The 72,089-nt window shown below is 37.4% G+C and overlaps 5 protein-coding genes and 1 long non-coding RNA gene across 6 annotated transcripts; 3 read left to right on the top strand and 3 right to left on the bottom strand.

Moving 5' to 3' along the window:
* Nucleotides 1-699: 699 nt before the first annotated feature.
* On the bottom strand, nt 700-2,805 carry LOC145764876 (transmembrane protein 161B-like). The gene has a single exon (XM_082576566.1). The coding sequence runs from the start codon at nt 2,803-2,805 to the stop codon at nt 1,342-1,344; it is 1,464 nt and encodes a 487-aa protein (XP_082432692.1). The 3' UTR covers nt 700-1,341.
* Nucleotides 2,806-9,315: 6,510 nt separating this feature from the next.
* Nucleotides 9,316-13,110, top strand: LOC145765516 (threonylcarbamoyl-AMP synthase-like). Its single transcript, XM_082577350.1, has one exon. The coding sequence runs from the start codon at nt 9,327-9,329 to the stop codon at nt 10,143-10,145; it is 819 nt and encodes a 272-aa protein (XP_082433476.1). The 5' UTR covers nt 9,316-9,326; the 3' UTR covers nt 10,146-13,110.
* Nucleotides 13,111-22,677: 9,567 nt separating this feature from the next.
* LOC145765474 (uncharacterized) lies at nt 22,678-27,824 on the top strand. The gene is made up of 4 exons (XM_082577302.1): nt 22,678-22,867; nt 24,811-24,937; nt 25,658-25,681; nt 26,273-27,824. The coding sequence occupies exons 1-4, from the start codon at nt 22,724-22,726 to the stop codon at nt 26,323-26,325; spliced, it is 348 nt and encodes a 115-aa protein (XP_082433428.1). The 5' UTR covers nt 22,678-22,723; the 3' UTR covers nt 26,326-27,824.
* Nucleotides 27,825-32,511: 4,687 nt separating this feature from the next.
* On the bottom strand, nt 32,512-33,124 carry LOC145764700 (uncharacterized). Its single transcript, XR_014288509.1, has 3 exons — nt 32,988-33,124; nt 32,670-32,731; nt 32,512-32,525 (listed from the first exon to the last, which is right to left on the bottom strand). It is a non-coding gene; the product is annotated as an uncharacterized LOC145764700 (long non-coding RNA).
* Nucleotides 33,125-37,668: 4,544 nt separating this feature from the next.
* LOC145785569 (uncharacterized) lies at nt 37,669-55,605 on the top strand. The gene is made up of 23 exons (XM_082597232.1): nt 37,669-37,914; nt 38,247-38,314; nt 39,553-39,672; nt 40,129-40,281; nt 41,214-41,335; nt 41,984-42,293; nt 42,932-43,036; nt 43,438-43,530; nt 44,198-44,395; nt 44,956-45,046; nt 46,562-46,743; nt 47,509-47,654; nt 47,938-48,025; nt 48,489-48,591; nt 48,735-48,889; nt 49,698-49,839; nt 50,125-50,328; nt 51,223-51,353; nt 51,781-51,920; nt 52,141-52,221; nt 52,348-52,459; nt 53,834-53,937; nt 54,401-55,605. Exons 1-22 carry the CDS (start codon nt 37,687-37,689, stop codon nt 53,913-53,915), a joined length of 3,054 nt encoding a protein of 1,017 aa, XP_082453358.1. The 5' UTR covers nt 37,669-37,686; the 3' UTR covers nt 53,916-53,937; nt 54,401-55,605.
* Nucleotides 55,606-55,822: 217 nt separating this feature from the next.
* LOC145788248 (folylpolyglutamate synthase, mitochondrial-like) lies at nt 55,823-61,685 on the bottom strand. The gene has a single exon (XM_082600024.1). The coding sequence runs from the start codon at nt 61,683-61,685 to the stop codon at nt 60,111-60,113; it is 1,575 nt and encodes a 524-aa protein (XP_082456150.1). The 3' UTR covers nt 55,823-60,110.
* Between the last annotated feature and the right edge of the window lie 10,404 nt (nt 61,686-72,089).

Below are 72,089 nucleotides of genomic sequence, written 5' to 3'. Positions count from 1 at the left end.
CATTAAGTTTCGCTGAGAAATGTTGTGTTTTAACTGAGAAAAGTTAAAACATACAAACGTTTCTTCAACATTCATCAGCGAAACTCAACCTTGCAACACCCGGCCGCAGACATCTTTTTTCGGACATTTTTCTAAAAAATTGGTCAATGTCCGAAAAAAAACCAGCTCCCCTTTAAAAACCACTGCTGTGTAGAAAATGTAAGAAATTTTGCCCTTTAATTTAAAAATTTTATTTTTGAAGAACATGACCACACCATTAGAAAACATTATTAAACCGGACAGATAATTACAGGAAGACTATGTGAAAGGTGCATCGGAGTGGTAGTACTAATATGTTGGTTGACATGTGATCAAGATTTATCTTTATATATATTTCATTCACTGTGAGATACTATTACACATCACAATTCATATCACAGCCAGGCAAGTTGGTTAATATGAACGCAGTGCAGCAACCATTTGGTTCAGGTTGAGATAATGGCATCAGATAGGAAATAATTAGGTTATGTAAAAAAGATACAACCTCTGTGGACCAATCCAGGGGTAGTCACAGACCATTAATCGCAAACTGCAGCTTTTACACCTTTGTGTTTCCCAGGGCAGCTCACAGTTTTTTTTACATTTACCGTAGCTAATTAATCTTATGTTGACAATATGGTTAATTAAAACAGAAGTCCAAAAATTTAAATTGTCTGTAAATTCTTTAAATTTAAAGTTTTAATTAGCACCAATTTTCCTTAAATTTTGGAAAACTATATACTAGGGTAACGTTTGTTATACAGTAGACAATTTTATTCTCTTATCTTAATCATGTCAGAATAAACGCAAAAACAAAACAACTTCCACACTCAACTGTAATGATTTAACAGCACTAAAAATCATGGACATAAACAACATGCATTTTGATATATATAGATAAAAACGCTTAGAGCAGCTTACAAGTGACAACACTTAGAGCAGCTTACAAGTGACTGGCTGGAACGGCTATGCTGGCAACTTTCAAAGTCAATGAAAAAACCCTTGTCAATAGAAATATATATACTGCAGTAGTATTTTAGAAAACATAAAGAGTTTATGTGGTAATAAATTAGTGGTTTTTGACATAACTGGCATTCTGCAATTAAGCTCTACAGAAAAAAACTGATTTTTGATAGAAAAAAACACAGTTGACATGAGACACTTGTTTGACATGAGTAACTTAGACACTTGTTGACATGAAAAAACATGGCCTTGCAAGAAAATTAAGAACATTTTCTAGAGTTTACATTAAATAAATTAAGTTTCATCATGAATATAAAAGCAAAATCCACACTTTGTGCAAAATAAAACCCTACGCTATCATTAAATGGATAAATATGTGTGGTACAAGTAGCCCATACAGCTGGCAATAAACCAATTAAATAAATTCCACCATACAACATATGAAAAAACTCCACGAAGTAACATGGGAGAAATGCCTGCTCGCAAACTGTTTAGATCTCCTCCAAGAGATTGAACCATTTCTTTTATTGTAGCATCACTAAATATTGAAGTTTTTATAGGGACAGATTCTTCTATAATTGTATGGTTTCTCACGTATAACTCATGGAATCCCCTCCATGAATAGCCACCAAATGTTTTTAGACAAAATGCAGTGCAAATTGTTAGAACTAAGGGGCTTAAGTATTGACTTGCAACAATACCAAGATATAAATAGACATGTTTCACCATATTTTGCAGATCCACATTTGTTATCAAACCAGATTCCTTCCTAATTTTTTGCATTTTTACAAATGCAACATTGAGGTAAGCTTGTAAATGATTTCGCATAAGAACAAGCCTCAACAAACACATCAAAATTATGACCACAATTCTAGCCAGTTCAAATTGGTCAACAGTGAGATATGATGACGATGACTCTTCACTGTCAAGGGCAGAATTTTTGATGAAGTCTTTCACTATTGGTTTTATCCACAATAAAACAACAACAAATGGAGTGAAAAAGTTAACATGCAATGCAAACTGTAACAAATGATTGTCTCTGGAATACTTCAGTGCATCAACATACATTTGTGCCATTCTAATGGCAGGAAATGCAAACAATACACCAGTTAATCCACTCAGCCCAGCAAGAAAAAGCTTAACCTTTGTGAGAACAAAAGTTTTTTTTAAGTTTTTTTCATTATTTGTCGAACTGATTTGTGAATCATATTCACCAAGTCCAAAGTCTAATATTTCTTCTTTGATCATCAAAACACCAAGAGCCAGCACAAACGAAAACATTCCAAATGTTACTGACATTGAAATTTCTCCTCCTGCTTTTGACTTGGCATAAATCCACAAAACAGAAAGCAGGTTTTTCACTGCAAACCACATAGCTAACGCAATCCAAACCATAGAAATATTAAACTCTTGATTAGGTTTCCATACTTCATAATATACTTCAGTCCCAATATACACCATCACTCCAAACAGTGTATAATTCACTAACCACTCATAATCATCATACTTGCGCAACACTAAAGTGTCAAGAACAGTGACTGGGGTGGAGTCTAAAACAACATCCAGAGTTTTGGGAACTTTAAAAGTTTTTGGATCTTGATTTTGAGGTTTACTGTTGCCATTCCTTCTATTTTTTCCTCTTCCAGTATGCTTATCATTTGGTTTGCCAGCTAATTTTCTTAGCTCTTCATCCAAGGGATGTTTGTAGCGTGATAGAGACCCACTACATAAAAGCCATCGACCAAAAGAAAAGATTGGCATCAACTTTTGCATAAAACTAGCCATGATAAGAGTGAAGCAAAGTTGGAAACCAAATATTGCCATTTTAAAAATACTAAACACTAAAGGTATCTGTAAAATAACACTGTTTTATTAAATTGGAGCTACATAACCTTGGATTGGAAGTAATAATTCTGTGATGTAACCGATTATCACAAAATCTTTGTCAAAGCAATCTTTCTGACAAGCTAAATTGAACCATTTGACGCTTTTTGGGACCAAAACTGAACATGGCTAGTTTGTTCCCTTTAATTAATGTTGAGTCATGCCCTTGAAACAAATCTCTAAAAAAAGCATAGTCCAGAAGCAATAATTGTGAAAAATAATTGAAAAACTAGTACCAGTAGGCTACATAACTAGTCCAAAGCACAGTGTATAAGATGGCCAAAGTCAAAGAAAATTTATTTCATACCGTCTTTTTTAATTCAATTGCATTATATTTTGAATATTACTTGTTTTCTAAATCTCACAAATCTACCATAGTATCTTCAAAAAATGACTTTTAGGATAGTTTTGACAAAACAATTTGATTTGCCAGCTCAAACCGAAGTCAAGCAACAAAACAAACTTGTAGGTTACCAAATCCAAGTTTTCACATTGAATCTTAAAAAAGAGAAGCGGAAAAACAATAACACTGGTCTACACAATTTTTGCTCTGTGAACTTTGAAAACTGATTTAGAGTAATTTTGGGGTGCTGAATCCGAATATGACCTCAGATTTATGCTATCATGTCAGGTTTGTGAGATATGATAACAGCATATTGTTACTTTTGTAAAAAGTGGAAGATTTGACGTTGTGTTTATTGCACATACACATTGTGCAAGATCCAGAAATCCAGGCCATGTGGTGCATAAGTAGCTGAAATACACCTACCAATTATAATTTTGATACCAATTAGTTTTCTAAGCAACATTATTAGCAAGGCAGTAATAACAAGCTAAAAGGGAGGCTATAAGTGTAACTGACCCCCTCCCCCCGTCAATGTTTTGCATGAAAGAAACCACAAAGAGTTAAGCAAACCTATGGCAATGCTTGTTCAGTAACCATATTTAGGCTGTTTTGGCCTGTCTAACACTAACCTTTCGTTACAGCACTGCATATGTTGGTGGTAAACGCAACGCCAAATCTTCCACTTTTGACGAAAGTAGCAATTTGTTGTTATCATATTTCACAAACCTGACGTGATAGGATAAATCTGAGGTCAGACGTCAGATTCGGATTCAGCACCCCAAAATTACTCTAAATCAGTCTTCAAAGTTCATGGAGCAAAAAAAATTCTTTTTTTGTAGACCAGTGTAATTGATGCTGGGGAAGTTTAGCAGTTTAAACCTATTTTTGGAGATAAAATACCCTTCTGCTCAACCTACCCAAATGCGGTAAAGGTTGAAAATATTCACGGTTTGGAACGGTGCAGGAAAATTTTTACTAAAAAGTGATGGCTCTGGCATTGGCAACCTTGTATCAAATTCACTCCAGTGTTGCTGAAAATTTATTTAAAATTTGTCTTTGCTGTTGTGTTTCAATAAAAATAAAACCGTGGAAAATTTATCCTTGAGTTAAAAACAATTATTTTCTGCTTTAGTATGGCCTAAATCAATAAAAATGAGCATTCAATTAAATACACGTGTATTTAAAACTTATGTTGTAAAATCGAATCTGACTTTAAAATCCTTTTACATTGTGAAGTAATGTGACATTTAAAAAGCTTGAAAAGAAAGTCGTGGTTTTTCAAACGAAAAAAAAGATATCCACGTTGGGGGCCGGGGCCCTTTGCCACTTCAATTGGGCACTTCAAAAAGGAGGGAGCCCGGGGAAATTGCACCCTCCACAAATCCGGGCTATATTGAGTCAAAGCGTATTGAGTCATTTACAAACATCGAGCTATACGGCTGGACTTGCCTTAGTAGAAAGCAGTGGCACCCATTACACTGAATAAATGTAGGTAGGCCTACTTGCTTTTTTGTTTCCGGCGAGCTACGCGCAAAGCAGTGAGCTTTAACTTTAAGTACGGTACCGGTAGTTTGTTTTTGTTCGAATCAAGCTCGGTAACCGGCCCTGCATCAAAAGCCTCTAAAAGTATGCAAAACTACCAAGAATAACCAATCAAAGCTTTGTCAGTCCGAGGATAAAGATTTAAAACGAACCAACCAAATTAAACTGAACTGAAAAACAACATTTTTAATCTTTTATCAGCGATCTCGGTATTATCGGCAGCCGTGGCCGAGTGGTTAGCGCGTTGGGCTCGCAGTCGAGAGCCTGCATGTTCGACTCCAGCCACCCGCACTTGCTGTTGTTTCTCTGGGCAAGAAACTTTACGATAATTGCCTCTACCCAGTGATCGATTTCGAGCAATGGGTAGTACCAAATTTAAGTCATAAGTAAAGTAGACAACCGGAAACAGACATTGCAGTCGGCTGCAGTGTGGGTCAGGTGTACGTCGGAAGGCGTACACCGATGCATAGCGCTCAAGTCCGCTTTCCCGCAATGCAGGATAAAGATAATAAAACAAACAAACAAATCTCGGTATTACCGAGATTCTCGGACGACAATATGGCAACTCTGTTCTGAGCCCACCACGTTGCGATGAAAAATAAGAGTAAGAATTTAGTTGAATCGAACGAAAAGTTGAAAACAATTTGATGTCAACAAGTTGTATTTGTGTTGTTTAGAGGAAGGTTATAACATGTTTTATTGTTTTTGAAGTCAACCACAACCCTTGTTTAAATCGCCTAATTATATGGTCATCTTTAGTCAAATGATGAACTAAGACGAGTGAATAACAAAATTACGGTATTAGTAACCTCTCAAGTACATGTACTGTAGCTCCACATAAAGTGAATTTTGACTTTTTTTTATTTGTTTAAAAATAATGTCTTAAAAGACATTATTATAATTAACTACAAACAGTGGCCAGTTTTTGGATCTTTCTGATTTTGCTGGTAGGCCTACACCTCTTCGTTTTCTTTAAATCGTAAGTTATAGCCTAGGAATTTTAATTTAGAATATAAAGCTGATTGTGTCAATTCATTTAGTGTTTGGTCAAATAAAGGGAAATTGATCATCTGTTGTATAAATGGGATTAGTATTAATTTTCCAATATTTTATAAAATTTAATTTCGCAGCATTTAACATAATATATTAAACTGAACATAAACTATCTACAAACGTTTTCGGCCATACATATGTTCGCCCTTTTCAAGTAACAAAAAAATAACTGATTTTACATCTACATTGAAAATTTTTCGTTACTTGAAAAGGGCTAACATGTGTAATTTGTGTATGGCCGAAAATGTTCGTAGATACCGGTAGTTTATGTTCAATTTAATATAGGCTATTAATTTATTAAATGCCGTGTAGTTGCTTGGTTTCATCTGTTTATGGTTGAAGAAAGTCACTTCTTTACCAAAATTGTATTAATTTCACAGCTAACAAGAAGTAAAACGATTTTTCAACTTAGCATGAATCGGATGCAACCTACCGTACTTCCTCCCCTAAACATTTCATCTACCAATTTTGTTCCTACAGGGGATGAAATAGGCTGAATCCTTATTTAGGGCTAACCCTATCCAATTGATTGAAAACTTCTTAAGGGTTAGAAATAGAAACATTTCTAACCCTGACCCTTACCAATAGGTTGAATCCTTATCAAGGGTTAGATATAGAAAGGCAGTGGCTATTTGACCGGCGCCGGTCTTTGAATCTGAAACACTATTTGACCGGTCATGACGTCACAATACAGTCACTTTTTTTCTTTTTCTCTTTCAAAGCAAAAGACGAGAAGCACGTATATAACTTCTAATTCGATCATTTTATTCAACTCGTTACGTGGCGCGTGCGTTACGTCGCAGGCTCATATACTAGAGGGACTGAGTTCGATACTACCCGGAAGCGTTCCTTATTCTATTATTTTTTTTTTTTTAACTAACTTTTGACCCGAAGTGCATTTTTGTAGTTAATTTTTAATTTGAGTTGTCTACAGCCCAATTTTTTATGTCTTTTCAAATGTGAGTAATAAAGTTAGAGTTTTTTTAATTTGCTGGAATTTGAGAATTTCTCTGGGTAATTTTCCGTTTGGGGCCGTGCTAAAGCACGGCCTACTACTACTACATACCTACTACTATACTACTACTACTACCTACTACTACTTACTACTACTACTACTACTACTACTACTACTACTACCTACACTACCTACTACTACTACATACCTACTACTACTACCTACTACATAATTTTTCATTCAGACACGTTTTAAACCTTTCAAGGTTTTGCCACCTTTTCCCGTTCATTAACGTGCTGGTAGGTCTATATCGATTTTTGTAGTTAGTATCTTTTTCGTCCCGGACGCGTAAATGACGAAAAATAAAATGTTTGATTGATTGATGTGACCGTGTTTGCCGAACGAAGCATTACATTTTTGCTCTCAACAACAAGTAGTTATAAACAATGTTTCTTTTAAAAAAATGGTAATGGCATGTAAATGTAATGCAACTCAAATTAAAAATTGACTACAAAAGTGCACTTCGGGTCAAAATGTAGTTAAAAAATAAAAATAAATAAAAAAAAAAGGAACGCTGCCGGGTAGTATCGAACTCAGTCCCTCTAGTATAGGAGCCTGCGACGTAACGCACGCGCCACGTAACGAGTTGTATGAAATGATCGAATTAGAAGTTATATACGCGCTTCTCGTCTTTTGCTTTGAAAGAGAAAAAGAAAAAAAGTGACTGTATAATGACGTCATGACGGTCAAATCAAATAGTGTTTCAGATTCAAAGACCGGCGCCGGTCAAATAGCCACTGCCATATAGAAACATTTCTAACCCGTAACCAATGGATTGAATCCTTATTAAGGGTTAGTAAATAGTAATAGAAACATTTCTAACCCTAACCAATAGGTTGAATCCTTATTGAGGGTTAGAAATATTTAGCGTTTGTTAGCGTCCACCCCGATAGCTCAGTTGGTTAACACGTGACTTCTGGAACGAAGAAGCTTCAAGATTAAGTGGCGCTGGTACAACTCTTGGGGCGTGCGGTTAAGCAATGCATGTTACAGACTGCTCTCCATTCAGCGGCATCTAATGAATGGAATAATTTCCTAGCAACAACACTTCAACAATCGGAAACTTCACTCTGTCAATCTCGGTGACTGGGCGTTCGTCAGTAGTTCAAAACCTTTAGAAGTATGCGAAACTGTCAGGATTAAGCTGTACAAGAAGCTTTCCCAGTCCGAGGATAAAGATTCAATCAATTAATAGAAACATTTCTAACCTTAACCAATAGGTTGAATCCTTAAGGGTTAGACCCTGGCTCTAACCTGGATGCAACTTAGTTCGTACCATGAACAGTTCGGACCGTCAGTTTGTACCTTGAAAAGATCAAAAAATAAAAAAAGCTGAAGTCGCAGATTGCAGTTTCCGCAATCATTTCAAAATTTTCCCCCTGAAAAGATCGAGAGAAAAAATAGCTCAAAACCAAAGTCCGCTGATTGCAGTTTCCGTAAACATTTTTCCGCAGTTTCCGCTAACTCTAAGCATAGAGTTATATATGCTCTAACCCTAACCCTCGCTGATCGCAGTTTCCGTTAACCCTTACCTTAATTCTAACCATAGAGTAATCTATGCTCTAACCCTAACCTTCGCTGATTGCAGTTTCCGCAAACATTTTTCCGCAGTTTCCGCTAACTCTAACCATAGAGTAATCTATGCTCTAACCCTCGCTGATCGCAGTTTCCGCAAAATTTTTTCCGCAGTTTCCGTTAACCCTTACTCTAATTCTAACCATAGAGTAATCTATGCTCTAACCCTCGCTGATCGCAGTTTCCGCAAACATTTTTCCGCAGTTTCCGCCAACATTTTTCCGCAGCTTCCGCTTACCCTAACTCTAACCATAGAGTAATCTATGCTCGCTGATCGCAGTTTCCGCAAACATTTTCCGCAGTTTCCGCCAACCGCAGAAACTCCAATCAGCGACTTCGGCTTTGTGCTATTAAACTGCAATCAGCGACTTCGGCTATTTTTTTTCTTGATCTTTTCAGGGTACGAACTGACTGTACGAATGGTTCAAGGTACAAACTAGGTTGCACTCCTCTAACCTAATTCTTAACCTTGGGTTAGAAATAGAAACATTTCTAACCCTCAAAGTTGCAACTGAACGAAAAGGTTTTCCAGAATTTGATTATTGTGTGGTGACGTGTATTTCTGTAGTAAATAACGTTACCTCAGTTCCTACTTTGTTCTCCGCTATTTTTTAAATACCGGCGCGTATTCTTGCTCGATGAGTTGGAATTACGCAATTCATTATGATGCAATCGAAGGCTTTAATTTATCACATGGGTCAGTTAAATAGAAGATGATAAATGAAATATGCTGGTTAAAAAGTACTGGCATAGCCTATTACCGTACTTACCGTATGTCCTCAGAGACTGCAGTTACCTTATATGGTAATCATAGCGTCTGCCTTTTCTTTATCGGCTTATTGCTATACTGAACCATGCATATTCTAATGTGTACAATTCAGTGACAATATAATATTAATATATTTCAGATAATTTATAATGGCAGTGATTATGAATGGCAATGCTATGGAAGGTATTGAGAGTTTAAAGACACTCCAGCCTGATGTGCAAGCAAAAGTAATTAGGTTGAAAGATGATACTGATAATTCAGACACTGTTTCCACCTGTGTAAGCATATTGCACAAAGGAGGGATAATTGCTGTGCCAACTGACACAATCTATGGGGTTGCTTGTTTAGCGCAGTGCACAGAAGCTGTTGAGAAACTGTATGCTTTAAAAGAACGAAGCTTGATGAAGCCTGTTGCTATTTGCGTTGGAGAAACATATGATGTCTGTCACTGGGCCAGGTTTCCAAAAGGTTTGATTGATTCAGTTTCAGCCAAACTTGGTCGTCAAGAAGATCAAATCTACCAGCGACCAGCTTCCCCAGATATCCTACAAGGTTTATTGAACGATCTTTTACCCGGTCCAGTCACAATTGTCACAGAACGAAGCCCTGCCCTTAACAGCAACCTGAACCCCCAGACCTCCTGTGTAGGTATTCGAGTTCCAGCTCAAACGTTTGTTAGAGACTTGGCCAATCGCTTGCGTGAGCCGCTAGCTCTCACATCTGCCAATATCAGTGGAGAGGAAACTTCACTATGCATCAATGATTTTCGAAATCTTTGGTCCAAACTGGATGCTGTGATTGATGGGGGGAAAGTAGGAGAAGAACTTGTGAAACAAGGCATCAACTATACAAAAGAAGGTTCAACAGTTGTGAAGATAATGCCAGATGGGTTGTCATTCAAGATTTTACGAGCTGGATGTGCTTTTGAATCCACTGTCCAAAAGCTTCAAGAAAAGTGGGATCTGAAACAAGTTTTTTAAACATTGTTTTTATTTTAAGACTAACTTTTTGCAGTTTTTACGGTTTTGTTAAGTACTGAGTACAATGTGCACCTGCATATGTGAGTATCCATAGTTTGACTAGCAGCCGACTTGCGAAAGCCCGTGCCAAATCGATGCAAGGACCTCACTAAAACACTGCATAACTGCTCACTTCTGTATTTAAGCTTCTTAAAAAATGGTTTGCTTATGATCGAAAAACAGGTTATTTTTTCCTTCTGCAATGACTTTTTTGATTCCTGAATTGCATTTTATTATCTGCCTTGTGACCAACTATCTTTGGGAGGAGATTAAAGCCACAAACAGTTGATAAAACTTGTCAATGATGCTGGTAAACACTTAGCACTGGTTTTGGTAGCACTATGATTAATGCTTTCTTCAGTTGTGTCATCATTTAGTTTTAAAAATTGTTGTTCATTTCTTTATGACTCTGAGTTTAAAGCAACTGGGTGGAGTGTTATATGATAAACAAACTTTTTATTTAAATTTCAAACTAATGAATTTACTATTCGATTTAATGCATCAAATAAGTTTTCCTGAATGTGAAAACCTTTTGCACTAGGAAATTTTGTTGACTATAACTTTACGTAAGAAAGCTTGACAGATTGTTTTCAAAACACTCAAAAGAATTTACAACTCTTTTCACAATAGTTAGGAAATTTTCAACCCACCTTAGGTTTATATACTGTGTGGATTGGTAACTTTAAGCTTGTACTGAATAGTGAAAAGATTTTAGTCAAGTTCTTGCATAAGTCATGCCCACGCAAATTCTGTCATGCAACTGTCTGTGACACACTGAATGTTGATGCAGAAATGTCTTGATTTTGGTGAAATGCCACATAACAGGGATTCATCTCAAATTTAACTTGTGTACTTGGTCTACCTAAAAATGCAGAGGTATTATCTGAAACTACAAGTGTAAGAGTGTACCCAGTACTGCCAGTAGGCTACTTTTTTTTTACGGTCTGTTGTATCAAAATAAGAATACGTTTAGTACAGACTTTCGTTTATTACTATGTTCATTTGTTACCTACCTGGTCTTGCCTATACTGTATCATTTGAAGACTGTGCTTTTTTAGCTTGTGCAACATTTTATTGGGCACTTCTCTGCTTTAACTGGCCAATCAATTTCTTTATTGTGTTTGCCATTGTTCAATATCGTCAAATCATAGCGTGAAGTTGTGGACTTCCATCCGCAGCCGTTCCAACACCGGTAACGCTGCGTTGGCCGCGCCTCACAAGAATCATCAATGCACTCTGAAAGCCTTCACATGTCAACAACGTGACGATTCAGGTCGTGGAGAATTTGTTTAGTTTTTAATGATTTCACCCAAGAACACTTGATGTGAATATGTGGAGTGGACCTTTTGCTGGTCTTATTACAGTTTGTTCAAAAACCATCTGCTGTACCAATCACTTGTTATTTGTGGATAATGTAATAATGCGACTACACATGTTCAACTGGCAGCCCTGCAGGGATACACGACTTTATGCCGCGATCCGAATAACGCGAACACGAATGACGCCATCCTTAGGTCGCAACGTCCGAATGTCGTAAGACGTGAATGACCCGAGACTGGTTATTTCTTACAAAAATTAATTGGTTTTTTAATACGGTACAAATTTCATTTGTCATGGTAGCAATTTTCATTTATTTTTCACAAACAAAAGTATTATTTTCTTACACTTAACAAACTAAAGAAGACGATGCCACTAGTTCATTTGTGTTTAATCTTTGTGGACAATTGGACATGTCTGCTGAGAAGTGAGAAATCTTACAAATCAGAACCGTCTGGCAAACTCAAAGTATAGGTCTTGCTTCTCGCAGTGAATCTCTTTCCTCTCTGCTTCACGAATAACACAGAACAACCAACTAACTTTAGTCAAAAATAACTAAGTCTTGCGGCCTAGAGATGGCATTGTTCAGACCGCGGTATTTAGTTGTGTACCGGCCCTGCAGTTGGATTATGATCTTTGTTCAACTGTATTCAATTTTGACAATAATGATTAACGAATGTATATAATCCATAAATCGATGAATTGTTAAGTAATGTAAATAATCTGTAGATAAAATCCTCGTTGTAGATATTGTACTGTCTGAGGCAAGCTTCCATTAACTGTCTTGGGCTTGGCCTTCAATTAATTTCATTGCGGCTGTTGCTGCTTCTAAAACTAAGATTCCAACAAAAAAATGCGTCGAATTGTTTTTTGAGTCCTGCTTGAATTTATCCACTACTTTGAGAGCGTGAAGCTTCATGACACCAACAGGATTGTTGACGTTTTATTCGGTTTTAGAGAATCCGAAGAATTATTGCTCAGTGATATACTTTGCATTATAATTTTTGTTCCAACTCATTGTATGTTCGTTTCTTATGAAGTTAATTACGATCGCGAACGATCCTTGTACTGGCTCATCGTAACCGCGTTGCATGGAAGTATTTGATGCCATTGAGTGTCAAGCGAGTTTACGAACAGCCCTGTCCGCAAGCCATGCTTCTGCTTGCTATTCCAGCCACAACACACACCCATTCATGAATTAGTGGTCAAAGCATGTCATTTGTTTTCAATGAAATAAGAAATTGTTGTGATGAGGTCAATACACAATATGAACTAGCTCGTGTGATGAACTCGACAATCCAGAAACATCGTTGTTAATTGTACTTTATAGGTTTTGTATTGTTCATATTTGTGACATTACAATTTATTGGAAATACGCGTTTGTGTTTATTGTTTAACTTTTGTTGAACTTCATCTCTCTATGTAATTGGCTTCATCCAGGAGGCGGCATGGAGTGGTCCTATTGACGCTTGTGATAGCGACAGGGTTGGAGGCAGCGAATATCTTTTTATGTTTCGCCATTTCGCGTTGTTTCCGAATACCAACACGTGATTTCACGTCATTCCTGTGCTTTGTTGATTTTGTCGTCTCATTTGGTGAGAATATAAGTTCACGTCAAATGTCGGTTTATTATGAGGTCACAGTCATCGCGACTCCGGTTCCATACACTTTGACTGTTCAATGTTCATGTACAAAAAGTCACTCGCTCCACACGGGGAGAGGGGTAAGAAATATGGGGAAGAACAAATGAATCAAAAGGCTGAAGTTAAAAACTTTTGTGGAATTCGCATTGTGACGTAGGCTGCAAATCCATTCAAAATATCCTGCAAATCCATTCTGCATACCCTTCAAATCCATTTGCTCTATTTTGGGATGGAAAATATCTGATACTGTGATAACAAGGCAAATATCACAAGGCTATTATGCTTATTTAATATTCGGGCAACAGTGAAAAAATCCTTCCACCTATAATTTTTGCTCCGTCCCGAGTTTTTTTGCGTGTTTCGGTTAGGAATTTGAACAAGAACCGCTTGAGATCAAAACTGAGCAACTGCCAACTAATTGATATTTCGCTTGTCTACCACTAACCCAGAACCAGACTTGACTTGGGCATTGAAATGAAGATGTCAACATCATCCTTCACATCAACACAGCTGTATTTTACAAAGTTTCTGAATGTGTTAACTTCTGATGGAAAAACAGATAGGCTAACTTATATAGCTTAACTTATATCCCATAATATGTAGGGGAAGAGTGCGTGAGTTGATACGGAAAGTCAGTTAATACACTCCCCTTTCCAAGGAAAAGTAAACTTTTCGAAAAAGCGTACCTTATTTCGTGTTTACTTTTTGCGCAAAGCGAACAAATGTGAAACGTGTATCAGCTGACCAGCCCTTCCCCTAAACAACAAAATATTTAAACCTGCATACAGCTTTGTTGTGTGAAAATGACATTAAATGATACAATGTTACTATAAATGCATTTTTCTTTGTTTCTTTATCAAGATTGTCGGGGGTTGTTGGCTTGCGTTTACTTCCGCTTATCAAATCTGGCAAAATTTTGGACTCCCCTGCTCTAAATAGAGTAGAATGCATAGAAGAGATCGCCACAAGGCGTCAAGTGGTTTCCGCAGCTTTCGATTTGTTTCGATAGAAGCAGCAAAATTGCTCGAGGCTCGAAGCAATAGAATTTCTGATCAAATCGAAATATCACATATGACCAAACAGAGTTGTACCACTGGCTAAGTGGCTGCTATTTCAGTTAATTACGCCAAGGCATTGTACAAAGAGATTTCAATAAAAACAAACCATTGTTACGCTGCGCTTTGTTTTGGCAACGACTACGCAATAGCACGAGGTTCTTAGATGTTGTAACGACGATGGTCGAATCAAGACTCCCGATTTCACGTTCTTTGATATCCCTGCTTTGTTAAGACACAAAAGGGCTTTGTTTCGTGATAGTTCCTTCTTTTCAAACCGTGTAATCGTAGATTTTACCAACAGCAACTATACTTGCCTGGTATCGACATGTCAAGATAGAAATTCAATTCGGTAAGAAATATTTGTCCGTAGAATGAGAAAACTTGTTGAGTTCTTGCAGAGGCTTTGAATCAAGTTTGGCAACTTAGCAGCATTATTCAAACCAACAATCAGTGAGACTGGGGCAATTGCTTAGAGTCGTTTGTGTGCATGGAAAAAAACGATTTTAGTAAAATTGATGAAGTTATGACCAAAGTTTCCTTCCAAGCAACGAAGCCTGTAAGGTTTAGTTTTCAATTTGATATTTGTACCTTTGGAAAGTTTTAAAAAAGAGTTAAATTAGCAACGACTAAATTCTAGTAAAAACATTATATCAATTACCTCTTTACTTTCACAAATGTCGATCGGCAGGTTATCCAAGGGCCAGAGTAAGCTAAGGTGAGTCCCATACTTGATCTAAGCATCGGAAGATGAAAAGATAAGGTTCCGTCCGGTTCTCATTATTCTAAGCCTTCGGCACTAACGAGAATAGGGTGGCCAGTTCCTTTCTCTCGGCGGCCTTTCCTTCAGCAACTACGCCCACCTAATTTATTACACCCTGAGTAGAGGTCAGAGGTGAGCAGTGTTTTTCAACAACCAGTTTAAGCCGAAAGTTGAACCAAGATTGCATTATTGGAAAGCCAGCAAGTTGTCCGCTGCGCCACCCCACCGCCAAGAGCTAGAGTAGGCCTCTTAAAACTTACGGATAAATTCATAAACTTGTACTTTTGGTAGCATTCCTTCCCAAAACCTAAGCAGGATTGTTGTAGGTGTGAAGTTTGGTGTATTCTGACTGGAAATATCGGAGTTTGGCAGTTTTGGTTTGGTTGTACAATTTTGAACATAACCATTAGGCTAACCATTGCTGTAACAAGCCGTCAGCGTTTAGCTGAATTTCTCACTTAGAAAATTCCCTTGTCTTTTAGCTTTTTACAACCCAATTCAGTATTTTATTATTAAAAATGCATGGAGAATCAGCAGAGCCCTATTTATGGCATATACATTTCGTTCTACAACTGTAGAGAACTGCTCTTGGCTGATGCTGAGCTGCGTCGGAGTCTGCCTCGCTTTCTGACCTAGTCTTATTCTGAAACGATCCCTGTTCCATATCTAGAAAGCTAAAACCTCAATTGCTAAGGTAACAGAGATCAGTTGTCAGTAGATGTTACAGAAAATATATTTCGCACTTATTCAGTGCATCGTCAGTTCTGATAAAGGGCAGTTAAAACCTACAAGTAATGTTTTAAACAACATTACAGTGACGCAATAATGTCAAAACAAAATGTTGTTGTTTAAAACAAAATGAATTTAAACAAATTAAAACAAAATTAATTTAAACAAAATGAATGTTGTTTAAAACATTACTTGTAGGTTTTAACTGCCCTTTATCAGAACTGACGATGCACTGAATAAGTGCGAAATATATTTTCTGTAACATCTACTGACAACTGATCTCTGTTACCTTAGCAATTGAGGTTTTAGCTTTACAACTGTAGAGCATTATTTGTGCATTATTCAAATAGAATCTTGATAGAGAATCGCAGACCTGCTGTTTCTTAGTCAGGAGATCCCCTATCTTTAATGGAATTCAATACATACATTTTACAACCCAAGTTTAGCCATCGTATGAGTTTTATCAAATGGGTTGTTTAAACAGATTTGCCCAGCAAGCGACATTCCTAGATTACGGTGACAGGCTATGTACTTGTTGAAGCTCATGGTTGACAAAAAGATTAGCACAATGCTAGTCGTGCGCTTTTTGTAGGCTATAAAGCGTTGTGACAATGACAAGTATCTGGTATATTGTGGCTGTGATTGTGAAAGAATCGATGGAACGCGATATTGTTGGCATTATGACGCAGCACGATAAATTGATCATCTTCCATCGCGCAAAGAAAATTAAACCAGTTGAGAGAACCCGTCTATAAATGTGTAAAAATGATAACTTCCCAGAGAGCAAATCAACTGTTTTTTACATTGATTCGATGTCTGCAAACGTAAAATAAATGTTAAAACGGTTGATTTGCCGTCTGGGTTGCTCATTAGGGTGGATCAAAAATGGCAAAAAAATTTTTTTTTCTCAATTTTAATTAGCTAGATATGGCAAAAGTTGCCAATACATCACCAAAACACAATGTAAAAAATTGAAGAGGTTTGAACAGGTTTTTGATCTCCCTCCGCGACATTCAAATTTAGTCACTTATACATACAACAACCGCATGGCAATTTTTTTTCGATTTTAACTCGCTTTGCAGACATGGCAAGATGTTCTAATATAACACCAAATACAATGAAAATGTGCGTAATTAAGAGTTTTGACTTTATCCTCTTTCAGCATATTAATTTTAAAGTGACTTGGCGGATGGATCACCCGCGGTTCCAACAGGTAAACGCCTATTAACATTCACTATTAAATGGCCGACTATAGACTCACAAGCTTAAACTTTGGATGCAACCTAGTTTGTACCCTGAACAGTTCGGACCCTCAGTTCGTACCCTAAAAAGATCGAAAAAAAAAATTAAAAAAATCGGAAGTCGCTGATCGCAGTTTCCGCAAACATTTTACAATTTTCCCCCTGAAAAGATCGAGAGAAAGATAGCACAAAGCCGAAGTCGCTGATCGCAGTTTCCGCTAACCTTAACCATAGGCTAATCTATGCTCTAACCCTAACCCTCGCTGATCGCAGTTTCCGCAAACATTTTCCGTAGATTCCGCTAACCGCAGTTTCCGCTAACCTTTACCCTAACTCTAACCATAGATTAATCTATGCTCTAACCCTAACTCTCGCTGATCGCAGTTTCCGAAAACCTTTTTCCGCAGTTTCCGCTAACCTTTACCCTAACCCTAACTATAGAGCAATCTATGCTCTAACCCAGTGGTTCTCAACCGGGGTGCCGCGGCACCCTGGGGTGCCAATTGCAATGCTCAAGGGTGCCGCGAGATATTGAGATATTGCAATACTGCGGCTCATTCTTTATTTTAACTTTAACCCGTTAAGAGCGAAATTTATTTATTTCTAACCGGGTTTCAGTGCGTATTAAGTTTGGCGTCTCCCAGTTATTCCCTGCTCCTTTCTGGAGAGTCGCTTAGTGGGGAAGTCGCTGGCGGTAGGTTGATAATCCGCGGTAAGCCTTTGTTTTCTCAACCAGGAAAAACAGTGTGAAAGAGATTTCAACTCGTTGTTGTTCTTTCCATAAAAACGTTTAAAACGCATCATTATTGCAAGGTTTCATGATTTTATTTTGCGAAGATACCGAGAAATCCATTTTTACTGGACTCTCATATTGTTTTGAATCTTAAAGAAGAAGAAGAAGAATTAATTGACATTCGTAACAATGGAAATTTTAAGCTTATGCACAAGCAGATGCCTCTCGACGAGTTCTGGATAAAAATTCAAAATGAATATATAACCTTGCGTTTGGAAGAAAGCTATTGTGCTTTTGCTGCAGTTTTCCACGTCATACCTATGTGAAAGTGGATTTTCTGTATTAACGAACATAAAAACTAAAAAACGAGAACGACTGCTTATAGTCGAGGAAGAAATGCGAGTGGCTTTATCGAATGTGCCTCCAAATATTAAGGGCCTTTGTGCAAGAAGTCATGCCCAAATTTCACACTAACTTTTGAATAAATACCTTTATTTACCCGCGCTATAGGCTACTGTACAACTCATTCTGTTATTTCATACAGGTATTTGAAATGCAGAAACCTCATAAAATTGATCCAGTTTTACCAGGGTGCCGCAAACTATTTATCTCTTTGATAGGGTGCCGCAAGGTCAAAAAGGTTGAGAACCACTGCTCTAACCCTAACCCTCACTTATCGCAGTTTCCGCAAACATTTTTCCGCAGTTTCCGCTAACCTTTACCCTAACTATAGAGCAATCTATGCTCTAACCCTAACCCTCGCTGATCGCAGTTTCCGCAAACATTTTTCAGCAGTTTTGCTAACCGCAGTTTCGGCTAACCCTAACTCTAATCATCGAGTAATCTATGCTCTGCTCTAACCCTCGCTGATCGCAGTTTCTGCAAATATTTTTCCGCAGTTCCGCGGTTTCCGCTAACCCTAACCCTCGAGTTTGTTTGCGGAAACTCCGATCAGCGACTTCGGCTTTGTGCTATTAAACTGCAATCAGCGACTTCGGCTTTTTTTAATTTTTTCTCTCGATCTTTTCAGGGTACGAACTGAGGGTCCGAACTGTTCAGGGTACGAACTAGGTTGCACCCTTAAACTTTATATGACTGGGTTGACAGGTGGCCCATTGGCAAAGTCACTTCCTATTAATTTATGCGCTCATGCATACAAAGACTGCAAGCAATATAACAAACAGTTACAAATTGAAGTGAGTAAAGTCACGTTTAGACTCAAATGTTGGCATTAACTGACGAGAAGCAATTCGGGCACGAATGAAGCCGTCTCGATATTTCGGTCCACAAACTTCTTTAGATGCGTCGGTAACCAGCTTCACTAGCCTTCCAACAGCCTGCGTGTGACATGGAAATTTGGAGAAAAAATACAGTGGGAGTCACATCACATCTATCATGATGAATTGCCAGAGCTCAGCATCCATCATTGTTTTAAATACAGGAGGCTCCGTGATAGGAAGATCTATCCTGTTAATCAATTCGAAGTATTTCACTGCATCAAAATTAAGCTTTGCGGGAACTTTAAGTTTTTGTATTTTTCCGATGGGTTTTGCAGCTCTAGCTTTCATCACTCCACGCAGGCCTAGTTCTCGAGTATGTGGTCGAAGTTATCATAGCCAAAATTATATTTTCCGGATGAGCAAAGTATGAGTTGCGGTGTAGCCTATAACTGGGTAGATAATTTTCTGGTGCTTCGGACTAAGATATCGTGATGTGGTTATCATTTGGTAAATGTGTCTAGCTCCATCTTTGCAAGACCAAGATGAGTGTGATTTTATTGTGAACCACATTGGAGCATAAACACGGATAATGAACATAACCAATGCTTGCAGTTTCCCATACGGATTGTTATCGCTGACATATAAGGGCTTTATTAATTAGCTGTAGTCAGCCATCGTGAGTGTCTGAGTGATTCAAGCATCCTGGGTTTCGCATCGCTAGATCAATGCTACATTGCTACATTCACCAGTGCAGTCAAACTGGTATACGCTGAATGGTGAAGGGAAGCACCAAGTAATAATAAAACTAGGTCATCGCCCAGTAGGGTTACCCGTACTAATCTAAGTGAACTGCCTTTTAATCTGTAAGAAGCGCATATAACTTTTATTAAACTTTGTGGAACCTGCAGTGCAAGCAAATTCCAATAATTGTACTATAAAGCTTCTTTTATATCTAATATTCTTTTGAAGAATCAAATACTGCATCAGCCAATTGTTGAGATACATAACCAAGTATTTTAGCAATGGTGATAAAACGGTCAATTGTAGCCTATTTGTTTAAACACAAGTCGCTTATTATGACATCATAAAGCGCATAAGTGAGTCACACAGTATTCATGCTTTTGACCAATTTTATGGGAGAGTTTCTCCAACCCGATATAAGGGAGATTAAAACCTTGCGGGGGGCGATCAAAAAATTCTCAAAACCCAAAAAAAATTTGCATGTATGTTATTATGGGTATTTCGCACCTTTTTGACATACTAGCTTAAAAAAATTTTGGATTTTTTGATCCACCCTATTGCTCATGGAGGTTTAGCCGGACTAAGCATGATAACTAAAAACAGACTCGTCTCCAAAATACTTTTCGGAAGCTGAAGAACTTTAGACGACAGCGGCAGAACAGATTGCTTGGAAGCCCAATTCTTGTACAGGCATTGAGCAACGTATTCCAAGGACTGTTCGCTATTCAGCGGCACCTAATGGATGGAATAATTGCCCCCAACAACACTTTAACAATCGGAAACTTCACTCTGCCAATCTCGATAACCGGGCCTGCGTCAAGAGCCTCTACAAGTATGCGAAGCTACCAGAAATAACCAATCAAGGCTTTGTCAGTCCGAGGATAATGATTCAAAACCAAACCAACCATCCAAGGCCTACTTGTAGAGGATGTGGACCACTGATGCAGGTCCTTCCACCATTGTTGGGAGAATGCATGAAAACACGTAACAAACATTTGATCTTATCCGTCCTAAAGATTTCCAAGCAAACAAGCCTGGCGATTGAAACAAGTCCACCCGATAGCTCAGTTGGTTAGCGCGTGATTTCTGGAACGAAGAAACTTTAAGCTTAAGCTGAGCTGGTTCGACTCTCGGGGTGTGCGCTTTAGCAACACACGTTAAGGACTGCTCTCCGTTCAGCGACGCCTAATGAGTAACGAGTAACAATATGGTAACGAGCATTCTATTTGCCAGTAGGCTTATGTATGCCATAAAGGCGCCGGAACGATTTTTGACTGCGAGGGGGGCAGGATTATGAAAAAAGGGCATTTTTGTTGCTGAAAGGCCAATTTTTTTTTGAAGTTTTAAGATAAGATATAGCAATAATGCTCATCTATCAGCTCACTATCGAGTAAAGATACAAGTGTCCGGTATACAAAGAAGGACTTCATGCTATTGCTATGTTATAATGATGTAACCTACTGTGTTGCAGAATTTTGTGTGTGAATATTATTTTGAGGCAAAAACGAAAGATTATATTATAATCAGGCTAAAAGCGAATAGCAGAAATTGTTATATTGCAAAATATGCAGTAGCTTACATGACCTTAAAATGGCACCATTGCCTCCCCTGCTCCTCCATCAACAGAAAATTTGAGGGCAGGGGGAGGGCATCCGCCCCCCTTCCTCCCGCTTCCGGCGCCCTTGATGCCATAAACCTTGGGAAAAAAAATCATTTTTAGATCAGTGGCCCAGGCTGCACAAAGATTTTCAATGGTTAAGGGAGGCTGAAAATAAATTGCTAAGGTTCGAATAGAACCAACCATGGAAACGACCTTTTACTCTGCGCAGAAACAAGTCTGGGCTTCTGAAAGGTTAAAAAATGTTTGCTTGTAATTATGCTCAGGGTCAGAACTGCAAGATTGTTCAGTGAGCAATGTAGGTAGACTAAGAACACAATTCACTGTCCAGAAATAATCTATCGCAAGCGGTGTTTAGTCAGTCTTTCCTGCAGAGTAGCCAACAAAAATGTTTTTTCTGGGAGTTAGGATAAGATTAAGCTACCTCATAATTTTTTCTAGTGATTTACTTCTACTCTGGGCCAGAACAAGGTATTTCAATGGCGATATTAACGTTTGTACGTATCTTATAGCATGGCCACCTGGAGATGCGGCCTGATTTGTCACATTTTGCAGATTTTGATTATAGCCACTGCTAGTGTTTGACTGACATTTTCTGAGATTTTTTTACTTTTTGCTGTCTCCTAATGATATTATTATTATCATTATTATTTATTTGTATCAGACAAGGTTGTCCATATTAACAACCAAAATACAAAAAACACAAAAAGCTTTTTGTTGCCTTGGGGAAGCAGTAGCAAATCAGAAAAAGTAATTTGAAAAACGCTGAATCAGACTGTTATTGAAAAATTAACAGTCTGACTAAAATCTACGAAATCAAACTTTCTTTGTTTTTGAACATGGGAGGATGTTAAAACCTATTGTGTCATCTGGGGAAAACAATAAAGAAAGGGTAAAAATATAATTTGTAGAAAAATTTATTTAAACATTCGCCCAAAGTTAGTAAAATCTGAAAATTTCTGCAAAATGTGACAAATCAGGCCGTATCTTCAGGTAGCCATGCTTATAGTCTTACACCCTTGTTGATACAGAGTTTCGACCGTTTATCATGTCACGTTGTTAACAAGCATTGCAAAATAATTTTCTTCAACAATTACAAATTTAGCGTTTGTAAGTTGAACCAGCATCGTCACTGGCTTATGTTGTTTGAAACTAAAACAAAAATGGAAAATTTCTGAAAATTTTTTTTAACTGTATGAAATGACATGAAATGTCTTAGTAAAAAAAAAATTTAAAAAGATTTTTGATAAAAATTTTTTTCAATAATTTTCACTTTTAGTAGGCTACGTAAAAAAACTTTCTTAGACAATTTTTAATGACGTTAGTTAAAAACACAACAATGAAATGTCTTAGTTATCTTATAACGTTTAAGCTTTCTTGGTTTAAATAAATGGAAGTTTAGGTTTCAATGTTGTTGTTTTATTTTTAGGTTGTTTTGAAATTTAGTTTTTATTGAAGCGTTGCATATATATCCCTTCAATGTCTGGGATCGACAACAGCTTTGGGGCTAACCCTCCAGCCTACAATAACCCAACGTTCAACCAGCCAACTTACCCAGGCCAGCAGTTTCACCAACCCCTTCCTGGGCAGACCATGGTTTCTATGCCCACTACTCACGTTCAGGTATTACAATCCAAAAACGATTGTGACAGCGGAGCAACTGAGCAGCAATAAAGCTGTTTACAAATATTTAGATTATAAGATTAAAATGAAGATCGCTTAGTAGGCTAAAATTAATTGTTATAATATAAATAGTAGTGAATATAATATCTTACATAAAAAAACAATGAAAACTACAAAAAGGCAAAGCAGAGCGAATTAAATCAAATTTTTGATTGATTCTATTTGAATAAGACCTTCTGATGATCCGTTAGGTGAAACAATTTGTAAAGGCTTCAGATAGTAATAACTACATTTGATTTAATATCTTACATATATACAATATTTTCCTGATTGCTTTCAAAACTTATACTTGACGCATAACTTAGGCTAGTAGGCCTACAGTGTAGGGCTGTTTTAACAGTTCTGCTGCTGGAAACGAGTTAGCTCGTGCAATTGTGATGTAATTTAACGTCACATGACATCACAATGCCGCAAAAATCATAATGTGTTGCCAGTCTGGGGGCCTGACAGGTTGCTTCAATTTTCAACCAAAAAAAACGATTTTTAACCCATTTCCCGCCAAATTCTTAAAATTAAATAAAAGTCAAAACACCAATCAGTGTGAACAAAGCTTGGAATTCAGCAATAACTTCGAGGTCTAGAGATTCTTAGACTGGGATCATGTTGCTAGGCAACTAGTATATTGATCAATGCACATAGGTCATGTAAAAGAGCTTAGTTTTCATGCAGCAAGGTAATTGAAATATTCTATTATTTTTTAAGGTTTAGACTAATATACCTATTCATTTAGAGTCACTAGACTAGACTGCTTACTGGTACTAGCTAGAAGTCCTGTACGGTAGGCTATCTAACCCTAGTCGCTAAAAAAATCCAAGCAAGCATTTTCTTATGAATATAGGCCATGACTAATTGACTATGCTATGATGTCAACAAAACTTATGAATGTAATGTAAAGGCAAACCAAGCGTGGTAGCCTATAGGTTTCATCAAAAGGAAATATGTTTGCAATCGCCTAGTTGGTTAAGTTAAACTTCGGTACCGTACAGTAGCCTAGCTATCGGCCAGCAAAAATTGTCATTTTTACATCGTTTCAACGTCGCCAGACGTTGAAATCGTGTAAAAAAGGAACTTTTGCTGACCAGGTATAGGTTGCAACTGAGAAATATTTACAAAAGCCATTCGATTTGTTCAAAGAACCGAATTAGCCTAACAGTTCGTATTTACATTGATTCAATGTTTGAATACGTTGAATCACTCGGCCTATTATTTTTCTTTACATTGATTTCACGTCTGAACAGGTTGATTCAATGCAAAAAAACTGTTTTGCTGACTGGCGCGCTTGTAAATGCAATGGTCATTTCGACGATCAATTGCAACACCGATTTGCTCCAAAATTTCAAAGTGCGTTTCAACAGTTTGGCAACCCATTTTTTCATTACCATGGCAACAAGAGAAAAAGGAGAACTCCTCTCACTTTTTCAAAACGCTGGCAGCTAAAGTGTCATAATACTTAGAAAATACTTTCGCTTTATAAACTATATTTCTACGTAAAGTGCAAAGACTATTGGCGGTTGCTCAGAAACGTTTAGAACATGCTTATGTTTTTTTAGCTTACAGTTTGCTAATAGATGGGACGTCCAACAACAATCTCTGCTTTGTCGTGGCAGAAAAAACGTTGGAGAAAATAAAACAGAAAGAAGAGTCAAACCATATTTCTAGAATAGCCTATTTCTGGGGACAATATACTACGGGACGCGCAACTGTCTATTTCATATGTAAAATTCTTGTAATTAATCAGTTTGACTTCGCTGTTTTCAAAAGAAAAAAACCTCACTTTTTTGTGAAGACGGAACAATTTTGTAGTTATTTAGATTTATGGGTGCTTAGTTCAATAATATTTCGAATCTTTTCGTGCATCCTTACAAACAATCTTTATTTCGTAGCATCAACCAAATCAAAACGAAGGTGGCCTGGCCGGCTGCGCTTTGGCAATTGTTGTTGTCATAATTATTCTTGTCGTCGGTGGAATTCTCGCTGGCATCGGTTACGGGATCTACGTTGCAGTTGCAGGTGAGATAGAAGAGTTTGGGTTTTGTCGGATGACGTCATTTAGGATAATCGTCATGTGTCTGTCTGATGGAAAAACCTGGAACATCACACAACTCAGGCGAAAGAGAAATTGATAAAAGAAAACTAATCGGGAAGAATGATGGTTTGCGAAAATGAGAGAACTTGTATACCTGGGACTGGTATATAATTTCCCCCACCCCCCTTGGTAACTCATGACAAAGACAGGACTCAATGGACATGGCTCTTTCGCCTTAGTTGTGTGATGTTCTAGGCGTTACCCTGTCTGATGACATGCAACCGCTGGATGGCCTAAGTATTTATAGTAGTAGCGTATTGAGAATGTTCAAATTGATTTTACACCACTCAACAATGAAGCAGATTATATGACATGTCAAACAAGAGTAAACGCGGTTATGCGAGCATGCAATTGTTTGTTTAGTGAAGGATTGTTGTGTTTTATTGGAAAAGTTTGAAGCTGAGATTGAATTTCTGGATATAAGTTTGAATTGCATCACGAAAACGTTATATAAACCGTAAACTATGACTTGACTTGACAAAGGTTAAATTAAAAATTGGGAATAGCTTGCCATGTGAAATTTTCGCATATGAAAGTAGGCTACCATGCGATTATTTCATATGGTTGTTGGTTGTAGCACTGTAGCCTGTATACGTAACACTTCCAATGGCGGCACTTTTCTCAATCAATGATTTGTTTTGCAGGAGCAACGGCCACTGTCAATGCATGTGAGTGATCAATTCCTTGATAATGAAACAATGGTTAAATGGCATCTCTGTGGATAATTGGGTAGACCATAAATGAAAAGCATATTTTTTGTCTTATTACTTGTGGTTGGAAATTTCGATTTAGTTGTTCGAAAGCCAATCTTCGTGTCTACTCTCCGAAAAAAGCTTAATAAAAACTATACACAGTCTAATGTTTAATTATGATAATAAGGGGCAATGGTGTTCAATTGCCAAATAGCTGTCAAAGCAACATAATTAGGCTACCCCCTTACCATCATGGTTACAATGTAACTACATTATTAGTTATTACACAATTTATTCCCGCTGCTATGTAAGAAAGAACACAATCGGTACCGTATTTAAACGCTTTGGTATAGACCCGACCTGGAATCGAACCAAGGCCTACTAGCGCTGAAGCTGAAAGTGATAACCCATCTGCCACTGAGCTGCTTGTGTCAGCCCAGTTCTTAGTGATAATTTCATCTGGCAACATTCCTGATTGAGCTGCTCACTGCACCCACAATCACCCCTCTACACAACTAATCCACTTCCGACACGTCACAATCAATAACCTTACCAACATATTTTCAGTTAACACCTTGACCTTTGACACCATTGACAACATACCCACCATCACTCCCTGAGGATAAAAGCAAAAGGAACCAGGACTCATCAACGTTGATTTGCGATCAATAGACATAAAAACAACTAATTTATTGTACAAGAGTAGTTTTGGTTTTATTATTTGCTTGAAAGTAGCCTATCTGTTGCAGATTTCCTTTTTTATATTTTATTTTTTTCATCTGCACTCTAAGTGCGTGAAGTGCTGTAGCAAACTAAAGCACTTTTCTGACTTACTGAAAAATAGTTTCAGTATTTTCGCTCTTTTCTGTGTTTCTTAGAAACCGCAACAATAAACTCACGAAGGCTACATCTGGTTGTCACTGTGACTATCAATCACATTTTAAATATTTGTTCTTACATTTTTTAGTATTGCATTTCAGCAAATTAATATTGTCAGTCTATTTGATTACTTTTAACTTTGTCTGACATTTGAGATATTTACATAAGTTACCTCAATACTTTGCATTGTGCTATCTTATCCATTATTATATAATAACACTAATATAGTTGATGTAAGCACGAGAGAATAAAAGTGGCAACATATTGCACTTGTGACACAACATATTGCACTTGTGACGCAATTGCTTATTCTACTCCGTAACTGGTCCTCATTTCAACGATTAGCCTACGTAATGATTTATTTTTATAATAACAGTAGAATTCGCCTATAGTGACACCTGAAGGGACCGTGGAAAAAGTGTCACTATAAGCGAAGTGTCACTATAGACGAATGATGACGTCATTGATAACGTCACTTGTGCAGTATCTGCGCATGCGCATCCCATGTTGGTTTAATTCAAACCCAGTCAGCAAATCAAACCTTTATGGTTCAACCTTTGCATACGTTAAATCAATGTAAAAAGATGGATTTGCTGGCTGGGAACTGGCGAATGCTGATAAGGACAAAATATGATTCCAACTTAAACTGGAAATACACCGTAAAGTGTCCTTATACGGAAATTTTTGAGCCCAAGGGACAGAAATGTGGTGTCACTGTAAGCAAAGTGTTCTTATACACGAAGTCACTATAGGCGAAGTCATTTCTATGCAAAACATATGGTTTGCAAACGGGACTTTGCAACAGGTGTCACTATAGGCGAAGTGTCACTATAGCCAAAGTCACTATAGGCGAATTCTACTGTATTTCATGTGTTATGCACCAATTTGAATCATGTGAAACATTTATGCCTTCTACTGGAGCAATATGTATGTTTTTTAAACAAAGAAAACATGTAATGAAAGTACAGTAGGCATCTTACTGAAAAACTATTAATTAGAAAAGTGTGGACACGCATTGCATCTAAAATAAAACTTTGTCAACAAACTTTTCATTAAAAATCTTTTTTCAATTCATCATTTATCCAACAGGATGCGAAGTGCGACAAAAATAAAGAAATAAACATAAAATATTCTATCACACCAAATTGGCGAAAACAACTTGATTGAAGAGATTTCGCCAAACCAGTTTGCTTTGTCAGTAGCCTCCATATCTGCAACAAATAAATCAAATAAGACTTTTTCTTCGTTTGAACTTTTTTCGCCACTCCAGGGGTCGAGGGGCTTTGCCGTTTACCACCCTTAGGCAGTGGCGGTGACGCGGTCTAGATGTTTGGACAGGTGTCGAGCAGCCATTGAATTGATTCGTCATCGAGTTCACGCAGACCACGCACACCATTTGGCGCATTGTAGATGGCGCAGTTACAGATGATGTGGTCTGCGGTCTGCCACGCTCACAGATTGCGGATGGAGCCATCCCCCATTTTGCATGTTGGAGCGGAATTGTCCTACGCCAGCCCATTACGCAGGCGGTTGAGCCGCACCCAGGTCTTCCTTGGCAAATGCATTTCGGTTGGGTGTGGGCTGGTGTCGGAGATGAAACTTTGGAGTCTTGAAGAGTTCTTCTTCCTCTCCGAGCTCCATTGGTGGTCCCTCCAGATAGCCGCTTTGATGGATTGGTTTTCAGCGGTTTTCATCAGGAGTTGTGCGTCACGTATACAAATGGGAGTCTCGATTTCAGTCGCCGAGGTTGCTCTGAAACAGATGGTTATGATCGCTTGTAAAATAAGTTTTTTTGCGCTTGTAAAATAAGTTAGGATCATGCGAAAGCGAAAAAGAAAACCAAAAGCAAAACTTAATATAAGTTATTAATTTTCCATTCAGCGGCACCTAGTGAATGAAATAATTCCCCGGCAACAACACTTCACCCATCGGAAACCTCACTCTGCCAATCTCTGTAACCGGCCCTGCGTCAAGAGCTTCTACAAGTATGCGAAACTACCAGGAATAACCTATCAAAGCTATGTCAGACTGTCAGTCCGAGGATAAAGATTCAAAAACCAAATCTATTGCACAATTTTAAAATGTTATTTCTGTTTTCATTTTTAAACGTGATATTTTACTTTATGACGTCATTGTAGTAATGCATTTTCATGCTAAATTTTGCTTTTGTTGCTAAACTGGTAAGCTACGATTAAATGTGAACAGGCTCAAAGCAAAAAGAGTATAGCTTACGTAGTTTGAAGTTAGCTGTAGATACTTTAATTTAATGCAGGGGTTCCCAACCTAGGGGCCATGGCCCCTTGGTGGGCCATGAACCTTTTTCGAGGGGGCCATGGGAAAATTTGAAAAATAAAAAATTTTAAATTTATCATCTCTAAGTCCACTCCAACATTATATAACAAAAGAAATAAATTAAAATTCAATAAAAATACTAGTACATTTTTCTCAAATCTTCATAAAATGGTCTTTAATTCCCGATTGTTTCTAAAATAAAAAATAGGGGGACCATTGATTTTTCAAAATATTCAAAGGGGGCCACGGTGTAAAAAAGGTTGGAAACCCCTGATTTAATGCATTCACCTTTTCAGTACAATGTCTGACAACCCTATTCATTTAATACTTGCAGCCAATAATATAGCCTAATGTTCTTATTTAGATAGCCTACATCAAAATCGTACCGTAGCCTACTTTTGTATATTAATTTACATAGCCTATTAAACTTTTCGTTTTTATGAATAACCTAATGTTAATTCTACTTTAAACCACATAGAATATTTCATTAGTTCTTGCAGATATGTAGCCTACTGACGAAGCCACTGATAGGTTAATCTGTTTTCATCAATTTACAGTGTGAGGTGTGATAGCCTACTTTTTGCTTTCCCCCCTTGGATAGCGTCAGTTGGTTTATTCAAAGATCAAGTTTCCGGAATAAAGAAAAATTTCCTTTTGGGTGTTTTCTGTCAGATGATGAAAATTAAAATATATTTTTTTATGAGTTGCATGGTAATTAAATTTCGTGTTTGTATTAGTTTGTGATTTGCAAGCAGGCTACCAGTAGGTGATAGTTATTTTCAACCAAGCAGTCAACTAGAGTGGAGAGGCGGTAGGGTGAAAAAGGAATTTTATTCAAGGTCGAACTTTGTCGACGGTCAGATTAATGTAAACTAGACCTACACTAGAGTTGCCATACGTCAGGATTTTCCCTGATATGTCAGGGAATTTAATGTTCATATCTGCGTCAGGGAAAAATGTCAAAAAGTACTTAAATATCAGAGATTTTGACACTCAAACAACCAAGCTCGTCAATTGATGCATTTCAAGTATATTTATTTTCCTGTATCTCCGCCGGGCATACTGGAAAACGACCAATGAGATGATCGGGGACCAAATTAAGACACTTTTAAGAAAAACGCAAAAACCAAAGAATACCTGGTGATTTCTTGATTCCGGTCTTTTTTAAAAGTACGGGCCCCGAAAGTCACCCCGGAATTGGGTTCAAAAGTAAGCTACCTTCTGGACCTTCCTGTCAACGCTAATACTGGTGACATCTGACAACGCATATGTTGAGCGTTTTGTTCACAGCTTGAGAACTATGTAGCATGAATTATTAGTGATGCGACACTGATGAGCTCAGCCTAATGGGCGAAATACCTGTCTATCGCTGTCAATTCTTGTTACACTCGAAAAACACTCCTAATACAGAGTCAGTGGACAAAAAGAAGAAATAAAATAGCCTTTGACACAATGAAAGGAATTTTAACGCTTCAGTACAAATGTAGACATGTCTTATGGGGATTTTCTATTCATTTTTGAAGTCAAAGAAAAGCTAGTCATAAAAATATGAGCAGAGAGCAAGAGAAAGAGTTGGTTATTGTTGATAAACTGTATAATTTCCTTGTAGCGTGTTACAAAATAATTCTTTGCCATTTTTCCTTTTCATAAATGTCAATGTTTAGCTGAAAACTGGCGTTAGGTGTAGTAAAATGTAACGATACATGCTATGTTTACAATGCTTCTTACTTTTTGCTATTGTTTTCCGACAAAGAAAATAAATTGAATTGAATTTTCTTCTCCTTTCACAAAAAGAAATGATGGCAATGTGCTTTGAAAGCATCCTAAATTTATGTCATAATAAACGTGTTTGTTACGTAAGAATTCGACAATGCGACTGAGACAAATTTGCCAGAGATCGTGCATCATCAACCCAAACTTACACATCATTGCGTTGAGTAGAAACCCCTCCTACGGCTATCCTACTTGCTGGATCCTTTACTGATAAGAAAGTGAGAAAAACTTATTTTCCTTAAAATCGAAATTGCAACTATTTCGTATCCATGTGAATGTTCGCTATATTTACTGAAAACTTGTGTTTGCTTCCGTAGAAGACCACTGAGCTTCAATGGACAAAGCCGACAGAGTCAAAGCAAAATCGTAAGAATAACTTGATTCAACAGTTTTGCTACGAAGACGCAAAGTGAAGTATTTCGAATGTGTTGCAGGCAAACGACAACAATATTTTGCAATCATGTCCCTATACACTGTTAAAAAATTTTACTGTCCTTTGGACAGGCAGCAAAATAACTTCCTAAGTAGTAATTTTATTTACTGTAATGGAAGTATTTTTACTTCCGTTGACAGTCATATTTTTAATGTTTCTGATCAGTAAAATTACTGCTCTGGATAGTCATTTTTTAAATGTTTCTGATCAGTAAAATTACTGCTCTGGATAGTCATTATTAAATGTTTCTGATCAGTAAAATTACTGGTCTGGATAGTCATTTTTTAAATGTTTCTGATCAGTAGAATTACTGCTCCGGATAGTCACTTTTTAAATGTTTCTGATCAGTAAAATTACTGCTCTGGATAGTCATTTTTTAAATGTTTCTGATCAGTAAAATTACTGCTCTGGACAGGCAGCAAAATAACTTCCCGAATAGTTTTTGTGACAAACGGCATTATGAGAGTAAAATGACTTTCTCTACAAGTAAATATTACACACGTGCATTTGCAGATATAAATTTATTGTGTACAGCAGACCTCACTGGCGACAATGTTTCACAATATATTTCTCAAGATGTTACAAGTATAGCTATTTGTTTGACGTTTCACGAACACGTGGATTCGCTTTTTTAACTGCAGAGTTCAGCCGAGGCTATATTTCGGCGAAGCATGAAGCAGCAGCGACTGAACAGTGAATTTCTTGACTTGCTTCAATCTTCATAACAAACATCCCTGCCGAAGCATGACCTCGTTGCACAGTCGGAGTACTTTAGGGTGCACATCCCACTTTTTCTTGTCATGACGGATGACCCCAATGCGAGCAAAGTATCTGAGGAAACAACACAAGTTATATCAGTGGATCTTTTCAAATTTGACCGTGAAATTTAGCAATGTTTGTAACTACATCACAATACCATCGTGTGGTGAAACCTTCAAATTGATCAGAATGCGTTGTCACTTCCACAAACCTTAGAATAATCGTCATGCTCTGGAGTTGTGGCTTGGAACTTGCGTACGTAACTAGTATTAACAGTTTAACACCTCTATATAATCAGTCTGGATGGCCGAGTGGTCTAAGACGCAATCCCTCCGGTAATGGGTGCAGTTCTTACTAGCTGCAGTACAGAGACACTGTCAAGAACTTCGTGGATTTGAATCCCACTCCAGACCAGCTTGTCACTGGTATGAATGACTTTGTGAAGGAGGGAGGAGTTCCATTATTGTTATTCCTTAGCTCATACATAAACAATTAAACACATTACAGGTTTACATACCTCTGTATAAACTCCAGACTTGCAGCTACACTATCTGGATATGACATTGCAAAGACGTAATATGAGCAGAAGAAGTAAGCCAGCGCTACAAAAAAACGACTTGGTTTCCATTGCAACGTTGCCTTCGATGAATACGAGAAACTTCACTGCACTGGCAAGAGTGGGCCCTGCAGATGCAATGAGGCACAAATGAAACTACGGAGACTGAAATTAGTGCATATTTACATTTACCAACTTCATATTTAGGTGAGCAATTCAAAAGTTTACTTGTACATCAGTCAAAATTGTACAAACGCTCATTCACAACTTACCAAAACACACAATTATTGGATGCTGGTAACCGAGTTTCTTCAAACTGGGAGATAGCTGAATCCTACAAATTGAATTCAACATTTTTAAGATATTGAAAATAATACAAACATTGTCAAACACTCATATAGCCGCACTCTTATCGCTAAGAAGGCAATGAAATAGAATTTATTAGCAGTAGTAGCATGGTGTTCATATCACACAAGTTATACATAAGCTATATATAAATTTGCAAAGTATGTGTCGGATGTTCTTCTGGGAATGGGAAGGTTGGGTATTAAAAAATCTGTGTTTGCAAAATAATAATAGATGTACGTTACCTCAAAGCATTGATAAATCGCTGAGCAATCTTCTTTAAAATATGTTGCAATCAGTTCCACTAATCCCACTGAGATGGGCAAGTTGTCTCCCAGCCGCCAGTTGTCTCCCGGCACATCATAAATGCACAAGGATAATATCCAAGTATCAAGTTATTCAATGAAATGAAATACAACACATGCTCAGGAAAGCATGAAAAAACCTAAATTGGTTTAAAACATGTATTATGAGACGTTGTCATGAATAATACCGGTAATAAGTACTGGTCCTCTTCCTGTAGCCTAATGGGGATTTTTCCTTCTTGATCTTTGGCCAGGGCTGAGGGTCTATCGTTTACCACCCTGGACCTGCTGCTCAAATTATTCACACTGGTCACACACGAAAGATCAGCCTACCACAAGTTTTATCACCACAGCTGGATAAACCACTCAATTATTTAGTTCTCACTTTTTAACAGTCCTGGGCATTGATTAGGCCTATAAACTGCAACTGACAGCAGAGGTTTCACTCTGAGGTAAAATGGAGTTGCATCTCAAATGTCGTTACTCCCTGGCTACTCATGGGCAAGGCGTAGCACCAGATATGGCAGATATACTCTCTAGCTAGGGTCACAGCTTGTTTTTTTTAAAACTGTGTAGGCTACCTAATATTTTCTCATTTTGAAGACAGTTGCAGCAGCCATGCCTAGTAATCTTTTGGCAGTGGCTATTTGACCGGCGCCGGTCTTTGAATCTGAAACACTATTTGACCGGTCATGACGTCACTATACAGGCACCTTTTTCTTTTTCTCTTCCAAAGCAAAAGACGAAAAGTGCGTTTATAAGTTCTAAATTCGACAATTTTATTCAACTCAATCCGTGGCGCGTGCGATACTTTGCCGACTCCTATTCTAGAGGGAATGAGTTCAATACTACCCGGAAGCATTCTTTTTTTTTTTAACTAAATTTTGACCCGAAGTGCATTTTTGTAGTCAATTTTTAATTTGAGTTGCATTACATTTACATACCATTACCATTTTTTTAAAAGAAGCATTGTATATAACTAACTTGTTGGGAGCAAAAGTGTAATGCTTCGTTCGGCAAACACGGTCACATCAATCAATCATTTTATTTTTGTCATTAACGCGTCCGGGACGAAAAAGATACTAACTACAAAAATCGATATAGACCTACCAGCACGTTAATGAACGGGAAAAGGTGGCAAAACCTTGAAAGGTTTAAAACGTGCCTGAATGAAAAATTATGTAGTAGGCTATATATCAGTAGCTAGCACGGCCACAAACGGAAAATTACCAAGAGAAATTCTCAAATTCCAGCAAATTAAAAAAACTCTAACTTTATTACTCACATTTGAAAAGACATAAGAAATTGGGCTGTAGGCAACTGAAATTAAAAATTGACTACAAAAATGCACTTCGGGTCAAAATTTAGTTAAAGAAAAAGAAACGCTTCCGGGTAGTATCAAACTCATTTCCTCTGGAATAGAAGCCGGCAAAGTATCGCATGCGCCACGTATCGAGTTGAATAAACTTGTCGAATTTAGAACTTATATACGCGCTTCTCGTCTTTTGCTTTGAAAGAGAAAAAGGTGCCTGTATAGTGATGTCATGACCGGTCAAATAGTGTTTCAGATTCAAAGACCGGCGCCGGTCAAATAGCCACTGCCTAATCTTTTTATAGTACGATTCCAACACTGGATCTTCCAATCCAGAGTCCGAATGCTAGAAGCTACTACAACAGAGCTCGACTACTTCAACATTGTGTGTTCAGTAGGCTACAATACTGGTATACCAGGAAGATGTGTTAGGTAGTTCTTCACATTGACTCAGAGGTGTAGTGGTTAGAAAATTGTAGGGAGGGGGCAGAGCCTCACTGCATTGACTGACAGACCGACCTGCCTGATCTAAGTCATTGTTGTTCAGTGCATATTGCTTAACTATGTAATTTCGTAGCAGTTTAATGCAGTTAACTTACTAAAAGCATCGAAATAAATTAATTTCAATGGTATGGTATGCTAGCCACTGCCTAAAAAAAATCAGCGAAGATACCATTTGTAGGATTAAACTTGTTACCTGTTCAGTGATACAGGTTTAACGATGCTACTTTTGCTATTGACACGCTTCCTCTGTCTATCTGAAACTTATGACTGCAACAAAACCAGCTGTAACTAAGTTACTGCACTATTCCTGCAACCATGCTTGATGCTTGCATCCTTGCACATGCTCAGTTGTCAGACTGAGTGTTGCCAGATGCTTAGCACCAAAAAGTAAATAAAATTTCACCAGATTGCATACAACTTCACCAGATATGTAAAACACCCTAAATAAGACAATTTCGCCTAAAAATACAAATAGTTTTTAGGACATAAGACACTGCCGTCACGCATGCGCAAACCTCTTGCAAAACGTTTTCTATACGAGCGTGGATTTTTCGCTTAAAAGTTTAAAAAACTTTCTTGAAAAAAATAGATTGGGGGAAAATTTCACTAGATTTCACCAAAAAGTTTTCTGGTCTCAAAGTCAAAAAATTTGGCATCAAAGGCCTCTAAAATTGAATTTCACCAGAATTTTTTTAAATTTGGTATCCTATTTCCCTATCTGGCAACGCTAATCAGACTCTGCAAATTCTGAGCGGGAAGGCGGGAAATTGAGCGCGGACCAGGATAACATTCGCCAGCCCATTGGCTGACGACTGATAGTGATAATAATTCTCGGGTTTTAGTCAGAGAGTCGAACCGTTTGGCTATAAAACTCGGGTTCGGTTCGACTCTCTAGTACTTTCAGTGCATTTTTAAGGAACCAATATTACAAACAATTAAAACATTTTTGTTGGAAGCCCGTGAGTTCGGATCTCTAGCAAACTTTCCTTCCAGTCATGATTGTTTCAATTAACCCATGAACTCTATATTGCTGGCCAAGGTAGCCTATATCAGATATCAAAACAGACAGGCATGACATAACGTAGCATCCCACTGTTTCGAGAATGTGCTGGTGTGACCGTAAATATGTTGACCGGAAAAAAGGTTGACGTTTCGTAGAAGTGCTAAATATATTGCTGCACAGGAGTATAGTAGCCTAATCGGACTAAAATAACGGTGTTAATAAAATGTTACTGCCCATGTAGCCTACCGTACCTATAGTGCAATTACTGCCAATGCAAGTTAAAAAAAAAACTATAAAAAGTCAGTGAAATTTTACTATTTTTGTCAGTAAAATTGCAAAACACTTTCACAGACCAGTAAATTCACTTCCGAAAAAGAAGTGAATCCATCTACTACGAAAAGAAGTAAAATTTAAAACTGCTCAATCAGTGATTCTACTACATTTGGAGTAAAAAAACGTCTTTGTCTAGTAAATATACCACAAAATGGCCAGTAATTTCAAGTACTGTAACAAGATAGTAATATTCTACTGCTCTTTTGACAGTAAAATTACGAAAATTTTTAACAGTGTAGCAGCTCAGTGGTTACGTGCCCGGCTCAAGATCACGCGGCGCTGGTTCGACTTTCAGGACGTGCGCTTGAGCAACTCATTTCAGGACTGCTCTCCATTCAGCGGCACCTAACAGATGGAATAATTCTCCGGAAACAAGACTTCAACAATCGGAAACTTCACTCTGTCAATCTCGGTGACCGCGCCTGCGTCAAAAGCCTCTACAAGTATGCGAAACTGCCAGGATTGAGCTCTACAAGAAGCTTTCTCAGTCCGAGGATAAAGATTCAATCAATCAGAAACTTCAGATCATAAAAGAACATGGTGACCGGTGACCGCGCCTGCGTTAAAATCATCTACAACTGTGCAGGAATGCCAAACTACCAGGAATAACCAATCAAGGTTTTGTCAGTCCGAGAGTAAAGATTCAAAACCAACCAACGAAACCACGTGATGTAATTTTACGTCATCACCCAGTGACGCTGCCCAATGTTACGTCATTGGCACAACAAGCTGGTTGTTTTCGAAATACTTTGTGTGACATCACAAACGTAACTGGTGGCAGTCAAGCATCCACTCCACGCTCAAGTAGATGGCACTTAATTAGTTTGCTTCTAATTTCGCGATAATCCGTGAAGCGCTTTAATTACAAGAGCGACTTGTTCCCGCAGCTTGTTGTGCGTTGGAATGAAATAAATTGCGATGAAAGTTGCGAAACAATTGGTCATTGTCAACAATTCAGTGACAGAAAGGATGATAAAAGTTAAGAAATCGTTCCGATTCCAATTTGGGTAGCCTGATGAACACAGAGTTTGGCTGTAATTGTGCGTTAACGTGATAAGGATAAGCCGAAATTATATTGTTAATGGACTAGACAGAAAATTGATATAATAGAAATATTGAAAAGAAAGAGTCAATCAAAACACAGCGGTAGACCAACGTTAAATATTCGGTATAAGCAATCATTATTATTGGTCATGAACTGAGCCAATCACAACATAGTTAAGGGTCTCTATCGCGGTACACTGACGTAAACTTGATTAGATAAAGCAGTGAGGTTGAGGGGATCGCATCCTAAATATTAGGCAAAATTGAAAAGGTGAGTGCTTGTCAATATCAAGTCTACAACGAATACAAGTTTAAAAAGAAACTTGGTTTTGTCTTGTAATGATAAAAATCTTGCTTGCTTTGATCAGAATACGCTGTATGCTTTGCTTAGATCATTTCAACTTGTTTTTTCTTCTTCAGAATTGTGACACAACAATAGACAAATGCACGAGTATTTAACAATTAATCTATGCAGCCATACGTCCATGACGTCATGGAAACATTTCAGCATATCTCTTGGAGGCTCCTGTGTCGTCATTGTTACGACATTGGTGGCGTCTTTGCTAATAATAACAGTTTCTTTCCATAGTAACGAAGAGTTCGCTCGTAATGCGTTTGTACGTTATAAGAGCCTACCGTCATCATTACGTCATATTCGAAGTCTTGAAGGAGTGAGTAGATTTAAAGATTAATTATTGTTTCGTTTGTCGAATGTAGAGTTGCGACAAGATCGATTGTTCGAGAGATGTAAATGACATTATCTGCCCCATCTCGATTGCATTATTACGTCACACAACATCGGTTAACAAGATGTCGGCATGTATTGTGAAAGTTCGATGCTTCTGATACCAGCAGAAGCAACCAATCGAAAGTCACGCTGTAGTAACATATATTACAATAAAACAATGGTTCCAATTTACTTTTACTTAAATCAAATTTCGGGATTTCAATAAAAAGTGAAACCACAACCATATGAAGTTGTATCCTTCATTGTGTCTTTTAGAGCGGTACTGATGAGTGCGCAGACAACTGGTGCGGTGCCCACGGGGAGTGCAAAGTGGAAAGTAGCAGGTAAGTTCATAGGTCAAGAATTCATGGGTCACCCTTTATGAGATCACAAATCATTGAGGACTTTAAAGCAGTTAAAAGTTGGTGTTTTGTTTCTTAGAAAGTAACAAACTTTCTCAGAGTCATCAAAACTTTACATAATTTTTGTTTGTGTCCTTTCTTGCGCAAAGCAATAAATTTTTCATGCCCACAACAAGCTCAACAACATAAAACGTAGGAATATTTAGTTCTATGAAATCTATGCACTCTGAGCCAGAGCGTTATCTAGTTAAAACTTTTAATGCCTAATCCTTTAAAATTCTTTCAAATGTTTTTGTTCTGTAAACACAGTTTCCAAGCGCACTTGTATATGATAAGAGGTATGATCGATCAAAAATATTTTAATTGTCAATTCAGTATTTCTCATGACCTGAAGCAGTTCAATAACTCTTCACAACAATTGCTTTGTAATAAGTGTAACTGCTTTTGTGAAGCAAATCTCTTCAGTTGTTTTCTCGTCAATGTCTGGTTGTCACGTTTGTATGTTTATTCCGTAATTGTTGCAAAGTTGTTGTTGTCATGGATACAACCAATGAACAAACGCTCAAGATCACAGCGTCATTCCATCCTTTGAGCAGCAAAGTCATGAAAAATTCGATTAATTCATCAATTCACTGACGTTACAATGTATATTATGACGTAATTGGTTTTGGCGCTGTGATGGTGGAATGACACTTTGATCCCGAGTTGCCACATTGGCGTTTTTATCCAACCAAAAAAAGATATGTGACAACTGCGTCCAATTAATTCTAATCCAGTTTAAATTCTACTCTAATTTGTGAAAACTTAGGTAGCTCTAATTCTAATCCTAGTCTTATTTGTAAAAGCTTAAATTACTCTAATTATAATTCTAATCTAATTTCGAAAGACTACAAAAATTTTATTTGTTCAAGTCTGCATATATCTTGCTTGACCAAGCACTTTATATGCAAGCTCGCTCATTTTGCCCTTTATGACGCTTTCTGCATTGTAACATTCTCCTGTATTTCATACTTTTTTTTATGCGCATAACAAAACTAAATTGCAGCGATTTTGAAATGGAAGACAAAAGATTTTTCCATTTCAAGAAAAAAAAAATATATAATTCAGATAACCCGGTCAATGCATACAGTGGTATACAATGTTATAAGCTAAATAAATCCTTAAATGTTGTGATATCATTGCTGTTGTGTGGCGTCACAATAAATGGCATTGTTTTTTAGGCCAGTTTGCTCTTGCGACGTTGGATGGACGGGAAGTCGTTGCAGCGAAGAAGAGAGGTGCACAGGTAACGTGTGCATGCATGGGGGAAGTTGTTCTGATGGAGGAAGTGGGGCATTCCTGTAAGATAGTTGTTATCTTAAAGATTTGCTTGCCTTAGTTGCATTATCTTTATTACTATTTTTATTTGTTGAGTTGAAAGAAGAAAAGCTGAAACCTTGCAGAACAAAGTAAAAGTTAAAAGAAAAACTTGAAGTGAACCTTTTTAACAATTTTGTTTTGTTCAATGTAGATGTATAACGAAGCCCATCAAGTAAAAGGTTATCTTGTCACTTATCGCGATTTCGAGTATTGAACCATTTTCAGCGTAACTTTATAATTAGCATGGCATGGTAAAATTACAGCAGTTTAGTTAAAACGGTAGTTTAGGCTTGACTGGGCGTGTAGTTGTTTGTTAATACGTTAGATTGCCGATCTCATTTTTTATGAATTTTTTTTGGTTTAAATAGCAATCATTGGCAACTCTCGAGAAAAAGGATTTTTATTTCCTATCGAGTATCCAGTTTTCATTTTCACAGGTGTTCATGCAACGAAGGATTTACTGGAAAAGTGTGTGAATACAACATTGATGAATGCTGGTCGGATCCATGTGAAAATAACGGGGAATGCGTCGACAAAGTAAATGGGTTCGAGTGCGTGTGCAAGAATGGTTGGGAAGGGACAGTGTGCCAGTGAGTTTAATATTGAATTGTTTCAACTGCAAACTTGACTTTAAATCCATACTCGACATGACGTATGAAGTATGACGTGTTCAGTAACTTGAAAACATAAAAAATATATTTTGTATTTACTGTTGTATGAATATTGAATACTATGATGGCACCGTGTTTAATTGAAATAGGCCAAGATGGAACTTTCTTGATAGGAAAGTTATGAACTTTAGAACTAAACCATAAAACATTAATTTGTGTAAACGCAAAGTTAATTATGGTGAAGTTTGCAATCTTGCTTTTCATTATCGTCAAGTCGGTAGAATCTTTGTGAGATTATAATCGTGCAGCAACCGTGCCAATTGTTTTGAATTTATAATTTATTTGTTCTCAAGCACGTTTTACCGTTTGCATTTTGTCGCTTCTACCTTTTTCTCGAGCTTTGCTAATCTCTAGTCAAGATTCTTTATGTCATTTACGTACATAAAGTTTTTGCTATCGCAAAAACCTTTTCAATTTAAACTGTTTGAGTCTCTTGCTAACAATCAATATATAAAATATCGGCTGCATAGCCGAATGGTGAGAGCCCTTGAACGGCAATCGAAAGGGTGCATGTTCGACAACGCTCAAAAGCATGCGGCTGTGTCTGTGGCAGGACACTTAACGGCATGCCTGAAGGTGGATACGAAGATTGGCTTTCTTGCCTTCCCGTCCACTTCATCCTAATCTTCAACCACCGGACGTAAGCCTGGATACGACAACGTGAACGTAAACCATCTGTTTTTGGAGAAAGCGTTGTGGCAGAAACAAGATGTGTTGCGACTGATTGTCAACACTGAAAAGCTTTCAAAAGAGTTTTAACAAACACAGCTTCAACTTTTCTTCAGTTGTTTGTTTCTTGTTTAAATTGTATCTTTCAAAACTTGCTTGTCCCAACGACAATTCCTTTACAGGTATGATGTCGACGAATGTTCCAGCCACCCCTGTCAGCATTCCGCACAATGTTCAACCCCTTACTTCAATAGCTATTTATGCGAATGTACAAGGGGATTCACCGGGGTAAACTGCGAGACAGGTGAGTCGTTTGTAAACGTCATCAAACACGAACGTCATCACTGCTCTGGGGGGGAGGGGGTGAAGAGGTAGTTCAAGTGTTTAAAAATTCAACTTAAAGTACATAGATTTTTTTTTTGGTAATTAAGAAAAATCATTTTGCGTAAGACCTAGAAAATGAATTAAACTTACACCTTTGAAGCAAAATGGATGATGATGACCTCTGTGTCATGTATCAACTTTCATACAAATAATTTTTTACCCCAAACAAATACTCATTGTCAACACTTGCTAATTGGCACATACGCATGAGCGACACTCACATATTGGCAACACGCATACAATTTGCGACTATTGTGTTGTACTTGAATGATCGTGGATCATCGCTTCCACTATTTTCTTGGTTTAGTTTCATTATAACTCAGCATGAAATTGGGATCATAAATGTAATTGAACTAAACGTAGCGTACGTGTACACACGTTACAATTATGTCTATCATGCAATTTAGGCTTAGGTTGGCTTGGAGTAGGCTACTTCATAATGCAATCTTTTCACCGGGGACTTTAAAGAAAAATATCTCAGAATCATTTCGTGAAAAAATCAAAAGGACAGGAATCCATCTATTACTTTTAGCATACCGCATAGAGGTAATTTTTTATTATGTCACAGATATCAACGAATGCCTTTCCCAACCGTGCTTGAATGGCGCGTCATGTGTCGATGACGTCAGTAGTTACCATTGCAACTGCGCTAATGGGTACTCGGGCGAGCATTGTGACGTAGAAAATGACGAGTGCAAATCGAATCCCTGCCAAAACCGAGGGGTTTGCAAGGATTACGTCGATCGGTACGAGTGCGATTGCAAGCCGGGGTACTCAGGGGTGAACTGCGAGGAGGACACGGATGAGTGCGCAAGCTCTCCCTGTCAGCACGGGGGAACTTGTGAGGATCGTGTTAATGGGTTCCAGTGCAATTGCATGTAAGAATATTTTGCATTGTTTTGATCTCGTATCGCTTTGTGGCGTAACTAGAAGTTTTTGTTTTGCAACAATTGTCCTACCCTGACCTTTTGCCATCCTGTTTGAAGCTAAATATAAGCAAAGAAAGTTCAGTTCAGTACGTGAAAGCTGTCATAAGAAACAAGCTCAGCATTTCCATCTGTCTTATCAACATTCATTAGAGAGTACCATAACCGTTCCAGACTAGGAAGCTGGTATATCCAAACAATTTGCTAAGGCCAAGCTAAGTTGAATTAATCCACATTCGTCATTTCCTTTCGAAAGCCGAAGTGACATAATTGATCATTTAGTCATTACCAACGGTACAAGAGAATGACCAATTGACCATGTCATTGTTGTATGTTGGACCGCAATGCAGCAAATAATATGTCTAGAGATTTACTTTTTTATACTTCCTGTATGAACCATATGATTGGTAGGTTATGAAATAAATGGAAATGTTCTGTTCCCGGAAATGTTCTGTTGGTTCCGTTTACACATTTTTGTTTCCACATTATTTGTTTTTGCTTACCGACAAAGATATCAATTGAATTAAATCAAGAATTAAATTTAATCAAGATTTTGTCGATCCAAATAAAGTTTTAATTTTTGTTGACAGCCCTGGTTGGATTGGAATTTTTTGCGAAGAAGACTTCAATGAATGCCTCGCCTCCCCTTGCCTCAACCAAGGAACATGCAGACAACCGAGAATCAATACTTACATGTGGGTTCATCTCATTTCCTTTGTTGAACGTTCCAATATGGAATGCTTTCCATACTTCCTAGTACTCCAGACACTCTTTCATCCAGGCTTGGTTGTGGGACAATGTCTGATTATATAGGCTACTGAAGACTATACCTTTAAACTGAGTTGAACCTTGTGATGTTGTGACGTCACGTGGACATTGTTTCCTTTGTTCAATTTTGTACAGACATGTATAACTTGATAGACAAATTGAAAAAAGTTTATCACGTCATAATGAGAGCCACGGTTAGAATGATCATTTACCAATGTTCAAATACGTAACAAAATGATGATCATTATCAATCGATTGTAACACGAAAATTTTTCACGATTCTTTTCTTTTCAAGGTCGCAATTTGAAAGGCGACGTTTGTTTTGCAGATGTATATGTTCACATGGATTCGTGGGCCGACACTGTGAGCAAGACATCGATGAGTGTGAAAGCAATCCATGCCAGAACGGAGCTACGTGCGAGTAAGATGATAAAATTATAATGATAATGATGATAATAGTTAGATGATAATCTAATGATAATAATGAGATAATGCTGATTGTACGAGTCTTTCTTCTCCGACTGGGAAATCCTCTGTAGAAGCTTAACTATGGCAGTTTTGCCTATCGGTACTTGTAAAGGTTTGTAGACCACTGATGCAGGCCGGTCGCTGATGTTGATAGGTCACTGGAGTTAATAGACGCCATTTTGTGGTTTACATCTCCCCTCTGTGGTTGCAGAAGCTTCACATTCCCAAACCACACAGAACATCCAACTTCAGACTTTCAGTTGCATCTTCTAGAGTCCAGTGATATCTTCCATACCACCTCATGGTTAAACTAATAAAACGATCACCATGCGTTCGCCAATATTCTGATGAGGAAAGCGAACTTTGTGGCATGCGACATGTCTTCTAGTCAGTACTGGAAAGTATTCTCTGAAGCAGGGCAAGCACAAACAACAGTAACTTGCAAAATTACAGCAAAAAATAGAATCATGGTTATCCAAAGTAGCAGATTCATTCACGGGAAAGCGCACTAAGTTTGAACTTGGGGGACTAAATTTTAAGATAAAGTTTGTGTTTCAGAATGCAAACACTTTTACAAGAAAAGTCTCAAAAAAGTTAAAAGAAAATTGATATTGTTTCAGGGATAAAGTGGGTGAATTTCATTGCGCATGCGCAAACGGATTCAGTGGAACGACCTGTGATCGAAACATCGACGATTGTTCACCCAACCCTTGTTTACACCAAGGTTCGTGCGTCGATCTCGTTGGGAATCATCGATGCGAGTGTGCGCGGGGGTTCCAAGGCGACTACTGCGAGGTGGACGAGGACGAATGCCTCAGGTGGGGAGGATTGACAACGTCAAACATTTCTTCAATGAGTGATGAGCTGTTCATAAAACAATGAATTGCAAATTCGAATTATTTTATCTGTATGTTTCATAGCAACCTCCTATAAAAAAGCTTTCTTCAATCAGTGTTTTATTGCGACTTCGAATCATTTCATCACTGTCTATTTGTTGATAGCGACACGATAAAAATGAGGATGAAATGGCTTTTCAATACGAACATAAAAATTCTGTTGTGATTCAGCAAGTTCAACAATAAAAAAATAAAGAGCACAAAATGTAGGTACTAAACTCATGCTCAGCACACGAACGTTTCGAAGACTAGACTGTCTTCATTTTCAATGCTATAAATCTCAGTATATTTTTACATTTGTACATAGGCCTTGGTACATTTTTTCTCTAGTCGAAAAATAAATATTCTTTTAAGCAACTTTCTATCCTTGCTCTCTGGAAGTGTGAAAAAGTAGCCTATCATGAAAAAAATTCAAATTAATGTGAGCGGTCATGATGATGCTATTGTTTCCGCACAATAATCGATTGTGATATCTTGTACAGCAATCCTTGTCAGAACGACGGGAGGTGTCGCGACGGAGCAAATGAGTTTCATTGTTCTTGCACAAGTGGTTTCGCTGGGGAGTTTTGCCAGGTGAGAAAAGTCATTTCAAGTTGGTTGTTCGGTTTTGGTCTAAATTTTAGTGCAAAAGCAGGGAAAATCTCACCTGTGCCGTTTCAGTTTTTAGTTTAAACAAACATTAGCTTGTTTATTTTTAAATTCGTGTTTTGGGTAATTTCACTAAATATTCGTGGTTAGGGAAATCACTATATGGTAGACTAAACACAAGTAATTTATCCTACAAAGCAGACCATCTGACTGCTGAAGTGGCTGTTTTAACCACTGATGGCAATTCTTTCAGACCTGATTATATTAAGATCTTGATAATGTTTGAAGTCGCGGGGAATCTTTTAAATCCAGCCCCCCTAAATATTCCGGGCCCGGGTCCAAAAGTACCACCTAGACCCCCCTGCTTAATGCCGATTGATTCCGAAATGAGTCGCTCAAGTGCACACCCCGAGAGCCAATGAATCTGCGCTGCTTGATCAGGAGTCTGGCGCTTAACCACTGAGCAAATGGGGCGGTTTAACGGGGTTTGTGTCATGAGTAGCAACGATTATTTTATCCAACGCTCTCAGCAATAGAAGGAGGTTTGCATTCAATGAGAATATCGAAACTTTCACCAACATTATCTGCTTTAGATATTGGCAAAACGTTAGATATTGTTTGGTATTGGCAAAACTCGCTCTTTTAATGCAGTTTTGTTTAAAATTAGGCAAGTTTTTTTAGACTGAAAGCATCATTCCCAAGCATAAAGAGACTGAAAGCATCATTCTCAATATCGTGACGTCACACGCGTGCCAAAGTGGGGTTGCAACCCCCAACCCCCCCTCTTGGCTACGCCACTGACCATTGATATCCCAGACGTCTTCATGATATCCCAGTATGGTTTTAGTTTAGAGTTTATCCATTTCTCTCTCACTAATCACTATAATATAGGCTTACAGAACACTGTTCTACATTGGCATACCTGGGGTGGGGTAGGTGGATTTGGCCATGTATTTCGTATTGGCTTAGTCTATAAAACAGCATTGTTACAGTGATTGCTTTGACAGAGCAATGCAAAACATATAAAATGCCTTAATCTACGTCGTTATCTACTAAACCATTTTTAAGGGGGGGGGGGCATGCCCCCCCCCTGCGTACGCCACTGCCTGCTTCCACTTAATACGATTTTTGTGCTTTTAGCACTCTAGCGATAGATCAATCGTTAACGTTGAACAACGTAGAACGTTGCCGAGAGTCTGTGTTTTGTAATAGTTTCCAACGCAATGTTGTAGCAACGTTAAGATTATACCACTCGAACTTCATTTATAAATAATGTTTTAGTCATTTGTGAGGGAATTCTCTTTTAGCCTATACTTGTTTTGTCGTGATATATTTTACCGAATTCTAAACCACAAACATTTAATACTCGTGCACAATCCAAAGATCTTGAAACTATTTAAACTGTTATTCCTATTTCTAAATTAAGACCGAAAATCAATAAATTAAGTGGTTTTAGTGCCTCAACATTGATTGCATTGACTTTGTTGTTCCAATATTTAGACGGATGTCAACGAATGCGTCAGCTCTCCCTGCAAGAACGGAGGGTCGTGTTTGAATGAAGAAGGAAGATTTCAGTGCGTATGCGCACAAGGCTATCATGGTCGACTATGTGAACATGACATAAACGAATGCATCAGCTCACCATGCACAAACGGCGCCTCTTGTGTTAATCAGGAAGGAAGGTATGAAAACACTACATGGAGCCATTAACCGTTAGTTCATTTGCTTTTATTTCTGACCATCACAGCGAAAACAATAAACAATACACGTCAACATAGCAAAGATCTAACTCTAGAAAAAGGTCGAAGCGACAAAGCGTGAACGCGAATCGTGCTTGAAACCAAAATAATTTATTAAGTTAAGGAAATTGGCACGGTCGCGACGCTTTAAAATTTGTTTAGGATAGAGACGAAAAAAATACTACCAAAAATAAAAACAACAACAGATATCCAGGCTATAGGTTTATCAGCCCAAATAGCTTTTAGCTGATATTTTCAAGATTTGTATAAATAGGCACTTACTGTAGTGTCTATTGTATAAAGATTTGTATAAATTAGACACATAGACACTACTGTAGCAACCCACAACACGCGAACAAAATGGTCAAGAGATTACACATTCGTGGAATATTCTTGATTGCAAAGAATAAAAGTGCACTCCTGAGATGGCAAAGCGATATCGATTAGTATCTTGCAGTCTCGGGCTTGACATTTGCGTTGTGTCGCTATTTCTTGATTTTTCTGTGTCTTTGCACTCATTTTGGTAAAACTCGAACGAAATTAAAGTTCTGACTGAGTTTGTGCAATTGCATCTTCCCAAACAGCAAAATCCGTCATTTTTACATTGATTCAACATTTTCAGACGTCGAATTAGTGTAAAAATGACGGATTTTGCTGTCTAGGTCATGATTTTTGAACTGGTTTGATTTAGCTTTAATATTCACACAGGTTCAAGTGCCACTGTGTTGAAGGTTTTGAAGGGGACCGATGCGAGGTGAACGTGAACGACTGTGAAGATCAGCCTTGCATGAACGGAGGCTTGTGCGTCGATGATGTTGGAAATTATTTCTGCAATTGTTCTCCTGGATTTGAAGGTAACACACAGGAGTTGAGACTTTCACTTCAGCATTTAATGTTTTATTTCCTTTTGTCACTTTTTTTTTATGTCTTAAATTTTCATGGTTTTGCCACCTTTTTTTGTTGGTTTTGTTTCATTACATTATTTGTAACTGTATCATTTACTCTTATATTAAATACGACAAACAAAAATAAACTGAATTTAATTGTTTCTCATTTTTTTCAATTGAAAATAAAACAAGCAACCAGTTTTCCACTAAACATTTTCAAGCTTTGATATTTGTTTGTTGCGTCATACAGGAAAAGATTGTGAGCTCAACATTGACGATTGCATCACGAGTCCTTGTAGGAACGGGTCTACGTGCGTTGACGCTGTCAATGGCTACAGGTGAAGTGGCAGTTCTGGCCGTAATGAAGATAAGCCTCAATTACGTTAACTTTAGTAGTTTTGAACCGTTGACGCATAACCAACGTTGACGCATAACCAACGTTGACGCATAACCAACGTTGACGCATAACCAACGTTGACGCTGATATTGACAATTTCACTTTTTACTGTTGCATATCGCAATTTTTCTAATTTTTCAATGATAATAATTATAATAATAATAATGTGTATTTTCATGTAGCGCTGCGCTCTCCGTACATGTTTCAAGTATTTTTGTGTAAGACAGACAGTTTCAGCGTGGGTCGAGGTACAAAAGCGCAACCGAGTACATTATATTGATGTCTTACTTTGCTGAATTGATGTGTTGAACTAGATATCTGATTACTACGTCACAACCACAATAAAAAAGCCATTGTTCTTGTTGTGTTTACTTTCTTGAACAAAGTTGTCATTGTTCGCGCAGGTGCATTTGCACGCAAGGCTTTGGGGGCGTCAATTGTGACAAAGAAACTGTCGATTGTTTGAACATAATCTGCTTCAATGGAGGACAATGCGTGGAAGGGGAGGTACATTTGGTCATCTCATATCTTGTTTCATATAATCTTGAAAATTATTTATCTGACGTTAACTTTTCATTTGATGCTAAATTTTTATAAAAATTTTTCAACGCCAGCTTCAAGTTTTCTTGCTGACGTCATATTCTCTAAAGGGAAGCTACAATTGCAACTGCACTGGAGGCTATAGCGGGAAGCATTGTGACGTCAACATTGACGATTGTGCTGACGTGGAATGCAACAATGGTGGATCTTGTATGGATGGCGTCAACAACTTTTGGTGTTTGTGCAGAGATGGATACTCCGGAAAGTTAGTGTTTCAATTTCACTTGTTTGCTTAAGTGACGTAGGTTACATAAAGATTAAGTAAAGAACTTCCGCAAACGTACGTACATAAGTACGAGGTCTCATCGGTTCAGCCTAATGAATATTTTTTTACCTCCATTACGATCATATGCAGCAGGTCAGTAGCCTTCACTGTGGTCTCACATGTATCACAACAAACAGTTAGAAGCAACGAAGGAATCATCGAATGTGCTTCTACCATTAGCCTACTTCGGCATGCCAGTCTTATAGACACAGCCGCATGCTGTGGAGCGGTGCCGAACTGACGTCCTTTCGCACGTCGCGCAAATGTTTTCACCACTAGGTTGCGCAGCCGACAATAAATTTTATTGACGCGCGTTTTTTTAGTTAGAATCAATAATGAAATGTGGACCAGTTCAATTACATTCACTTTTGAAATTTCAGTTTTGAACACTTAGAAGTTATTTTAATTATGAAATGAGAATTGATTTTGTATTTTTAAGTTGTAGATTATAAAAACCACAAACAATCAACAAATAAAATTGAACCTATTTGTTGCTACAATTCATCGGTGATTTGTATTCGTAGGTTTAGGTTAAGAATTAGGTTTATAATTTACTTAATTTGAGACAATGAGTTTATTTTATATTTATTTTTTCAATAGTGCTCAAACTAATAAGCCTAACAATCAAATAACTCCGCTGCTGATCTTGTAGTGGATTCCGCTTCGTTCTGGTCACAAATTGCTGAGGCACCCGGAAGTTATCGTCTTGTATGCTAGAGTCCAGTGGTTTCATTTCAAATTGTTTCAGAAACTGCGACAAAACGGAGAATTGGAGTGCACCACAAATTCTCTCGACAGTGTTGCCAAGTTCGGTTTTACTTGTACTTGCTGCGTTTGTACTTGCGATGCTATATTGTTACGTCAAGAAAGTGACGATCACTACAAACAAAGTAAGTAAACCAAACAGTAGCAGTGGCTTTCCAATGGCCAGATTTTTTACTCCCTTAAAATTGATAAAATGATGGAAAAAGTTTGGTTCCATTACATTAGTGACTAGTGTGGACAGATGGGATACCGTATGAGAAAAAAATGTTGGTGATTGGGAGCAAAATTGTAGCTTGTGAAAAATTTTCGTGTTCAATGCATATCTTGTAGGCTACTTAGTTTGATTTGTTAGTTTCGACATGTTAGGTTGTTTGTATGCAATTGGCAATTAACAAATTGTTTTCTTGTAGTTGCTGGCCGTTTCTTCTAGAACGAACAAACGGAGGAAGCAAAAAGAAAGAATCGAAATAGTTAAATCTACCCAGAAGTCACCGAAAACCAACAAAGTGTCGCCAAGCAACATAGAAATAGTTCATGATCTTAATACAACCTCACTTACGCCAAGCGGGCATGCCATTCCAATACCTACATCATACGTTTTCACACCGATTCAGGTTAGCAATCGTCATTAATTTCACCATTTGCTTACATCATTTCCATTTCATTATGTTGCATTGTTTAGTTTGGTTAAAAACCTTTTCAGAATTCCACATTATCATCATCCATTTTGCTTCAAAGAAACCTGGTCTTCTTCTCGAAACATCAGCGTCGACCAGTTGTCTGCAGTTTTTCTCCAGATTGTTGGCATTTCTTCCCCATTTTCTTCCCTATGTCATTACCAATCCTCGCTAAGATATGCTCAATATTGCACAAACTAAATGCTTCAATTGGTATGCCACTTGGCTCAGCTGCTTTGATTGGTTTCATTCTGGACATGGCTATTTTTACATCTTCTACTGTAACTTTTTTCAGGGGTCCTACACTTTGATTTAATTCAAGAGTGTTATCCCAATGATCCTTTTCATTCAATAACTCTTCACATCACATAACTATTCCTTCCACAATTCTAACTTGTCTGCCAACTCCATCTTCAACTGCCCATCTTCATTTTTTATGCCAGATATATTTCATTTTTTCTTTCACTCTCATTTTCTCAATCTTTTTTGCCTCCTCTCTTGCCTCTTCTTGCATTGCATTGACACATCAACATGAAATACATAATTAGTGGTGCCCTGGGTTTCATGATAGAGCAGTCATCAGACGGAGGTCTCTATCAATCATGTTGATTTCAGGTGAAATAAAACAAAAACTTTGTGTAGGCCTACTAACTTGATTCAGAATAGCAAGAAACCAAAACAAAGAAACTGGCGTCAAAACAAAGTTTTGTTTCAAACCGCTTCATTAGATTAATAAGAAAGTGCAAAAACACAAATAACTTGCCTTTTACGTCTCAAGTTGGAGATTTTTGAATATTTATGAAGTCATTGACGTGAATTATTTGCAAACAGGTGGAACCGCTTTCCTATCCGAACATTTGTTTTGACGCTGTTGATCAACAATTTCCTTCAATGAACCCAGGAACTCTAATGCCCCAAAGTATGGCTAACCAACTTCCAATGCCATCCGGAGTTATGGAGAGGTTGTTAAGTTTTGATAACATTCAGTTCGATATCATTCCTGATATCAATAAACATATTGGTGGATTAATTTCCGTAGCATTTTTTAAATTTCACCAAGATTATGTTAATAAATTGAAAGTATTTACTGGTAGGCTACGATATCAGCTGAATTTTACAAGGAATGAATGGAATTTAGAAATGAATTTTTAAATGTAAAAGTTGTCTAAAATTTCCATTAGGTAACTGAAAATTTGTGTTCCAATATTGCGATGTTGCTTTTAAACAAAAAGTAGACATTTTAATTCCGGAAAATAAAAGTAAAATAGAATTGAAAACTAAGGCTGATCAGATTGGCGGATGATTTGGAAGTTATATTTTTTACGAAAATATGCAAATTGCAATGAAAAATAGTTTCAAGACAAAGTTAATAATGCCTTTGTTGTTCAGTGGAGCGTACGGTCAAGTCAATCACAAAGGGCCACGTCCGAAAAGGAAAGATCATGGCCCATCTAATCACAATGGTCCACGTCCAGAGGGGAGAGGAAAGAAAAAGAAAACTGTGCCAGAGACCGAAAAAGTACAGAAACGTAAGCGTTTTGTCACAATTGTTTACGTCATCGTGACGTCGCACAATCATTAGAGATAGGCAATTAGTGCAACACTTGAAAAACTATCGAAAGATTGCACTTGACCGGCATGGAAACAATAAGCTTGTTTGCTTTAATTTCGAAGTAGTGTACACTTTTGGAATCCCTAGACTTAAAACTTCATCGATGTTGGATTATAATCTCAAAACCTTTCTTCCAGATGTTTCTCCCAATCAACACAATGGCGGATTGTCGATTCCTCGCCAGACTGACGACTGTACTTATGACGTCATCAGAGGAAGTAAGTGAATCGAAATTATAATGTCATAACGACGTCTTGTTTCTGTAAAAATGATGTGGTGCGTTTTCTCGAGTAAACTTTGATTAATCTTGCACTGGTTGTTTTCCATGTTGTGTTGCGTCATAGGTGACTTTCCCCGCCGTGCAACAGATCAAAGAACGTTTGTGGCTCCAGCAAGGAGGAATCCACAGAAGCTTCATCCTGATTGGAAAGAAGGAACTTATGACGTTGTTATCCGGTAGGTGGCGCCCTGTCTGACCACTAGGTGACGATACGGTATCCCATTTAGTTGACGATCACCATGAAACGGGTTCGATCTCCAAGCTGGGAAGTTTATCTCAAAACAAAATCCTTTTACTTCAATACCCAACTCTCTTTCTGAGTGTTGGAAAGGCGTGTTTCTCTGTTTCCATTCCGATTCTTGTCGGTGACCTGCAGGTTTTGCAACTTGCTTCTTAAAGAGGGTGAGCCTCCTCAACGTGACTGGAAGCTTCTCGTAGCAATGTGTCTACCCCGATAGCTCGGTTGTTACGCGCCTGGCTCAAAATCAAGCGGCGCTAGTTCGACTCTCGGGGTGTGCGCAACGTGTTGAGCAACGCATTTCAGAACTGCTCTCCATTCAGCGGCATCTAATGGATGGAAAATTTCCCGGCAACAACACTTCAACAATCGGAAAACTTCACTCTGTCAATCCCGGTAACCGGTCCTGCGTCAAGAGCCTCTAACAAGTATGTGAAACTACCAGGAATAACCTATCAAGGCTTTGTCAGCCCGAGGATAAAGATTCAAAACCAACCAACCAACGTGAGCATTGAAATTATCTTTTTGAAAATAGCGATAAGTTACTTGAAGGGGTAGTTACTGAAGATTGGCCATGGTGCGTTATCAAGAGTGTCGGTACTCTCAGTAACTATGACAAAACAACTCAAATAAGACATTTTCGAAAGCGCTCTATGACCGATCTTCATAAACTGTTTGATCCTCTCATTTACATAAATCTTGAAGATATAATTTTAATTTCGATTTCGACAGTTTTTTTTTAAATATTCTGTCTTGGATATTTCCACATGTCTCGCGACCGTGCTGAATTGTTTAAAACTTAAATTTATCTTATTGATATTCCAAGAACGTTCTTGCTTGTCGCTTCTATTCTATCCTTTTGTCGGCCTCTGCTATGTTGGCATGTAGGCTAGGTGTTGTGATCGCCAACAGTAAGCAAAACAAAACAGTTAAAATGAACGAAACTATTTCAGTGTTTGTTAGGCTACATCGGGTGCCGACAACAATTTTCGAGAAAACAAATCCTGAAATTTCCATATAGGCTGCAAAATTAAATAGTCACCGTAGGCCTAGACCTATAGATGCTGCGACCGTGCCATATTTTGAACCGACTGTCCTGCTTTGGTATCATGCACGTTATAACGTCCTCGTTTTGTTGCTTCTAGCCTACTTTTTTCTAGACCTCTGCTATGCTTGTCACATACTGTATTGTTTTTCGTTGTGATGGTCAAAAATAAAAACAAACTGAAGTAGGCCTACAACTCAAAACGCTTTCACCTGACGAATAGAAAAAGGAAAAAAGCTTATTTTTACCAATAATTTTTGTTTCAAGAGAGACTCACAGAACAAGCAACATGAGTGCCACGAGGTGGCCTGCTGGGGACAAGCAACATGACAAGAGAGCGCAACGTTGAAAATACCAACCGACAACAAAAGGTAACTAAATATTTTTATTTAATATTAAGCAAGAAACGTATAAGCTGACATCACTATTTATTTTTGGACTAGAAAAGTTTCTTTGAGAACTTAATCCTGGCAGTTTTGCATCTTTGTAGAGGATTCTTCCAGCTGATGCATGCCCAGTCGCCGAGTTTCACAGAGTAAAGTTTTTGCTTGTTGTTTGTGAAATATTCCATCCACTAGGTGTCTATGAATTATTGGAGAGTTGTCCTTGAAGTGCGTTGTTCGAGCGCACACCCCGAAAATTGAACTAGCGACCATTGATCTTTTTTCCCAAGCTGAATTTGAACTTTTCAAAACAGCTGTCAACATTTTGAACTGGTGATCGATAGAACTCGTTAACAGACTGAATTTTTTGACTGCAAGATTAAAGTTTTCAACACTTTTTTATTGCAACAAGTTCAGTTGTGATTTTCTTCTTTTTTTTTTTATTGCGCAGATCAAATGCTAGATAGGTTCTATGAACCTCACTTATGGAACTTCAGTTCCTACTTTAGCTCCCTCCGTCCGTGGCAGCAAAAGACGAGACAGTTTTTATCAGCAAATTCGAATGAAATAAAAGACGGTCAAAACAAACATGTAAAAGAAAGTCTCAATACCTTCCCAAGATGGCAGGAGCTTCAACACTGGCTCTCCCAACCCAAGGTTGAATATAGTTTCTACCCGGACTCATTTCTTGACGTTTCCTTATGGTTGGATTACAGGACTTCCTTGTCGTCCGCTTCCTGTAAGCAACCAGCGCAATAGCTGTGCCATGATGACGCGTTCTCAGCAGCTGGATCAATTCTATGATTGTGAGTACAGGACAAGGAATAATGCGGAAACACCCACAGCTGCTCGTTTTAATGCTGCTTTCCTGTCGCAGCGTTCTACAAAAGTATAAGACCGCCCGGCATTTAGAATGAGGTGTAACTTGCTCAATATAATGAGGACTTTTGTCGACAGTAATATGATTTTACTTTATATTTCAATAATAGCGTTATTTGAACACATTACCACCTCTTTTAATAATTGCAGCTAAACGTTACTTAGGCTTATCGAATAATTTTGTTCACTTTATGCTACATCTTGGTGATGATCTCATCAAATTATCTCACAATGTTCAGGAGTTCAGCCCTTTCCATGACAGTTGTGTTTGACATAATAATAGCATACCGCTCCAATCCATCTACTGGAGAACGATATACGAACGGTCTTTGCCATGTTGATGACTGAGCTTCACATTGTGCCATCGTTGCTTTACTTTGCATTGACAAGTACAACCTAGCAACCACACGGCATTTAACATAATACAGTACGGTAACAGAAAAAGACGGATTTTCTGTTAGTGTCTTATGGTAAATGTCGTGTGGTTGCTAGGTTGTACTTGTCTGTGGTTCAAGAGAATCACATCTTTACCACAATTGTATTACTTCGTATTGTTGCACTAACACTTTTGAAAGGGGAGATAGGCTACCTCGGTGTGTGTCCTCACAAATATGATGAACCGCATGTGCAATTAAAATTTTGTCAAGAGGCGCAATTGTGGTTGCTGGCTGCATGACTAATAGTAATCTTTCGCTGCCATTGTGACTTGTAGTGACGTCGTTTTATTTCGGCGCAATTTTGGTTCACTCTGACTGGATCACCATGCTTCACGATACACGTCGCGCTATTTATTAATTCGCATTTATGCAAAACTATGACGGTCCTCATAGACGCATGGGGTCGTGTTATTGACGTGTCGACTGATGATGTTATAAAAAGTCCTTGTTAAACAAGCGACGTCAAACTGTGAAGAAAAAATCATGTTTGCAGAACCGATGCATAGTTTTTACAAGTTGCAGGGAAGCACAAAGTTAATCACCTGCTGATACATGACATAAATTTTAGACCGGCGCAAATTGTAAAGTATTGTGACATCAATGTGCCGCTAAGTTATGTGTTTTACAATATATTTTATCACCATCGCTGCTGTCAGAGAATGCATCTTGACATGACGTGATGTATTTGCACCATACTGAGTAAAGTCAAATTTTTCGCAGAAAGTCTAAAAACACAAAAGGGAAGCAAGAACAGCTGCTTGAAACGCGACCACTCCTATATACAAAGTGTACAACGCTATGAATATAAATTGCCAAGGCAGCATAAACCACGCAATGATATGCTTTTATTTTCTAGTTTTAATGTTTTTCATAGTATCAAGATAAATCTGAAAAGGAACTCCAGAACATTATTTTTGTCGAATGCGATTCATCAAACGGCACATTAACTGCAAGAAACATAAACGCAACAGCCAGTGTGCTTTGCTAGGGTAGCAACATTGCATGTGACAGAAGTACAGTAGCCTGTAGTTTCCAGCAAGAGGTTGATAAACGAGTTTTAAACAGCAATGCGAAGTGGATGAAATACGTCGCATTACTGAGGCAATCATGACACATATTTTACGCAAACAGCATTAAACTTGTACAGTAGAAGTACAAAGACATTCTGCACTGTGTTCACTGCTTTGAACATGTGATTGTTTACATTTTTCCAAGATTGCCAGATTTTTTTTTAAATTTCCAGTCTAATTGCTACAAGCAGTCGAATCGTCACAAGCCCAAAATATGACAAAATTATCAATCGAAAAATTTTGGTGAAATTAAACCAAACAAGACCGCTGAAATTTTCCCATGAGTCCAAACTAAAACTAGCCCAATTCCGCGGGGAAAACTGTGGCAATTAGCAACCCTGTTTTGCCAGTATCAATATGGGAAAAGACTAGAACATCACACGTCCAGGGCAAAAGAGAAAATTGAATTGAGTCCTGTCTTTATCATGAGTTACCAAGGGGAGTGGGGGGGACTTATATACCAGTCCCAGGTATAACCTGGGCGTGTGCTGTTATAGTCGTTACCATCAATATGACCAGTGTTCAATGTTGCCAGATGTTTATTAAATTTCCAGGAAAATTGCCAGTGGAACTAGTCCAAAAGTTACCCATAGAAACAAAACAAAATAGGTCATAAAACAAGTCATCAAAAACAATGTTCCAAAGAGATTCAGAAACAAAACTGGCCCAATTCCACAAGACTACAGCACTGGCAACCTTTCCAGTACTGATCCCAAAACAGATACCTGTGTCATTGCATATTTATTAAAGACGCTGACAAAGTATCACATTCCGGTGCGAATAAGCAACTAAATATGTCAGAAGGATACTGTACTTCTGTGATTCTTCAAAATAGATAGGGAGACAACAATGGTACAGTATATATATGATCTACAAGTCAGATACTGTACCACTCTGTAGACATTTTAGTTTGAAAAAATCTCTATGCATATTTCACTAATTTGCAAAATTAAAAATGTTTTTTTTTTATCAAAACTTTTATAGTCTATAAGTAGTTGTGAAGCAAATGGTGACTGCATTGGTGGTTTGTGAACAGCAATGAAATTAACTTAATTGGTTCATTAATTTAGCAGTTCAACTTTTTGCATAATAGCCTAATCAAACAATCAGAATAAAAGTTAAATGTGGCATGTGCAAAGGCCAAAAACAATTATTGTAAAAAAATCAATGGTGGCATACTTCAATTCAAAAGTCATTTTAATTTCTGTCAATTGTTGAAGATGAAAGCCAGCATATTACAATACACATCACACATTAACAAAATATAAAGATTCCGCATCAAAACCACTAATACAGCGTTTCTCAAAGTGGGCGATTGGGGGGCGAAAACACTTGAAGGGGGCGAATTTAGCAAACCACTAATAACAGTCCAACGCGCAAAGCATTTACAGCAAAATAAATGAATCCAACTTGGCCGACAATGTATTGCTGCTGCTGCTTGGATAAATGCGTTTTGCTCATAATATGAGAACAAGAAGAAATGTTTTTTGCGCTCAGTCTTCCTACAGATATTCGGGCATCAAGCATCTTTAATGCAGTGAAAAACTTCTACGAAGAGAAGGGGATTCCACTCAAGAATATTCTACAATGCGCAACTGATGGTACTCCAGCAATGGTTGGAAAGCATCGAGGGTTCATTGCACTAATGAAAAGAGCAATTCCTGGACTTGTTGCAATACATTGTGTTATTCACAGTCAGCATTTGGTTGCCCGTAATCTCAGTCCTGAACTGTATGAATCACTGCATATTGTGATGAAATGCGTCAACAACATAAAAGCGCAGGTCAAAATGTCTTAACTCAGTTTCCCAATTTGAGCTAGAATGTTATTACAGAAGAACAACGCAAAAATGCTGCTCACATTTAAACATGCTTCATAAAGACATGAAACTTCGCTTTGCAGATCTCGTGGACCTTCATCTTCCAAACTGGGTGGTACAACCATTTTCTACCGAACCTACAGACATACTGTAGAAGTGGAACTTCAAGAGCAGTTCATTGATATGCAAACAGATGATGAGTCAAGAGTGAAATTCAGAAATGATCAATACGATTTGTTTTGGTGCTAGGTTGCTGGCAGAAGAAGAAGTTCTTTTATTTTGAGAGAACTTCTTCTTCTTACACATATATGACTTACACCAAATGTGAGCTTCTCTGGAAAGAAGCTAGAATGTGGATTTTGTCGTTTCCTACTGTACTTCATATATGGTTGAAAAGGGGTTTTCGGCTGTGACATTGATGCTTTCAAAGCAAAGAAATCGCTTGCCAGTTCATAAATGGGATGATCTTCGACCCTATCTTACGAAGATGTCGCCAAACATTTCAAAACTTGGTAAAAGTCACCAAGCTCATCCATCCCATTGAACGGTATCATGTTACGGTCAATTTCGTTGATTAAATTCCCAAAACTAAATTTGTCTATCACTCTATTATCAATGTTTATTTTACTTGACAGAATTAAGGGGGCAAAATTTTATTTGAATAACGAAAAGGGGGCGATGGACTAAAAAAGTTTGAGAAACACTGCACTAATACAACTGTATAAGGAGGTACTGGGAGGCAGCAAGAACGAAGGTTACAAAAACAAAATTATAGAAACAAATAAAACCATTTATCTGTTTTGTTGGTTGAATAAAAAGCTAACGAGAGCAATATGGTTAATAGTTTCGCAAGTTCTACTTTGTAAATATAGCAGTGAAACTTTTTGTAAACTTTCTATTTACTTACAACCAATGAAGTGATTTTAACAAAGTAAAGTACAAACAACTGACAAGCACATATAACAGTAAAAAAATCGATTGAAGTAAAATTGCTATATTTGCCCCTAGTTCCATTGAAAATGTGGCACTAGGGGAAAATACATCCATCAAGGGGTAAATGGCATGCATGATGCATCATCCTACTTATTGAACTTTGATGGGTGATCAAACATGTCTTTGTCTGACTGAAATTATATTTAGTAGCAATTAGGTCAAACGAGAGGTGAAGAAACATTATAAAATGTCTTTTAGTATCATATTTGAGGCCAGCATGTAAAACTAACCAATTAAAAATCTATTTCCAGCACAACGCATATCAGTTGGGCAGAAATACTTCGTAGGCAAATGCATTAAATTAAATTTGAACCTGTGATGCAACAAGTCGCGGGTCAGAAAAAAGTACATTTGGTCACACTTTACTTTGAGAAATAATTTGCAAAAATAACTAATTTAGAAAATGCCAACATTTTACAACGCAGGTAAAATGCTTAAACAATAAATACACTGCTGAGTGCTGAATGGTACATGATAGGTTGTCAAGGTAACATATTGTTCAATGCAAAAGCTGAAAGCTAACAAATTAGCTGTTTTCAAAGGGCAGTGAAAGTAATGATGGAATGCAAAGCCCGTACACTCCGTACAGTGAAAGCAAACTTTCAAAAATTATGCAAATTTAATGAGGCCAAAATCAAACTGAACTAGCCTAGTCTTTCTTCATTTTAAATGAGCTCTTTTTTGAGGTAGCGTAACTTTATGCACAAGCAAGATACTGTTTGAATATTAAATTATATTTAAACTGCCACTTATCATCTAAGTAAAAATATCAATCACTAAACAACTATATATACTAATAATTGAATCTAGGCAATAACCACCCTCAGTACCTATGACTTAACTGTTAACATTGACATAACCAACCCATACAATAAACAAAAAAGGATTATCAAAAATAGTAATAGATTAGGTTCTCAGCCCAAAGACTTAAGATCAATTATATCACAGAAAATTTATCAAGTATTAGTTGTTAATATCAGGTTTGATAACACGTAAATAACCGCCAACCAAATGCAAGCTTCCTGTAACTAATATCTGTAAGTGGCGAGATGTGGAACCTACAGGCACATCAGGATAACCAGTAGTCATTGAGAGAGATTGTTCATGCAGTTTGATGTCTCGGTCTGTTGATAGCCAGCAAACTGCATCTGCAATAGTTGGAAAAACCATTGTCAATGGAACTGGTTGCTTGGGGCTTTGAGCCGCACATAACTTCATCCAGTTATCTCGGTTTGACAATACCCTCATCAAACAGCCTTCGTATGGTTGTGTCAAGTTTTTCTGATCATTACTTTTAGAAGAAATTAATGTAGCAATATTAGGGGTGAAGATTGAACTAGAAAAATTACAAGATAGCAATGCTGACAACATTTCATAAGCATTTCTTTGTTTTGTGATGTTAAATGCCAAGATTTTATCACAGTCTGTTTTAAGTTCCTTTTGTTCTTGAGCTGAGGCCTCATTAAACCACTTGGCGGCACAAGCAAGACTTCGCATTGTATGAGCACCGTCTAAATAAAATGTCATTGAATCAAATTTGATAATTTGAGCTCGACCATTCCATTGGCAATTTGATAACCCTTGAACAACAGATGAGTTGAGAATATGTCCTGAATTAACAGATAAACCTTTGTTTAACCAGCAATTTGCTAACTGGACTGCGAGGGAAGCATTGAGTTTTTGATGTTCACCTGCTAATCCCAAATTTATTTCAGGTATTGATACATTTTCAGCAATATATTTGTTAAAATTTGGGACAATGCACAATTCTGTGCCTTTCTCTTTTGCTCTTTGTTTTAGTACTGGCATGGCACCTTCCGGCTGCAGCACAGTAAATGCAGGAACATTGGGCTTACAAATTCCAGCTTTCTGCCATGCAATCAACTCTATTGTATCTCCGAGTAGATCAACATGATCAATTCCAAGAGAAGAAATACCACAAGCAACTGGATTTGTTATTACATTTGTGCAATCGTATGCTCCACCGACTCCAACTTCCATAATTACCGCTTCAATTGGCTCATGTTTGAAAATATAAAATGCTAGAACAGTGAGAAAATAAAAATACGACGGTTTCTGAACTTCAAAACGTGATTTGGTATTTTCTAACAAATCATAAACTTCCCAAAAATATTTGGTAAAAAGATCAGTCGAAATAGGTTTTCCATTGATTCGAATTCGTTCTCTAACTTCTACCAGATGAGGTGAGCTGAAAAATCCTGTTTTTATCCCACTGTGCCTCAGAATGCTTTCCACAAAGGAACAAGTTGAGCCCTTCCCTTTGGTGCCACTGACATGAATTATTTTCATTTCCTCAATATCTTTGTCTGTGATTTGAACTCTATCAAGAAACTGCTTCATTACAATCAAACCAAGGCCGTCTAGTTTATCTTTAGAAGTGAGCATCTTCACTCGTTGCAGTTCATTGAGAGCATTTACAGTTTCTTCATACTTTGCGGCCTGGATAGCCATTTTGTGACGGGTTCGACAAAACAAGTTAAAACTAGCGCGAAAACAGGAAAATAAAACTGAAGGCATAACCCGTGAAATCAAGACCTTTTATTCCAAATGCCGAATCACGTGCTCAATCGGCGCGATGATTTTAAACAAACATGTCATTGTTTGCAGCATAAAGCCATTCAAGTACACATCATAATGTCGCTATTATTAAGTTTATGAAATCAAAGTTTACTTTGAGTGACGCTGGCAAGCTCTTACATTCAATAGGTAAGCACTTTAATAGCAAAGTTTCAGTAATTGTCAAGAAAACCTGGAGCCAATCAGAAGCTACGTTGTCTGTGACGTAAGAACGTAAAAAACGACAAAATTTCAGTACCCTGTCGAGAGGTATGCAAATACAGACATGAGACATATTGTCTACTATCAACGGTGAAACTGTGCATGATATTGTGGTTGCAGACTGTTTTTAACTAATGTAGGATGTTAGTTACAGTTAGTTTGATCTACAAATTTCTGAGGCTTAGGTTAGCATGACTACAAGGAGTTAAAAGAAGATGTGAGTTTTCAAATTACTAAGGATTTGATTAGTTTATAGTTTGAAGTAGTGGTCTTTAAAGTTCATAAGTTTCAATGTACCAAGTATATAGGCTACAGCAGCTTAATAATTGAAGGGTTTAATTACTAAATATTTGTGGAAGCTTTAAGCTGAAGTAGGCTTGAAATTAGTACCGTAATTGGCAGATGCTACTTAGCCAGCATCATTTCCAAAAACATTGATTGATCGACTAATTCAGTTGACAGTTATTTAAAAAAAAGTCTATAAAGTTGTTTTATTTAGTGATACAACAAAACGGTGATAGGTTTCAATCTGTGATACTCAAAATAGCCACTCCCAAAAATAATTTATAAACAAAGAGCATAATTATTAGCAAGACAAATTTGAGTACCGGTAAGTATGTAGGTTCAGTAATTTAAAGCAACAATGTCACAAAGGTTAAGTCCTGAGATTTAACTTAAAACTAGTTAGGCTGAAGGAAGATACAGCAGAATCAGATACCGTAACTTGTTCCATATTTGGAGAACCTGGTTTGTGACATATAATCTTTTGGTTATGTTATTGACTGGAAATTTGAATCAAACCCCACTGGGAAATGTTTTCCTAGCAGCCTCCACCCTCTACACAGTTATAAACAGTATTTAGGCCACAGCCACACAACAACAACAACCAAAAAAAGTTGGTACGTTTGATATCCATTGAGTGGTCACTTCAAAAATCTCCATTGGGGAATGTTTGAACTTTACAATTTTTTTTTTTTAATTTATATAATTTAAAATGTAATTTATTTATTGCTTTGGACAACAAAAGGGTATAGCCTATGCACTTGTATGTAAAAATTTACCATTGTATGAGTTCCTTCTTGTGTATTTGTAGAATCAAATATAGACATCACTACCTTGGCAACTGACAGACATCCTCAGATAACCAAAATCATGAAAGAGGAATATCCGCAGATATCACAGATATCGCAGTATGATATTTGGCACATGGCTAAGAGTATGTCTAAACATCTCAGCAAGGCAACCAAAAGAGCAGAATGTCATGATCTCAGTCCCAGTCTGCACATGGCAGTTATAAGGATGTTGTTTGTCTCGTTCCTATTAACAGACTGGATACAGGAATTTTACACAGGTGGGTTAAATAGGTTATGCTGTCTTTACACTTTATAATTAGGCTGTGGCTATATTTACACTATATAGTGTATCTGCACATTACACTATATAGTGTTTCTATAAAGTGCTCTGCTTGTGCAAGATATAAATGTACAACATAGCTTCTGATTGGCTCCAGGTTTTCTCGACAGTGTACTGAGATTTTGTTGTTAAAGTGCTTACCGTGTCTTGGCATTTGAGACAGCGCCTCAAGTGGTGGTAGAGTACTTTTGCATGTGTGAGATTATAAATGTACATAAAATCCAAGACTGTGTACCAGAGGAATATGCCCAGTTGTTTGAGTTAGCTGATCGTGGAGGTTTGTCTGCTCCTACAGATGCTCGACTGCACTACATTATTTTCTATATGTTTGTGTAGAGATCCTACCCCAATCAAGGAACTTCAAACATCCTCCGAAACCAGGCAACAATGAGCGACGTGGCAGTCGTGACACCCCCCTTTCAAGGGTTAATATGCTTGCCCATGGCAGCAGGGGACCTGGAGCCACCGGAAACACATAGGCCTAACAATGTTGGCGTTGCAGCAGTATTCATTATGTTTGTTTAATTTTCCAAAAAAATGAATATATACGGTCTTATAGTATTGGCGATTCCATGTAGCCTTATGATTTTAAATGTTATAGTGAAATGTTTATAATACTAAAGTTACATTTTATCAGTGTTTGCATATTTTTCCTCACCATATATAATACTCAATTGGAAGTGGCTATTTTTCCACACTTAATGCCGTGGTTACAATCAGGTGTTTCAAGAGTTAGGATTAAAGTAAGGAAGGGTTAAGGTAAGAGTTAGGAATAAGATTAGCGTTTTCATTTTTGCCCAGGACTAAAAAAATTTACAAAATTCATGTTTTTGTTTTCAACAGCTTTAAACTTTTCTCAAATTAGACCAGAATTCCTTATCTGGCAACATTATTGAGGTAATTATTACACTATATAGTGTAAATATAGCCACAGCGTACTCAATGTTGTGCTGAGTACACTTAAAAGTTGTTACATGAAACACAGAGACGTTTAGATGTTATGTTTTGTTGATTTTCGTTTGAGTGGTATCCTTCATAAGGCCCATGCCGTTTTTGAGTCAGAAGTCCCCTTCTTTGTAGTCTCGGGATACCGCGCCTACAGTTCGAATGTTTAGCACTACCGCCAAAACTTTAGATATGGTGAAGTACTCTGCAGTGAAGGGATCTAATGTCGAGAGTGAACATTAGACTAACTACTCCGGCATACTGCGCTTTATTTAAGTTACGGTGTTAATAGAAAGCCTATTTTATTCTTCAAAGTAATGTGCTATGAAATCGGCTTGAAAAGCATACGATGAAAGTATGCTATGATGTTTATTGTACAAATCAAAAACGCATAACAAAATACAACAGGAATCCTACTTCAATGTTTGCTTTTAGAATTGTTTATACTTTTCACAGTGCTACAGTGCACTCTTCGGCTTATGCGATTGTTTAGCTGTTTTGTTTCTACCATGTAAGAAGTCTTGTAGTGGCAAAAAATATAACCTCCTCATTCGCATCTCCAGCACTTTTTTTATAAGTTCATTTTTTTTTTCTGACCATTACAGCGAAAACAATACATGTCAACATAGCAAGGGTCTAGAAAAGTTCTTCAAAAGCGCCTTCGTAGAGAGTTTCCAGTTAATGGATTGCTGTATACCCTGCACAGTCCAAGTCCGGCAATAAGCTTTCTTCACAATAGTCACGACTCACGATATGCATCAGGCAGATTAAGGTTGTTGATTTCATTGCGCAATATGTCGGTGTAATACAGTACTGTAATACCCCACTTTTTGAAGAGAATTCCCCTGTCATAGGCGAATTTCACCTTCCAAATCTTCATTCAACTGTAAAATACAAATGAATTCAGTAATGCACCATTTTCATTAAGTGCCAGCATACCAGTAATGTACGTAATGCATATGTGTAAAATAAGTCACGTTCAATTGCTATATAGGCTATATATAGTATGCAAAAAATGGCAGCCAAGGAAGAACGTTCATTACCGGTACCTCAAAATGTAAATATAGCTACGGAGTTATTGAATTAATGCACTTCTAAAGTAGCACCATCATAAAGGTGTATATATGATTGCATATTATGCTTTTGAAAGCTAACTGTTTCAACACGAAGGCTAACCCTGAAGCAGTTAAATATTTCATTGGCTAGATTTCCAAATTTCATACCATATTGATAATAATTATTATTACTATTTATTTGCATCAGACCAATAAGTCCATATTAAAAAACAAAAAATACAAGAATAATCATAATAACCCGGCTAACTGATAATGCTGTTGTGGAGAATTGTTAATGAGTAAGCTGCAAATGGCACATTTGAATTTAGTTCAACATACCTTATGAAAACATATTGCAAGTTCTTGTTCACTCCTATCTTGAAGAGACTCCAAACATTGTGACAACATTTTAATGATTTTTTAAAACAATATAATAAAAAACCTTTCTGTACCCTATTGCTGCATTCTAAAATATATATATATACTGTATTTATGAACATGCTTTGTTTGTATTATGCATATAAATTGTTTTCTATATCGTGAGTGGCCCATGAGTAACATGCTAAATGTGACATATCTGAAATATAGAAGTGCTGTATTTTCTTGTACAAATCAATGTTTATTGTACAAATCAAAAACGCATAACAAAATACAACAGGAATCCTACTTCAATGTTTGCTTTTAGAATTGTTTATGCTTTTCACAGTGCTACAGTGCACTCTTCGGCTTATCACAATACAAGCTCGTGGCTCCAGGTCCCCTGCTGCCATGGGCAAGCATATTAACCCTTGAAAGGGGGGTGTCACGACTGCCACGTCGCTCATTGTTGCCTGGTTTCGGAGGATGTTTGAAGTTCCTTGATTGGGGTAGGATCTCTACACAAACATATAGAAAATAATGTAGTGCAGTCGAGCATCTGTAGAAGCAGACAAACCTCCACGATCAGCTAACTCAAACAACTGGGCATATTCCTCTGGTACACAGTCTTGGATTTTATGTACATTTGTAATCTCACACATGCAAAAGTACTCTACCACCACTTGAGGCGCTGTCTCAAATGCCAAGACACGGTAAGCACTTTAACAACAAAATCTCAGTACACTGTCGAAAAAACCTGGAGCCAATCAGAAGCTATGTTGTACATTTATATCTTGCACAAGCAGAGCACTTTGTAGATACACTATATAATGTAATGTGCAGATACACTATATAGTGTAAATATAGCCACAGCCTAATTATAAAGTGTAAAGACAGCATAACCTATTTAACCCACCTGTGTAAAATTCCTGTATCCAGTTTGATTCAAATTTCCAGTCAATAACATAACCAAAAGATCAGTAGCGTAGCCAGGAATTGTGAAAGGGGGGGGTTTTGACCACCCAACGGCGGGGGGTCTGGGGGGCCTCCCCCAGAAAATTTTGAAAAATTACTTTGAATTTGGTGCATTCTGAGAGCATTTTCAACAAAAATGTGGGTACGAATATTCCTGTAAAATGGTGCTGTCCGGTAGCATAGCAAAAGGATAAGATCATGTTTTCTTCGGCATTTTTCGGAAAAAAAAGCTAAGTCTCTGTGTTTTCTTGTTGCTAATTCCTGGCTGAGATGTTTGAATGTTTGGTATTGGCAAAACTCGCTCGTTTAATGCAATTTTGTTTAAAATTAGGCAATTTTTTTTTAGATTGAAAGCATCATTCTCAATATCGTGACGTCACACGAGTGCCAAAGGGGGGGGTTGTAACCCCCAAAACCCCCCCCCTTGGCTACGCCACTGCAAAAGATTATATGTCACAAACCAGGTTCTCCAAATATGGAACAAGTTACGGTATCTGATTCTGCTGTATCTTCCTTCAGCCTAACTAGTTTTAAGTTAAATCTCAGGACTTAACCTTTGTGACATTGTTGCTTTAAATTACTGAACCTACATACTTACCGGTACTCAAATTTGTCTTGCTAATAATTATGCTCTTTGTTTATAAATTATTTTTGGGAGTGGCTATTTTGAGTATCACAGATTGAAACCTATCACCGTTTTGTTGTATCACTAAATAAAACAACTTTATAGACTTTTTTTAAATAACTGTCAACTGAATTCTAAAGTCGATCAATCAATGTTTTTGGAAATGATGCTGGCTAAGTAGCATCTGCCAATTACGGTACTAATTTCAAGCCTACTTCAGCTTAAAGCTTCCACAAATATTTAGTAATTAAACCCTTCAATTATTAAGCTGCTGTAGCCTATATACTTGGTACATTGAAACTTATGAACTTTAAAGACCACTACTTCAAACTATAAACTAATCAAATCCTTAGTAATTTGAAAACTCACATCTTCTTTTAACTCCTTGTAGTCATGCTAACCTAAGCCTCAGAAATTTGTAGATCAAACTAACTGTAACTAACATCCTACATTAGTTAAAAACAGTCTGCAACCACAATATCATGCGCAGTTTCACCGTTGATAGTAGACAATATGTCTCATGTCTGTATTTGCATACCTCTCGACAGGGTACTGAAATTTTGTCGTTTTTTACGTTCTTACGTCACAGACAACGTAGCTTCTGATTGGCTCCAGGTTTTCTTGACAATTACTGAAACTTTGCTATTAAAGTGCTTACCCATTCAATATGTCACTGTCTGTGTTGCCAACTTTGTTATGCAATCACGATGGGAAATGACTTGATCATCGCGATAACAGATCAACACGTGATAGTCTACTGGTTGCGTATCAAATTTAGCGGTGCTTAACTGTAATTTTGTATTTGTTCACGGATGCCTTTTTAAATACTATCCATGTCGCTCCCTTTCTAGACCTCTGCTATGTTTGTTATATATTGTTTTTCGTTCTTCTGGGCAGAAATAAAAAGAAACTGAGCTGATTTGAATGTGTGTATCAAATCAATTGGAAGTGGAATCAACGATTTTTGAAACTAAAAATGTTCAAAGATCTACAAAAAGATAGAAGAGATGAAACGCAGACATTAAAACCTGTTTAAAACCAAAATAACTTGTTTAGTTGAAAAATTAACACGGATGCAACACCTTCTGAAAATGTTACAATTAAAAAAAATGAACCAAAAAAGATTCGTCAGGAAAAGTAGGCCTATTGGAAATCAAGCATCTAAAAAAATAAAAATTGCTGCGAAAATCAGCCGTTGTCAAGAGTTTTGGTGCAAATTGGTGGTCATCAGGGGCTCAGGGCCATAAATTTTCTTGTTTGATTTCAGCTTTCCGCCACAGGATGCAATCCATAAAACGTGTCAATAATTGAGGGAATGATATATAATTAAAGCTATTGCATAAGCGTGCAACTCATTGAGTTATATGTGACCAAATAATACTACAGTAGGCTACTCTTATGCTAAATTTTTGAGCCAATTTTTTTCTAAAATATCAACTGGCAACAGCCTTTATTTTTTTTTACGGTCTAATAGTTTTGGCTTGGCATAAACCAGAGATATAAATACAGAGATAGGCAAAGTGGCCAATTCGTGAATCGATGTTGAAAAATGATGACGTCACCGTCACGGTGCGTGGATATGGATCAACAGCGATAAGGGAAAGGCTACGAGGCATTCAGTACAGTATTTCCGATTTCGGAGTTCACTTAGTTCACGTTTTGAAAACGAAGGTTATAAAAGCATACGATATATTTTAGGCTATAAGAAAATGGAAGTTTTATCTATGTTCCAATACGTCTTGGCTCACACGTTTTGTACAAACAAATGGCATGTTGTTTGACAAAAGAAAAGGCATTCGATAATTCCAATCATGCCATTAACTGATAATTTCAATCCTTTAAAGGTTTGGTCAGATATGATTTCTTTTTTCTAATTGCCCTGGAAACTTGAGTGTCTGCATTTATCTGTTCATGCCAACTATTAAGATACGGCAAAAATACACCTTGCAATCGTTCAAGTCTAGCATCAGTAGTTGAATAATATGGTTTTAAATCCGGGTTACCTGCTGTAAAATTGCATGTTGTGTTCATCAAATCCAAGAACCTGTTAAACATGGAACAATATTGAGCTGTGGCATTAAAACCATACTTCTCCAACTCCATTGATACGCAGCGACTTAGTGTTTGGGCAGCAACAGCAACATTCATTTTAGAAAAAGAAGTCAAGTAAGCGTGACTATTTGATATTCTTGGCAAATATCGCAACTCTCGATTCATCTCAGTAAAGGTCACTTCTTTAAAATGATCCCACAAGATCAATTCTCCATTAACGTATTGCATCAATCGTGTTCTTAAACAATTTCTTGCTATTTTTATAAGATGGGGGCGGATCATTTAATAATTAAATAAATTAATTAAATAAATAAACCTATCTTCTTCAGTGAATGGATTTTTTACTTTTTCAGAACCAGATCCCAAAATTTCCAAACACTTTTGATTGTTTGCGCTACCATCACAAACAGTTCCCAGCACTTTCAAATTACAATGTGTCTCCAAGCTGTCTACACCTCCCCAAACAATGCTCACTAAATTATGACATTTAGCTGTGTTTGTTGAATAAAAGGCCAGAGACCGACTGATATTTCCTGCAAAACTTTTAACATAAACCACAAGCATATAATTGGCCACATCTAAATCGGTTGATAAATTTGATCCATAGGCTAATCTGTAAAAATCTATGTTTTTTTCGGTTTCCGGTTTGAATACTAAATTAGATCGTACTTTCATTTCATCAAACGTTACATAAAAGTATTTCTCAAAATCTTTGCATGAATCCATGAATGACTTTTTTTTAATGCATCCGGAATATGATTGTTGAATGTCCCGGTTTGGTTTTGATGCATATGACGACAATCAAATAAAGTAGGCTACGTTTTGATGGCAAGCGCAAAACTCCACGAAGTTGATCCGAGTTGATCATATGCAGAGGAACTTTTTAACTGCAGGCTGAGAGCAAATCGAATAATCTCAGGATGATATTTTGTTTTACAATTCTTTTGATTAACTTCAAGTTGACTTTCAAAAGATATTTTTTGAAAATCAGTCAACATTGTAATACATTGTAGGCCTATGCTCTGTAATATACAATGCAATTAGTGCCAATGACCGGCTTTGTTGTAATACCGGGACACATTTTTTCTGGATGTGCTTCTAATTCTGTGATTTGGGCACCAAGCTTGTTACAGAACATTGTGTCCTGACTGTCCTCAGACACTTTAAAATGAAAGTTAGACACACTAAATTTGTATTGTAGCCTAATGTTGAGATATTTACAATAAGAACAAGATCATTCTTTTAAATTGAAATATAATCTGCATGTTCTTGAAATTGCCACCCAATTCGTTTTATCCTGTTAAAGATTTCCTGACATCTCCAATGTTTTCATGTATTGATGGTGTAATTCGGTCTCGGACCAGTGTTAGACGCATAGTGGATACAGCAGCTTATCACCGGTTCTCTGTGGCAAGTTTAAGCATGGGACGGCACCAAACTTCAAAGATTTACTGCTACTTTTGGAATTTATTATTATGTCTTCTGCATTAAAGTGTTTCTCACAAATTCCAGCATTTCCTTTGTGAAGAACTTGTTTAATATTATCTCTTGGATCACGTTCATCTCTGTACTTAAGTTAAAGTATGACATTCTTCAAAACTTCATTATGCCACACTTTGTAGCCTACTTCCCTTTCGCATAAACATTGACAGTTTAAATATAGAAAAACCTTTTACTTCTATCCGTGTGACACTGAGGATTTGGGCGATTCGAAGCTGGCATTTATAATCTAATAAATAACTGCCAATAAATAGTATAATGATAACATTCCTGAAATTATAAAACAAATATGAATGATTATAACAACAGAATTCATAACTGTAAAATACACCACAATTCATAACCTAATCTTGCAAATGGCAATAAAAACTACCATGCCCATGACTAAGTATTTAGCCAGGTAGTTTAAAAACTGAAACTCTTGCTAAACCTGCATGTTGCTTCCTACATAGGCCTACTCGCAAAACAATCAATAAATTCAAAAGGGCTCCCGTAATCTGCTAGGTTTATTGCCGACTGGTCAATAATACATACGGTAACTTAGCTTGATAGCAATTAAGTTATCTACCATATTTAATTTTCCAATAGACCAATATTAATGCAAGCTCTACAAAACTGAATTGGAACAACCAAATTCCATGGAACTTCCTCACTAAACCTGTAAACCTCTGGGTAAACTGCTTGAAATTATCACGTTTTGCAGTTTGCGGGCATCGAGAGCTGCGGCTTGATCCCTATCCAGTCAACCGTGACCGCTTTTCAACATCGCCGCCTGTTTAAAGCGTACGCGGATTCTATTGCCTATCTCTTGTATTTATATCTCTGCATAAACTTATCAATATTTAATAAAAAATGAAATCCCGGTTGAAATGCAAGTAAGCTACGCCGATATTATAGTTTAATTTTGAGGCTGTTTCAATGTCAAATAAGAAACGATGAATTTAACTTCACAGCAAAGTGCAACTTTTTAATCATAAATTTTGTTGCAGAGTAGGCAATGGCAGGCCCACCAAACGAATTCAAATGCCTATGGTTCGTTGATTGAAGTTTGAAGTGAAGCAATCACGTGATTTTTTGACGCCAAGATTTTGATACAGTACAAAGAAATTTTACTGAATGCATCGCCACAACCAGCGTTTCCTAATGAGTTAGGGCAGAGGAGTAGTAATTTCGATTGCATGGGTTCGATTCCCACCCTCTGCTAATAGCCTACTATTTTTT

This window comes from Aplidium turbinatum, chromosome 2 (genome assembly GCF_918807975.1).
Source record: "Aplidium turbinatum chromosome 2, kaAplTurb1.1, whole genome shotgun sequence".
In the NCBI taxonomy this organism is placed as follows: Eukaryota; Metazoa; Chordata; class Ascidiacea; order Aplousobranchia; family Polyclinidae; genus Aplidium; species Aplidium turbinatum.
The sequence above is the reverse complement of the archived record's forward strand: the minus strand, read 5'-3'. Positions and strand labels throughout refer to the sequence as shown.

Bases quoted from the DNA above. Each gene is read 5' to 3' on its own strand.
- LOC145764876 (XM_082576566.1), bottom strand. From the start codon at position 2,805: ATGGCAATATTTGGTTTCCAACTTTGCTTCACTCTTATCATGGCTAGT.
- LOC145765516 (XM_082577350.1), top strand. From the start codon at position 9,327: ATGAATGGCAATGCTATGGAAGGTATTGAGAGTTTAAAGACACTCCAG.
- LOC145765474 (XM_082577302.1), top strand. From the start codon at position 22,724: ATGTCTGGGATCGACAACAGCTTTGGGGCTAACCCTCCAGCCTACAAT. The intron at 24,938-25,657 runs GTGAGATAGAAG...TTTGTTTTGCAG, and splicing joins GATCTACGTTGCAGTTGCAG to GAGCAACGGCCACTGTCAAT. The intron at 25,682-26,272 runs GTGAGTGATCAA...ACATATTTTCAG, and splicing joins AACGGCCACTGTCAATGCAT to TTAACACCTTGACCTTTGAC.
- LOC145785569 (XM_082597232.1), top strand. From the start codon at position 37,687: ATGCACGAGTATTTAACAATTAATCTATGCAGCCATACGTCCATGACG. The intron at 51,354-51,780 runs GTTGTTAAGTTT...TTTGTTGTTCAG, and splicing joins CCATCCGGAGTTATGGAGAG to TGGAGCGTACGGTCAAGTCA. The intron at 52,460-53,833 runs GTAGGTGGCGCC...TTTTGTTTCAAG, and splicing joins ACTTATGACGTTGTTATCCG to AGAGACTCACAGAACAAGCA.
- LOC145788248 (XM_082600024.1), bottom strand. From the start codon at position 61,685: ATGCCTTCAGTTTTATTTTCCTGTTTTCGCGCTAGTTTTAACTTGTTT.